General features: G+C 45.1%; 2 long non-coding RNA genes across 2 annotated transcripts; both read right to left on the bottom strand.

The window, feature by feature from the left end:
• Window positions 1-38032: 38032 nt before the first annotated feature.
• On the bottom strand, window positions 38033-40249 carry LOC129202582 (uncharacterized). The gene is made up of 2 exons (XR_008575749.1): window positions 40211-40249; window positions 38033-39754 (listed from the first exon to the last, which is right to left on the bottom strand). It is a non-coding gene; the product is annotated as an uncharacterized LOC129202582 (long non-coding RNA).
• A 27702-nt stretch (window positions 40250-67951) lies between these two features.
• LOC129202578 (uncharacterized) lies at window positions 67952-70377 on the bottom strand. The gene is made up of 2 exons (XR_008575745.1): window positions 70029-70377; window positions 67952-69951 (listed from the first exon to the last, which is right to left on the bottom strand). It is a non-coding gene; the product is annotated as an uncharacterized LOC129202578 (long non-coding RNA).
• Window positions 70378-72089: the final 1712 nt, after the last annotated feature.

Genomic DNA, 72089 nt, shown 5'->3' with positions numbered 1-72089 from the left:
AGCATGGAAAAAGGGTACAGCATAGATGCATCACTACAGAATAAACATCAGATCAAAAATTGTATTTATTTCTTCTTTGCATTCCACCCTGTGTTTTATCTGGGATAAGTTATTATTCATATTGCATACCATGTTTTGTTATTCTCTGGTAAGGAATGAAAATGTCTTCAGACATAGGTTGCTGAGGAAAAAAACCATGGTTAGTGTGTTGTCAAGATTTGCCTTGCTAAGTAAAAATGACATTGTTATTGTACACAGATTTTTAGTTGCATATTTACATAGATAATAGGATGAGCTGGATGCACCTGTTTTCTAAACAGTTCAGTATGAATTAGATTAGTGGGATATGATTTATTTGGGTCAATAGAAATAGAACTTCCCAGTTGTCGAGGAGATCTGAAAAATAAATATGGCAACTGCTGTATTTTGTACTACAAGTTCTGAAGAAAGCTCTGCACTCTCCTGAAACAATGCTTTAAAAAGGAAAAGTCTGCAAGGATCTTTCTTGCTCTTCCCTCTTCTGTCTCTCTGGGTAAAAGCCCCGCTGGATGCCTCCAATAGCATTTACAGCCATAAGAAGACATGGTCAATTTATTTTTTTTTTTGGTGGAAAATTTTCGCAAACAGGAAGAAAAAACAGCATAGGTCAGGTTTTTTCCTTTCACAAAAAAAAAAAAAAAAGAAAAAATCCAACAGCTGCTCCCTTTCAAAAAAAAAAAAAATTAGTTTCTCACATAAACATTTTGTCTTGCCCAATTTTTTCATTTCTTTCTTGAAAAGAAGTTGAAACTTTCCCAGAAAAAGAAAGCTTTCAGAGAAACTTCTACTGAGGTCAAAACCAAGTTTCCTGGTGAAAACCAGTTTTAATGAGGAAGCACTGGCCAGCTGTAATTGTCAGTGAGGTTGTAGGCAGAGAACTGGAGAAGAAGCCGGCAATAGTGAGCACTTGTTTTTTTCTGGAAGAACAGTATGGGATACAGCAGGAACAGGCTGTGCTGCTCCAGGCTGTTGCCTGTATCGACTATGTATCAGGTGCTCCAGCTGTGCTCTCCCCATGCCTCCCACTGCCCCTGCTAACGGTGGGGTTTCAGCCCAAGGTGAATCCTGCTCATACTTTCAAGAAGGAGTAGCTGTGAGCTCTCGCCTTGTCTAGCAGCCTTGGCAAGTGGTTTGCAAGAGCTTAAGGTGGCTTTTGAAACAACCCTTCATGTAGTATTAGCAGAAGAGCACTATTTGTCACCACAGAAAACTGTATTATGTGGGTGCTAAAGAAAAATCAGATAGCATGGCAGGTATGGTGAACATAGTATGAAGGTACAGACCAGGAAGCCACAGAGCAGGGAGATATAGTGGGGGGGAAAGGGGAGTAGCATAGCTGCTTCCACATTGCTTGACCGTAGTATATATACTGCATTAGATGACATTTGGTGGGGGGAGCATAATAGTCCTTTCATTTCAGTTTCTTCATATGCCAGAGCTCAGACAAATAAATATGGCTAACATTACGCCTCTGCAGGACCAAATAAATAAATAAAGAGACAGTTTCTTGCATGGTTTGGCCAGCCAGAGATTGGACTGCCCCCCCACCAAAAGAGACTTCCCTCCCCTAAGAAAAATCTAGAAAATGGAGGTGCTTTTAAAACCCCATATACTGATTATACCTTTTTTATGCTATAGGCTGCTGCCTTTTTCCACCCAACACATGGTAAGGATTATATTTAAATAAAGATTTAACACTCATAAATGGTTTCTTTTAATATTGCTGTAAAGTAATGGTTCTTTTATGGGCGAATTTAAATGTAATTCCACTATGTACAGCTGTGCCAAACAGTATGGTATCATTTTATACAGCCATAAGCAAGGAGGCACGTTGACCAACAGTGTCTGTGGGTAGAGTGTGGATTTTATTAGCCAATATGAGCTGATGACCCATGAGCAGAGTCAGCTTTTGCATCTTGTAAAGTCAACCGTTGTAAAGGTACCACTGCATGCAGATAGCGAGCGGCTTCCAGCCTGGAGCAGCTGAGCACAGCCTCCTGGCTCAGGCAGCAGCAGCTCCTCTTCCACTTGCAAAGGTTTTTCCCACTGCCACTACCTGTCCAGGCTTCACCTCTCCTGGCAGGGATGTGGCTAGGCTGGCTTTGCACACACTATCGAAGAGCTTGTGTCAAACCCTCTATTTACTGGTTACCATCTCTCTGAGCACCTGCCCAGCTGAACCAGCATCAGAAAGTGGCCCTAGGCAGAAAGTCAGGCTTTTCCCTCCCATCCCTGCACCGGAGGGCTTGCATCGCTGCCTAATGTAGCCTAGCAGCAGCTGGCACACACAACCAAACGCAAGGCTGTTTCAGATTAAAACTAAGAGTCGAGTTCCCAGCCCGGGGTATTACATGGCACAAGATATTCACAGCTCTTTCCAGCCTCCCAAGAAGAAGCATTTGGTGACTTTTCAGAACTCAACATGAACTTTTTTCCAGAACTTGTTGCTGGGATGTGTGATTACTGCCTGGCTTAAAAACTTAATTCTTGACTTTAAAAAAAGGCAGGATTATTTTGCTGCCTCATTTTTGCAGCACTCTATTCCTTGCACCAGTGAGGTTACTGTCACTCTTGTTATAATCATCCATGGGAAACTATGGACAAGGCTGGGATGGGCCTAATTGTCCTAAAACAATGATCTCTCCCCTTGCAAAGTGTCATGTTTCCACTGCCACAAGACCTCATACCAGATGACATCTAAGTAATTATTTATGCATTTTCCTGACATTATTTCCTTGGTCTTTTTTTTAAAGAATCTTAGTTTCTGATGCTCAGAATACTGCAAATACTTTAAAAAATATCTCATAATAAACATCATCCCCACCCCTAGCCACTGGAGGCTCTCCCATGCTCTTCTACGTTCCACGATAGGCAAGCTCCTGCCAAAACAAACCTTGGCGAATCAATCGCCCCAGCGGAATGAGGGATGAGAAAATGTTATTCAAACCCCACTGTAGAGCAGCCACTTGGCAGGGCTCATTGCCATCCATGCAAAGTATGAAAAGAAACCCTTTATTTATTTCAGTCAACTTCTCACTAGCCAACTAAAAGGCATCCCAAACTGCTTTTGGGTCTTGATTCAGCAAATCATCTCAGCGCATTTCAGAAAAGATGTGACTGTGAAATATTTTGGCTTCATTCAAAATGCACACCCACATTGTTTGCTCGGTGCCTTACATTGGCCAGGCAGAAATTTCCAGAGATAGCTGACTTGGGAATAACCAGCCAGGACCACATTTTCAAGGGCAATTTTGGACCAAGCAAAGAGACCGAATGAGCAGCAACACTGTTCAGCAGGACTACTCAACTCAGTTTCATTGGTTCACTCAATAAATCTCAGACATTTATATACTTTTTACTCCCAAAATGAGAAGGCAGGAAAAGTAGAACACCCCATTGCAGAGCACTAAAATCCAAGTAGGACTCTTTTTCCTGCCTTTTGTCTCACAGAGGAAAGGAGCTGCCCAAAGTTCTCAACATAGGGATTTACTCCAGAAAATGTGACCATTTTCTTCCTTTTTTTTTCCCCCTCTTGAACACATCAGTTAGCACCCTCTGGTTTTGGTTGATTAGTTTTGTTTTGAGGCTTGCTTTTGGTTTGGTGTAGATTTGAATATTTTCTTCGTACTTTGCAAGACTTTGAACACAAGAACAGCATCTCATTCGATTTAAAACTGTAGTTTTCTTCCCCTTTTAAACTGTGAACATGCTATGATTTACAGTGGCATATATTTGGAAAACTGGGCTAAGGCTTTTATAACTGGATGCTCCTAAAACCCTGTTTAAATTTCTACAGGGGAATGCTGGGCAGTGAGGACTTCTTAAAATTAGGATTTATTTAAGAGACTGAGGAGAAACCCAGGAGCTTAACTTTATGCCCTGGTGTTGGAAATCCTAGCCCAGATTTACATTTTAATTCATCTGTCAGCACAAGCTCTGGGTAATGCAGAATTTCACTCTTTCTTTCCCCACCCTGCCTGCTCATGAAACCTCAACTAGCAATTCCAGCTCCTTTTCATTAGGAGCCTGGCACTTCTCAAAGGACTTGAGCTGCATGGAACTGTCCCTGTGAAAGCTGAAACCAAGAGAAAATGCCTGGGCTTTTGGGTTTCATTGCAAAGCCAAAAAGTCAAGTTCATTTTGCTGCAATTCAGCATGTCTCAGGAGCCAAGGTGAAGCTCTCTGTGAAACTGTGCTCCATTTAAAGTGAATGTGGATGGAGGTGGTATCAGGGAGTAGGCACAGGCAATTCTAGTTCCCTGGGTAGTTTCAAACCTTAGCATAAAAATGCAGAAAGCTCTAATACAACTAAACTATAAACTGCAAAAGGTTTTATGCATCAGCATTTTGAACTGCGCAGAGAAAAGAAATGGAAACAAAATAAAAATGTAGACCATAATTGAAATACGCTAAATATTTTCAAGGAAGAAGGCAGTTGTCTTTGCCCTGGTTGGATACACATATACTCTCATGCACACTGCACATCTCTGCTTTACCTTTGTTGGGGAGAAAAAAAAGCCATTATACATGTGAGAATGCAGTGGAATTCATCTGTGTGAAATGCCACAGATCAACTCATAAAACCTACTTTAAAAAAAAACCTGAACTCCGTGTCTCCTTCAGCTCTGGCACCAGAATTGCCTCCTAAGCCTCAGGAAATTCTGGCTCCCTTCATCAAGGGGTTAAAAGCCACCATGCTGGGAATAATACATATTCTGCTCTTTCCTTTTCATACTCCCTGATGGTTAATGACATCCAGTCCCATCTGGATACCAAGCACCATGAACAAACATATCCCCCAAAGAACGTTACCCAGATAATTGTCTTTGATGAAAATCAATTGCATGATGTTCACATTACAGGTCTTTTTAAGCCAGTCACTCATTTCCGGAGATTTAGGCTTCAGTGGTTTGAAGACAAGTGTATATAAATGTACTTAATAATGCAACACTTATTCTACAGTGTCACTGGTGTTTTCTTTCTTCCATACTTTTGATGGGTGCAATGCTTTACCAGCACTGGGAGACTGGCTGCATTCTGAGGCCTTTCACAATAATGTAATTTTAAGCAGAGTTTTGGACGACAATCCACCCATCACCGATGGCACAGTATGACAGGGAACGGTGGAGAGGAGGCCATGGGGCCAGCTGGGCCAGAGCTGAGCTCTACAAGCCTTTTTGTTTCTGCCCCAGCTCATTCTGTGGCAGCTGACAAACTCATAGGCTGGGCTTTATGAAGTAGCCTAAAGAAACTGGGTGTCTAAATAAGGAAGAAATTAACTCCCAGTTGGCCCATGGGCTATCTGATTTCTTGCATTTTCTGTGCAAGAAAAATATTTCTACATCTTTTCAGAGTGCTTCCCCTTGAACAAAACACAAATGCACACAAAAACTTGTCTTCAAACTGACCCACTCCCTTGTCCCTGTTTTTCCTCTTCTGTTTCCCTTCTCCTTTTTCCCTTAGCTTTTGTATCTCAGGCTGCCCTAATCATAGCTAATCAAGATGGGTTGAAGTACTCAAAGGCCAAAAATTTATTTTTCTAAGGCAGGCTTCAAATATCACCCTAGACCTCCTCCCCATGGGCCTTTTCTTTAGGTCTTGCTTGTCTGCAAGGACAGCTAATGTGTATTTTATGAGTGGGCTTTCCTTACTAAGGTTTGCATGCTTTTTGTGGTATTCTGGTGATGAAAAAGCCCTGTGCTGGATCATTTTTTGGTTATGAAAAGTACTCACCCTGTGTCTCCAGGCTGTGTCCTATTTGCTTGCTAAGGAAATGCTTGTCTGCTTGTAGCATCCAAGTCCCCAATAAGGTTCATGCTAAGACCAAGAAAACCAGTCCTCCAGAAGAACCAGCTAGCTTGCTTTTAAAATAGCCATCAGATGGTGTCCCATTTTAGAAGTGATAATTTATTTTAATATTTGGGAAAAAATCTCCATGAACGAAGTAATGCAAAATATTAGGAAAATATTATAGCTCACCATATATTTATAGCTCTCATTACAATAAGGAAATTTTGATCCAGGATATGAGCATAGTCTGTGATTTCATCAATGAGAAGCAAATCTTCTGTCATGCAGCATGACTCACTTGGTTATCTCTGCATCAGGTTATCTCTGCACTGTACGGCAGTCTCGGCTCCCAACAAACAGGTCCCCAACCTGTCCCCTCCTGCCCTGGGACAGCACAGTACCAAGAGATTCTTGGTTCCTATAATGCTCCTGTGGACATGGTGACAGCAATTCTGTCTGCACCGAAGACCCAAAAATAAATAGCACTCAACAGGTCAAGCTGAGTAGTAAATTTGCATTAGCCAGTGATTAAAAACAATAACCAAAAGTAAAAGCTATTAAAACCTGAAAGTGATTAACCAGATCAGTTTTTGTTTTTCAGGCCACTGGCTACAGAAGGGCTTTTTGCCTTCCCATCATCTTGCAGAGCCACGTGTAGGAGGGAATTTCCTGGAGGGACTGAGATGGCTGAATCCCATTGCAAGGCTGTTAAAGGAAGAGAATAAAAAAAAAAAAAAAAAGGGTTTCAGCACACTGCTAAAGGGGAAACAGTAAGAGAAAGGCCAATAACTGTGCATACCACTCTGAAGACTTTTTGAAGGTTGCTACACTGAGGCCAGTATCAGCATTACACTGCTGAAGGCCCTGGGCAGCAGCTGGTTGATTAGCGTTGCTACTTAAAGCAGCCAAGTGCTATCCCTCCTCTCCCTTTCTCCCCAACACCCATTCCTGCTCAAGAGACTCATTTAAGGACTTGACTGCTTTCCTCTAGATTAAGGGAGCACCATCCCCAGGGTGCAGACAAGTATTCTATTCAAAAAGGCAAATTTTCTGTACCTCTCGGGGCCATGGCCTCAGAGCTGATGCAGGACTAGAACAGAACCGCAGGATATATGGACAGACAGGGCAAAGAGTTGGCAAACTCCAGGCAGTATCAGAGCTCTATCTTTGGCTTCAGCTCCCTTTGAATCACCTGGACATCTGCAAAAATTTCCATTGCACAGTAAATCAACCCCTGCAATAACCCACAGGGCTGGGGAGGAGGTGAGAATTCCTGAAAGAGTTTGAGGAGGGATTTTTTTTTTGAAAGGTATGTTGCATGAGGTAGGTGAGTCACCTCGTAATACCTTTCACTGACTCAAAGTTGAAGGCATTAAGGAAACTAGAAGCCAGAAGAATGACTGTAGTGCTTGTTTGTTTCTGTATCTGCTCCTCCAGTTAAAATGTCTTTCCACCAAACTGTCTTCTTAGTAACCCTTGTGTGCCACTACTGAGGCAGGCAGCGAGGTGGGGAGAAATATAGGACTCAAGCAAGGCAGAGAAAATTCTCATGGGAGAAATTGCAAGGCTTCTACAGAAAGTAGAAGTGTCATTTTTCTCTTGAGGGGGAAAAGAATCCATTTATGGTTTACAAACTCTCAGGTACACCATTTCGAGCAGTATGACAGAGGCATGAGGAGCTAGACTGACATGGCAGGATCTTTCCTGGACCTGGGAATCAGCTATTTGAAAGCCTGACCAAGATGGTCTGTACATGACTCATGTTTGCTTTTGACTGTCATTTGGGGAGAAAAGTATCTGGATCTTCAGTAAAAAACTTGCCTCAAGATTCCTGTATGCTGACCAGTTTTCAGAGGGCTGACTCAGAAGGCTGTGGCTGAGTGTTGGTGTGCCACAGCCCTGACAGTGTGCACCTTACTGCAGAGGACCACTGTAGCATGCTCACAGAGCAGTCAGACCTTTGAGGGTCCGGCTGAGGTCCAGCTGTTTGCTCTGTCCACCCTGGTCTCTACCAGAAGGTCTCCGGGATCACAGTGAAGTACCAGTCTTCACTGCAAGTCAGGCAGGTGAATGGTAGTTTAACAGAGAGGCCAAGTCTGGGTAGGCAGGACAGAAAAATGGAATAACCAGGATGGGGCTGGGCCAAATTACAGCCATCTTGGGGGGGCTGGGAAACACCCCACCTCAGATATTACAGAGCAGGACACCCCACACCTCACAAGCCCTCCTCTCAATACAACTTGAAGGGGCTACATCTGGCAGATAGATGGTAACGGTTCACTGAGCAATAGTGTGAGAGGGAGGGAGTGGCAGATGAGTGCTGGGGCATCTCTTCCAAAAATTGCTACAGACTTTCTGACAGCTGAAAAAAGCCCTTGATTTCTCAATGTCCTTCAAAAGATCTCCATGCAGCACATAGTGTGTTACTCTATTTATCTATTTTGGCAAGATGAGACACTGATCTTACCCTACTAGAAACTGTAGAAAACCAATATCCTGTGGTAAAGCTTCAGCTTTATGCTTCTTTTTTAATATAAGCTGTCATTGCTGAATCACAGTATTACCCAGATCTGTTTTACATGAGTCCTTGGCAAGAAAATGTCAGCTGTACTTAATAAACAAGGTCTGCATTTATCGATTCAACAATATTGTAAAGGGTAAAGTGTCATCTGGTCTTCCTAGAACATCAAACCTGCACCTACATCAGATGCGAGACAACCATCAATCGTAAAAGGATTGCATTACCTGCTAACCCAGAAGAAAAAGCAGCATGTGAAATTTCCATGAAGAATCCAGCTCCCAACCTTTGAGAAAGAAATGGATTTCCTCTGTGACTAATCTTCCATCTCCCATGCTGGAATGATGTCATGGCCCTATGCTTACTTCATGACCTAGTGTCCAATTCCTTCTTGGCCACGTTTCCCTGGGGCACCCCTCTCCAACCCAAAGCCATTGAATGAAGCAGCTGTTGTAGTAAATTGGCCATCCCCATTCTGCTTCTCTGCAGGAGTCACCAGGGTGCTTCTCATTGGATTTGTTTTCTATCTTCTTTTTTTTTCAGCAATTCATGATGAATTTCACTTCAAATAATACTCTGTTCTTCAGTTTTCCTGAAGAATGTATCAGCTGGGCAAATCATAGATTTTGCCTCAATTAGCTGAACAATAATAGTGGGACGGAGGAACTATGCCAGTTGTGAAAGGTCTGCGGCTTGAAAACATGATAAATGTTGCGGTTGCAGACATCTACAAAGGCTACAATGGCTCCAGCTTGGGCCCTGAATGGAACAAAGATTAAGACACTGTGAAAATGATAGCGAGAGATAACTAAGAACCTCTGATGTATATCAGAGGGCAGAGGGTGATCAGCACCAAACAGCTCCAGTGCCAATACCTACTGATTGGACAGCTTTTCATTACAAGTGTAAAGACCTTTTGATATTGTTACATACCCAACCACCAACAGGTTTTATCTTCTAAGGACACCGTATTTTGGGTAGAAGCCTCTATGGCATCAAGGAAGCAAGATAATAGAGCTGGTGGGTAATTTCTTGGTACCTAGGATGTTTCATCCAAAACGTCTGGGTTTGTACTAATGTTCTTTCGAGCCAAAGTTTTGGTGGCCTCCATCTCAATTCCTCAGGATGTTCCTGGAATATAAGGCCTTTATCTCCAGACTTGCCCAGAAAGTCTGTCTGCAGGCAGGTTACAGACAAGCCCAGGACAACCCATGAAGATTAACGCCAAGGCAAGAATATGTACCCTAAGCTCTCCAACACATGACAACCAATTCACAGTGGAATTCCCAAGAACGCCTTTGAACAAAGACACTTCTGAATATGGGAAACTCCCAGCTTGAAGGAGGGTACAATTTACAATTTCCCCCAAAATGTTGGTTTGTGTCTGATTCAAGCTAAAGGTGGTATTCTGCAAACACTCATACAAATCCCCATGAAACAGAAATGTCACTTTTTTGGCCAGGTCTCCCAGTGAGGTAAATCAGAAGTAAAATAGCACTGAAGCTAGATGTGGAGACCTCCTATAACATCATAAATGTGACTTGGCTTGGAACTCCATGTGTACCCTACCCCAGTGTCTTTGGGGAAGAATCTCATTTGTCCTTACATTCCTGACCTACGCTATTAAAGACCTCAGGCTGCTTCTTTTGCAGAGACCTTTTAAAGGGGCTGAGTTAAATTGTCCAGAGATGTCAACAAGTTGTGAGAGGTAGGCTCACACTGGCAGCAATTACCAGAGGGCAATGATCAATGGGGGTCTTTTGTTAGCGTTTCAGGATCACTATTGACTCAGGAAGGAAGTGCCCCCATGGTTTAGGCTGAGCTGAAATGGACAGGCAGCCTTGCCCTTGGCTGCTCACAAGCCACTAACCTACACTTATCTCATTAATTATTCCTGTCCAAATGGCAGCGATCGTTATGATCCACAATCAGCTGAGGAAGAAGAGGTCACAGCAAACACAGAGGGTCCATTTACCAATCCAGGACACGCATCCTGTCTCTTATTTGCATCCAGACTATTGTTCGACACCAGTGCTGTTCCTTTGACGAACATGTAACAACACATGACAGCCACACCAGCTCTGTGCAAAAAAAAATAGATAGAGCTGACATGTTTTTCCACTTACAGAAGTAAACCTACAAGGCACAGTGACCTTGCTAATTATGTAGATGGGGAGAGGGGATTAGTCTTCATATTCCAGTGCGTCCAGATTGCCTTGATCCTCACATACTCCTATTCCAAACCATGGCCCGAGCTATGAATGGTTTACAAGACACTTGGTGCACAATCCCATTGCTTCAAAAGTATAGTTTGTGTAAGGGAATTTATAGGAAGAAAAGATATTTGACAGGAATAAAAGACATTTGAGGGATGAGGGCTTCTGGATGGAAGGATGGAGTCTCCTATTAAAGTCACCTTACACTGCTGAGGGATAAATCACTCCTTCGAACATATTGCAGTCTGTTGTAAAGGCAGCTGATTAGTATGACTGAGAATCAAACCACACTCTGTTCTTACCCCCCACTGTGTTATTTTTCTCCTTTGCACTGAATTGTTCAAGCCACAGCATTTTAAATCGAGCTCTGATTTAAGAAAGGGAAGAATATACAAAAGGAGCAGTATATTCCAAACACACCCTGCCCTTCAAGCTTAGTGCTCCCCAGCCACTTCAGAAAGAGGAAAATGATGAGCCCCAGAGGAAACCTTACAAATGTGCACTTGCAAAGTGAAGTTTGCCACATGTACCCAGATGGGAAGGAAAACTCCCCAGCACCTCTGCTCAACACCCTGAGCCCTGGAGGGTAATGCATTTGTGGAACGGTTGCTGTGCCCCAGTCTATCCTGCTAACTAACCAGGGAACAGCAGAGAGCCTTAGGAGTTTCAAAATATAAAGGAAGGCCTCCACCAGGAAGCCATTTCCTTCTCTAAGCTGCATTTGTGCAGAAGGTTTTTTCCCTCCCCTTCTCCCCTCAGGGGGGATAAAATATGAAAAGAAGGGACTTTCAACATCTGCTCTAGATTTTTATTTTCTTAACTCTGTTGATTTTTTTTTTCAAGATTCTTATCCAGTGCCTATAGCTTAAACAGTCCATATTTTCCTGACAAGCAACTGTTGGACCTGGTACTGTCTGTCAAACAGGAATGCCAGCAGCCTTTGACAGAAGCATTTGCAGTGGGGAAGACACAACATTTACTGACTGGGTTTATGCCATACTCTGCTGCACCAAAAGCACCCTACAATTTTCTTCAACAGCCCCGAGAGGTGACCGAGCAGAAATTTAAATGGCTCTTTGCTACAGCAGTCTCCGACAGCAATCAGGTGGGAGATGGCAGAAGAAGAGGTGATGACCATGTGCTCTGAGGTCCTGTGTTGGTTTTCAAACATTCCCCACTCTATGCTCTCCTAGCAAACAGGCAAGCGAGTTTAGCAACTATTATTGTACTGCTACAGAATCAGTCTAGAAATACCAGCTAGGGTCTGTATTAGCCTGCTAAAAAAGGTCCCATTTACAAGAGGCACACAGGGGAACTTACCATCCTCCTGGGTCAGGGCTAGTGCTGACCAAACCCTGTTACTTCTGTTTAAGAGAAACCCATCCTCCCTCCATCGCTCCCCAGGGAGCTGGCTGTGCAAGAGCTGAAGGAAAACCACCACAGCCAAGACTAGCAGCTTTTGTTCAGGGCACAAGGGATCAGGGATTCACATTGTCACTAATACTAATAATACTAATAATACTTGTGTTCAGCAAGATGATCCCCCTCCCAGACAGCTTCCAGACACAGAGCACTTTATCAGATAACACCCAAAGGGAGTGGGGATGGGGGGAAGGCAGGGAGGACACTTCCCTGGGACTAAGGATGGCTCCTGCCATCCCAACTGCCACACTGCCTCATCAAGATCTTTATATGTCCATTTCATTAGGCTGTCAGTGACATCATTGATCTCAACAGACAGGGTAAACAGCTACTGCTGTTTACGCTGTGGAAAACAGCCACTCTGGAGAGCGTTTCAAACTGATGGTGGCTAAAGGGCCACATTATATGGAAGCAGATCCATAGAAATCATATTAATACCTATAGGCTGGCTGGGGCAGCGATGGTGGATGGTGGGGTGGCCATGTTGACAGTCAGGGCAGCCATAGCAACCAGCAGGGTGGCCATGTTGTCTGTCAGGGCAGCCATGGTGGCCGGGCCAGCTCCTCTACCAGGGCAGCCAGGGAAGCAGGGCCACCACCACAGCTAAGCAAGCCATGGCCCCCCCACCGAAGCCCTGTCAGCGAGTGGCCGCTTCCCGGTCAGCGAGAGCCCAGCGGTGCAAGGAGGCAAAAACTCAGCCGTGCCTCCAAAGCTGTGCTGTGCTACACCCCACACACCACTGCGCCTGTTTATATAAAGCCATTTTTTGTTTTCCTTTCCAGAAAGAACACTGCCAATCGCTGGAGGCAGACGTGTTTATCAAGAAGTGTATCTTGAAGCCTGACATGAGATCTGTGGCCTCTGGTGCAGCTGAAAAACACTCTGTCAACACCTTGGAGAGAGCGAGCCAGCGGGGCCGGCAGGGGACCAGCCCAGCCCGAGTGCCTGCCAAAAGCTACAAGAGGAGGGAAAGTCAAACTCAAGCCGAACAAACCTTTTCCATCCACTCTGTTCAGTATCTGGTGGGGGCATCCAAACCACAACTCAGCTAGTTCTTATGTGAAAGGAGAAGCCTTTTTTATTCTTTTTTTTTTTTTTAACTCCCCACCCACACCCACCCCCCGCCCTCTGCATTCAGAGAACCACTCTGCCCATAAGCCTGTGAATATGTCACTACATTAGGCCTAAAGTTTATGTCAGAGGGGTGTTGAAGTCCCACCATGCTGAAGATTCGCCTCTGAGGAAATAAAACACCCTCCAAGGGATCACTGCTGCACTTGATGATCAGCCTGAATAAAAAAAATACTGAGGGACAGAGTAAATCCTTCAAGCAGAGATCTGCTGGGGAGGGGAAGGGGTGAGTCACAGGTTAAAGAGATTTTTTTGTTCATGCTTTCAGACTCTGTCTGCTGCTCCTGAACTGCCACAACAGGGAGGACGGTTTCGGGGGGAGCGGAGGATCACGGAAACCCCTGTCACAAGATGAAGTCACCCACCGTCCCTGGGGCACCGGTGCAGTCTGCACACCATGACAGGCTCTTCCACCTCCATTTCCAGAAGCACCAGCTCTGGAAGCAGGGAGGAGAAAGACAGGTAATTTGCAGGGAACTAATTTCACAGACCCAGGAAAGGAAGGAGAAAAAGAAGAAAGAAAAGAAAAAGAAATAAAGAAATGCTGCTTTCCAGCAAAAGGCAGTTCCTCTGAGTTACATGGAAAATATTGCCCATATCTGTGCAAAATTCCACTAGACATATTGCTTATCTGGTAATCATCAGTCAATTACATTCGCACTCAGCTAAACTTCCTGAGGCAGAGCAATCTCCAAATCCCCTCTTTCGTAAAGCACTCTTTCTTCTCCACAGTTCTTCACTCCAGCACCTTCTTCATCCCTCCTCCTTCCTGAGACTCTGCAGCTTGCACTGGGCAAGGTGCCCAAAGGGGGCGATTGCAGCCCTCCGGTGAGAGACACGTAGCCGGCATTCCAGGAGACTTATGTCCATGAAGCCTGCAAAAATGACAAATAGCTGGAGGAAAAAAAGGGCACGCACACAGAAATGCCACAACTTTCTTGATTACTTACCTAGGAGAAGATCAAGCTTGTATGTAGGCGGACACTGTCCCAGACCGCGTGCATTTTTAGACATCCATAAAGATGGATTCCAGGATGGAAACGCTACCTTCTCAACCCGCTGGAAAGCCCCTTTTCATTCAGAGCACCTCAGCCTTCCTCCTTGTGGTTATACGATGGGAACACATTCCACACCACTCCTGATCCACAGTTCACCAGCTCATCCACGGAGATGATATGTCCTAGCCCTGGGCACATTAACGGTCCCTGGACTATGCTTCTTACACTTAATGTAAGGCAATTTTTTATGTGCTCTTGATTATTGTTCCTCTTCTCTGAAGTTTCCTGTTGCTCCTTAGATTGTGACAAGGGTACAACAATAAGCAAATCCTAATTCTTCTTTGCCATGGGTACACAGAAGAAGCTGGGTATGAGGAAATCTCATGACATGTGATATCACTGATGGGATCTAAACAGACATAAAGATGTGAAAGAGAGACACATTTTTATGGACCACCTGCACAACATCACAGAAAAGCATAGTGTTTCTCTGTGCATCCACTGGGCTTGCAGGATTCTCACCTTTCAGCCACCACATTTTCCTTGCCAAGATAAAGGTACAGAGCATGGCACTAAACTCGCTTTGCGGTGTCCTATTCTCAATAGCAAATGCAAGATGATTTCCACACTTAGTGTCTCCCCAAGATACCTAAATCTTACTTAAGTCTGTACAGATGGTTCTGACATGCCCAGGCAGAACCATTTCTAAAGTTCAGGCTCATAAGAAAGAAAACTTTCTGGCTTCTCCCATAATGCATGGGTTTGGTTATTTTCCAAAACAAAAACCCCAAACACTTTTTTCCCTTCTGCTCCCCCTTCCTGCAGCTCAAAGCTTTGGCATCAACCACAGCATTCATGCCCATGTACTGTCCAAGAGCTGCGACTTATGATCTTCACACCAAATGAATTTCTCTTTATAACCCCACAGTTGGTCATGATGAGAGGGGCTTCCCACCTTCAAGAATAAGCATCTGCCTCTTGTTCTGATTTTCCACTTAATATCTAGGAAAAATATAGCAACAGGACCATATTATCAAAAAATACATGAAAACTTTTTCCTAGAGTTTATCCAGAAACTACCCTGTACATCAGCTTCCATGAGAGGCTTTATGTTGGCAAACAGATAAAGAACACAATGGGACAGATTTCCCGAATGGGCTAAGTCAGCACTGTTCCCTTGACTTCATTCACCTAGTGCAAGTCTGGCCTGAGATATCTAAGGCACAGGCACCATGATCAGGAGTTAAATTAGAGCCTGCAATTCCCATTAGTATTTCTTGTAACAGGAATCTTTGCTGGAACTGCTATATCTTGGTGCTTCCTGAAGTACGAGTAATTATTGGGGATGTCAGGAAAAAATCCTTTGGGATAGAATCATGCACGTACCTACTTTGGCACACTGGGCACACCTTTGCAGTGAGCCTGGTTCTTTTTTCAGGGTAACAAAACACTGAATGTCTGCTTTTCAGGATGATATTTTGTGCATGTGGATGACAGCACAGGCAAAATGTCAGAATAGTCATTTTATCTGGCTGGGGGAGAATGAGGCTCGCAATGTCCAAACTAAAATATGTTACCCTTTGGAAAGATCACTTCACCACCGATAGGCAAAATGATCAAAGCTGCTTATCGGCTGCATTTGGAATAAGGCCAGAGCATCTCTGGAGCAGAGGCCTTTCTTTGCCCATACATCACATCATCTGTGTTGTCAGCCACTTTGCTGCAAGCTCACCGTGAGGCTTGTCATGATCCCTCTGCATCCACAGAGCAATGCACCACGGCCTGGAGGAGGAGGATGAGAATGAGAAAGCATCTGAGCTTCTTTGCTGAGTGTTTCCTGTTTCATTTGTTTCTTTGTTTTGAAAAAGAGAAGAAAGAATCTGTCTTGAATGTCATGTATAGAGACTCTAGCTCTGAAACTGCTGCAGCGCTCCTATTCAGCTCCAAGCATCCCCATGCTCAATGGCCTTTTATCTCCCGATCACTGACATGACAGGAACTGCGGTTACCATGTCACCGGCAGCTATTGCAGACTCGGAGGGATCAGGACCTTCAGCCACAGGTTATGGACTCAATACATATTCACAGAGTCCGCTGAGCTCCGTGATCACTCGGACCCCGCAATGTAACATTGGGAATGCATCTGCCCTCTCAAGCACAGCATTTAATTTGTACAGCACGCACAAAATCTAAACATATGATCTTTTTTTTTTACAGTGTTAGAAGAAACAATTTACATTTCCACTAATTTATTTTGTGAGTGTTTAGTGAGCTACGGTTTTGCAAGAGCACTGTGAAATCACTGACAAATGAATTGGGTCTCTTTTACCTGCCATGGCATAAAATTCACTGTTAAAATGACTCAGATTTATTTTTTTTTTCTGTGAGCTTTGTTTATTCTAGGGTTGACTATTTGAGCTTGTCATTTCCTTGCAGTTGGTTGGTTAAGTCATCTGGTGGTGGTCCCCAGTCAGAGCTTATGAGTAGGCATATGAGCAGGTTGCTGATGAAAGTGCCAGCAGAAAGCAACTGGGCAAATTTGCCTTTTGCAGCCATTTGAGGTCCCAAAACTCCATCACATGAGTGATGTTGAAGAAAACCCAAACAAACATCGAGCTGAACAAAGAGGACATGTTAGAAAATTCAACTGAAAATCCACAGAAAATGTACTCCACTGTTATCCAGCTCCAGTTCGCCTATCCGTTGCCTGCTTTGTGTTAAAATCTCTCTTCTGAATTAAAAGCAGGTATTTTCCCAAGAATTCCTAAGACCCCCACAATTGCTTCAGCATCTAGATGACAGTAAGACAGCCCTCAGATTTTCCAGCATTGTTTTACTGTTTTCTGTGAAGGAAGTGATGTGAAAATCTTCCCAATCCAGCTATAATAATTTCAAAAATTTGTCTTGGTATTTTTGAAGCTGTAGAAATTTTTTTAAAAGGATTAGTTCCCTTGCTAACGCTAAAAGAATTGAGGCATGGGTGTGGAAATATTGCGAGTTTTTCTTTACAACAATTCAGCTTCGACTAACCCAAATTTTCACCGTCTTTCCCATTATATTCAATAAACCCATTGTTTCAGCGGTAAACCGGCCAGCAGACCTCGCCTGAAACGAAAACTGTTGAAACGGGGCGCTGGGGGCTGCGGCAGCGGCTATCGAAGGGGCCGCACCGCTCCTCCGGCCGCCCGCGGCGGGGAGCCCGGCCCGGCCCAGCCCGGCCTGGCCCGCGTTGGCCCCGCTCCGCCGCCCGCGCCTCTCCGCGGTGTCTGCTGCCCCCTGGCGGCCGGACCCCGCCAGCGCCTGGGCATCCGCATACATGTATGCACGCCTGTGTACCTATCGTGTGTGTGTATATGCAGTACGTGTGTCTGTGTGTGTGTATGCAGACATATGCACGCACATACATTTTTGTATTTTTATATATAAGTACACATAAGTATACACATATATATAAAGCATCATGTGTCTCTGAACAAGAAATTTCCCCTGACCCCAAGCCTTCCCTGCACTTTTCATAGTGAACATACTTCATAAGATTAAGGGATGGCATTTAGTGACATTGTGTAATGCTCTCCAATCAGGGACAAAAAGATAACACCTAATACCAGATAGACACCCACCAGATAACTGCAACCCAAGCAAACGCATCTTCTGTGTGGAAGGAAATAATCTGGGTCACAGCAATAACTGCAACCTAAGATGCGTGGGGTTTTTTTAAAACCCTTAATTTTCCTTTTGTGAGGTTTGTTGAGGTTTTTTGGTTGGTTGGTTGTTTTGTTGTTGTTAGTTGTACAGCCCCCCCCGCCCAGGGAATCGCTTTCCCTTGTCAAATTTGCAGATGTGACACTGTGGGAAAGACGCCAAGTTGTACTTTGTCCTGCTCTGTCGCCCCCGGCACGGATCTGGCTGTTTTCCGGCCAGCATTCTTGTGCGGTCCCTTAACTTCATGGAAAGGGGAAAGCTGAGGGTGGAGGGGGGGGATTTCAGGCTTTCACCATTGCAGGCAGACAGCCCGCACTATAGAAACAAACAAACTATGTGGTAAAAGCAGTTTAAAGTCACAATTCTCGGACACTATATGAAAACAAAACAGACAAGAAAACCACAGGCTCAGTATTCAAAACCCTGAGGGTGCAAAGTGGTCTGACTAAAACCAAAAGAAATTATTGTCCAAGATGGGATACTGGAGAAGGGCTGGGAGACGCTTAGGAGCAGAGGATTAGTAAAAGGAGGGGAGAAAATGAGTGGGAAGGCCAGGGGCCAGGGTTCAGCAGTGACCCTAAGGAGCTCATTGGGGACCACTTGCTTTTCACCACAGGGCCTGCTCGACTCCCGGCGCAGTCCCTGGGAATGACCAGTGCACCAGGAAAACAGAGGAGGGGGATCAATGTTGCACAGGGTCAATTATTTCCGATTATTTGGGGATGGGAGAGGGGATTCTTTCCCAGCCCTTTGGGTAATCAGGCTTGTGCGCTGAAGCGTGGCGTTTGTTTCTCCTTGTTACCATAGCAGATATCTCCCCTCGGCTGTGGAGCCATCTCTATTTCCCTGAGCCCCCCCCCCAACTCAAGGCCCCTTTCACTTCTCACCAAACTATGCAGTCATTTCTTGAGGGAGTGAATTCCAGCGAGTTATTCTCTAGGGAACCTTCCTTATTTAGAGAGAAACCACAAACCAGTGCGATCTGGGAGGGGGGAGAGAGAGAAAAAGAGATCAGGCTTGTTTAGAAGCAGCAGCAAAACAGCTGGGAGACCTTTCAGTTAGTTTATATTTCTAACTCTGTTTGGGTCTTGCTTTACAACCTTGAACAAAAACAAATCAGGATTGTTTCCTCCTTCTTGGAATGTCTGTTTAGGATTTTAAAGTGGGGGGGAACTCCACATGGGTTCTCAGGAATCGCTGCTTTCCCAATGCCCGCAGCCTCTCTATCACCCCGCTAACCTCTCCTGCACACACGCGTTTGCACACACACGCACACACGCACACAGCCCCACTCTCTTCCAGCCACACAACACAGAGACATTTGTAAAAATGGTTGCAAAGTTGGCATTTCATCCTTTTCTTACAAAGGGAAACGTTTTTCATGTGCTGGGTCACTGCAGGATAAACTGTGATGGACTGTCACACAAATAGCATAAATTTTAAATTTTTTTCCAAATCACAAAAGCAGAATACCCCCCAAAACCAGAAAAAAAAAATCCTTTCCTTGCTACATACAAATATCACATTTATTCTTTGATGGGATTATTTCTAAATGCTGAGCACTGAATTCAAGCGCTTTTCTGCATACATGAGCACTTTTAATCCGTCACAGTCCAACTCCAAGAGGCACACATGGACGTGGAGTGTCGTTGTACCCTTATGTGTTATTTCCACGCCGGGCAGAGGCGTAGTGTGATGTTTCTTAGCCCAGTTAAAGGTTGTTTAAATTGCAAACCATACGCAGTGGCTTCAGAGTGCCTCGTCTGCTAAAACAAACAACTGAAAGAAGGGACTGCAAGCTCCCCAGGAGGAAAAAAAATGCAAACTCCGCAAAAGCGGGATGGAAAGAGGGGCAGGACCCAAGGGGAGCGGCGGCGGGATGCGCCGGCGGGAGCTCGGCGACCAGCCGTGGCCCGGGGGACGGGGCTTGCTCTGGCAGTCCCGGGGCTCGCAGACAAGAAGAAAGGAAGCAGCTCAAGTGAGCCCATCGGCTCGGGGACGTTCCTTAGAGGATAACTTTCCTTTTTTACACGTAAAATTACACGCATAAAATACAAACCCGTACCCGTGTGTGTGTGTGTATATGCACTCCCAGCGTGGGCACGCAGACCTCGATCACGTCCGAAGCTCTTCGATCAAACCCGGCCACGCCGGGCTGCCACTTCGGGCTATCTACCGCAGAGGGCTGGGGGAAGAGCTCGGGGCCGGACCCCCCTCTCTGCCCCCGCACAGGAGCTAACGGGGGTGGCCCCGATCCGTGTTTGTCTGTCCGGCATCTGACGGTGCTCCCCGTCAGGTGCCCCCAATCTTGCAGCCCCCGGCTCGGGGTTCGCCGCCGGCCGAGGCGGCCCCAGGCAGCCCCAACGCCCGCTCCGGTACTGGCGGTTCCGACTGCGCCGTGCGGCTGCGGCTTCGCCGTGCTCAGCCCGGGCCGGGGAGAGCCGCTCCGATGTTGTCACTGAAATAACCCCCTGAAGCACTTCGCTCCTGTCCCTTTCCGGGAAGAAAGAAGCCCCGCGCCGGGGCTGGTTTTCTTTGTTTAATTAACAAAATGCCGCTTCCCCTGGCCAAGGAAAGGAAATTTGCTGTACGCAAAATTCGGGGCGGGGAGGACATGGAAGCTCCCTGGGTGCCCGTGGGCTTTGTTGCCGATTTTATTATAAGTTTTTATCCCCGGGCAGACGTGGAAAAAGTGTGAAAACTCGAAAAATAAAAACCCAAGTGGCACAACCGGCTGCCTGCCCGGTCTCCCCGCTGCCCGCCCGGCCGCTGCGGCCCGTGGGTATTTTCAACTTGCCCAGCACCGTGGGTCAACCCCGAGCGCAAAAACCCGGTGGAAAGCCCCGCTGCGGAGCCGCGGAGTCGCGTCGCGTCTCCGCACCGCGCCCGCCGCCCGCCGCCGCCTGGCCCGGCCGCCCCAAGCAGCTGCAGCGCCGCGCGCGGCCACGGAGCGGCGCCCGCCGCCACCGGCCCCCCTCCGCGCCCCCGCTATTTGCATACGCAGCACGGATTGGTCGGCGTTCTGAAGCGCGTCACTTCTGATGTCAAAGGCTCGCCGGCCAATGGCTCGACGGGCGCTCCACCATTGGCTGCCTGCGGGGATGTCAATCAGGCGGAATTTGCATGCCGGGCGCGCTGAGGTGGGGAGGGCGGCAGCGCGGGTTCGCCGTGGGAGCGGGACACGGGGGGGCTCGGAGTAGACGTGCCAGCGTCTGTCGGTCATACGGAGTCACTGCACGTAATAACGACGCCACCCGTTAACGCCTCCCCAGCCTTGTGTGTCGCTTTGCAGAGCGTCAGCTCTCTATTCGCACTCGTAACTGTGATGCGCGTGCGGGTTTTATGTGCAAAAATCGTTCAGAAACAGAATAACCCAGCGCTGAAATACACACGCCTGTGCGTGTACGTGTGGTGTTACGTGGTGCCCAGACCCGTGTGTCGGGCTCCTCCGGCAGCAGGAAGAAGAGGCGAAGCCGTGGGCCCCCCCACCGCCCCGGTCGCGGTTGGTCCGTTCGCACAGCACGTTCCCTCCCCGTCTCCCGCGGGATGTGAACCGGGGGCGAGGGAGCTCCCCCCGCCGCGGCTCGGCCTCTTCCTGCAGGATAAGCGTAAAACAGAGAGACCGCCGAACCGCTCTCCGCCGGAGAGAGCTCCGTGCGAGGCAGCGCCGAGCGTGGCTTCTGCAGCGGGAAAAATGACGCGGGGGAAAAAACAACCTGTAGCCGTTCATTTGTTACACACACGAGAAGCGGCGCGTTTGGGCCAGCGGGCTCCGACCTTACCCCTGCCCCCCATGCCCCGTACCCCTCCGCCCACCGCGCCGGCTCCGCTCTCTGGAGCCCCGGCGCTGGCGAGACGCTACGCGTCATCGCCGGGCGCTGTCCGTCATCCCCCGTCCTCCGACGTCACCGGTGGCGAGCACCAATCAGCGGACAGGTTGGGAGAGAGCGGGGCCGGTGATTTACGCGCCTCGGGACGCCACTGGGAGAAAGAGCCAAAAGCGCTACCGAGGGTCCTGGAGGGCTGGGGGGGAACGAGATGGGACGTGGGGCGTCCCGCCGGCCCCGCGCCCTGGTATTTTGACGAGCAGAAATAGCGGCGGCTGCTCCGCAGGATGCGCGCAGCGAAACGGCTTTGGCAGCCGCTGAGGCCCTGCCGGGCTGCATCGCTGCCCCTCCGGCGATGGGGTACAACGCGGCAGGCTTAACAGGGAGCTTTTTAGTGGTGTCAAAAAAAAAATTAAAAAAAAAAAAAACAACCCCAGGTGCGTCCTGACTCTTTCATTTATTTACTGCAGAAATCGAGGCCAGGTGCAGCCCCCAAGAGGGGCTGGGTGACGTCACAAGGGAGGAGCCATTGCATTACGGGTTGGGGGGTACAGTGGGCTGAAGACGTTGTGCCCCCGCGGCAGCCGCCGGGTGTTGGATTTCCACGGCGGCAGCGAGCTGATACTTTAATTGCCCGAAACAGCTCTAATTTTTCGTCTTTTTTTCTTTTTTCTTTTTTTTCTTGCAAATAAAGTAAACACAAGAGGGCGTTTCGAGCCTTTGATCCCCGCTCTGTACAGTAAGGAAAACAAACCGTGAACTTCAAACGGGATGGAGGCATTCTGGGGTTAATTTCGCTTCCTAAACGTCTGAACACGGCAATAAATCATAAATTCCCTCCCCTCCAGGAAAGCGCTAATCGGAGGAATATGTACCAAAAGCGCCCTTCACCCATTGGCAGCTTCAGAGACCTCGGAGGCTGTAATCTGACGGATCAAAATTCGTGCAGGAGATATTATAAATCAACAGGTTTAATAAATCTTTGCAGGCGACGGCTCCACGGGGCCGGGGCGGGGGGGGGGGAGGGGGGGAGGAGTGCCCGGCGGTAATGTGGGTACCGTGAAAATTCACTTCCTCGCAAGACCTGCATTAAGTAAACCTAACACCGAAATGTTGTCTGGCAATCTGTCTTGAAAAGGTTACAGCGTGTTAAAGATTTGGAAAGCTCCATAAAGCAGTAAAGATTATGAAGTACAGCTTAAAGGTTTATCAAATGACTTCCCGTGCCGGGACAACCTTTAAACCGAAGGCAAAACCTGAAGCCTGTGATCTTTGCAGCCTTAGCCCATAAATGTGTTTGAGGAGGGATTCTGTTTTCTGCCGCTTTATAGTATCACTTCTCTAACACGTAATTTAAATCTAGTTTTCAGGAGTCGGTATCTGGTAGTAAAACTAATGCCGGGCAATTAGACGCGGGGCTTTAAAACCACGTTAGAGTAGATGCAGTACGAAGGGGCTTACGCCCAAAACCAGGCGGTGAACCTGGCGATGGAGAATGGGGAAACGTCCCCTAAACCCGTCTGACCCGAGCCTAGGAGCTGGGGTAAGCTACCCCTTGCTGGGACCGGCACCGGGGCGAAGGGAGGCGGCAGCCCGGGGAGCCCCACTGCCACGGGACCGGGAGCCGCGGAGGCGCCTCCGGGCTCTCCCCTCGCTGGTTTCCGTCCAGGGCTGCCCCGCCGTTCCCTCCACATGCACACACACCCCGGCTCTGAATCACCCGGCGTTTTTAAGGGGGTTCTTTGATCTGGCCAAGTGTCAGAGTCCCGAAAGCCGGGACTCAAATAACACGTCGTTACGGCAAACAAATTTCTGCAGTCAGCTTTATGGCTTTATTGTCTATGGCACGAATAAACTCGGGGAATTAGCAGGTTAGGGAGGGGAGGGGGGAAAAAAAAAAAAAAGAAAGTTCGCCTGAAATAAAGTACACATCTGTTTCCAGGAGAAAATATGGTAAAAAACACACATAGGGACAAAACCTGGCGTAGTCGCCGCTGGCTGTACGGGCAGGGGAAAGCACCTTCTGTTATCTCTTAAGTGGCCCTTAAGTGGATATTTACATTCACAATAGTTTGGGGTTTTTTTAATCAGTCGTTTAATGATAATCCGTGCTATGTGTATTATGTAATACAGACATACAAAAAAGCTGATTGTGTCTATGCAATCTTATGTTCACAATTCCTTTTGCATGCACAAGCAGGCGCACTTAAAGCATAGACTACCATAAAATTTAAATAGGGGTAGATTTTTATGGGCTTGTGTATTAATAGTCTCTAATAAAATAAAGCTTACTGTGTATGTGTGTGGTTTGCGTGCGTATGGTTACGCTCACCGTCCAGTTTTCAATTTGTTAGATAACCAGTGCAGGTAGTATTAAAAGGGACATATACCTATGCCCATTAACCCGTATTGATAAATCCGCCTACGTCTGTGTTTGTGTGCGCACGTACTGAGATCTCGTTTCCGACCGGGGAGAACAATATATCATCTCTGATATTTCAACAAGTGGGGTTTTTTATGTCTTAAATATTTTGTGAGCCAGACTACGCAACTGGAAATAATGGATTTTCTATGACATATAAAAGAAAAATCCATCAACTTTTTCACCCCCTTGAAAACTCTTTAGAAGTTTGGAAAACAAAATCCCAGAGATTTGCGAGGGCATTAAATTGTTTCGTTCCCTGTTTGCGCACACGCGTACATGTGTCCGCACACACGCACCGCTCCACAGGCACACGTGTAGTCCCCTTTGTGTAAGGATTTCCACCAAACCCGTGAGAGGACACCAGTGGGTGCTAAACGAGGAGTTTTCCATCCACAGACTTAGTTTTCCCTAGGTTTTGCGTACACATCTAATTTATATGTATTTTATAGATAAATATTTTACACATGTGTATACACATTATATATGTATACGTGTGTACATTTATATATTTTCTATAGGAATAAATGTGGATTAATTGGTTCGAGCCCAGGGTCCGGGGGATCTCGGCGGACCCCCTGGGGCCGGTTTGCGGGGTCGGTCGCGGTGCCTCCCGGTTGGGTGGAGGTGCGGGAGGGGCTGGGGAGGGAGGGAGGGGAGGCAGCCCCGGGACGGGCGGGGGGTGCCCGTGCTTTATTCCCTACTGTAGCCCACAGCTTCCAGGTCCTTTAATAAATCCAAGTATTTACCCTCTAAAGAAACGCTTTATGCGGCTGCAAGAAGGCGGGTAACCTTTGGCAGGAGCCGTCACACAACACTCCTCCGTAATGGACCACAGTGCGCGTACATCTAATTTATTGTGCTAAAAGTTATTGCAGGGGCTACGGGAGGGGGTCTCCAGACTACAAATAAGCGTTTTGCCACTGAGCGGAAAACGCCGCCCCTGGGTCAGCCGGGCAAAGCCACGGGGTATCTGATTCGACCCCATCATCCGTCCCTTGTGATGCCGCTTTCATGCTTTTTTTTTTGGGGGGGGGGAAACCCAAACAAAAAAACCCACAACAAAAACCTCACCGGATACTGCAACGCGATCCCCCGGTAATACGCCGGGCATTATCTTGCCCGTGTATCTGATAAAGGGGAGCGTTTGCCCAAGGGTCCCTGGGCAGGAACTCGTTCCCCGTTACACGGGGAGAAGCGGGAAAACCCCCGCAGCCCCGGCTGGCGGCGGTGCCAACGCCGATCCGGGGGCACTGGGAGCCCCGCGCCGGGACCGGCCGCGGTGGCTGGGGCGTTGCCGGCTGAACCGAACCCCCACCCGGGGTGAGAGCAGCCCAGGAGCCTTTTAAAACCGGCGGCCGGTGCGGACTAATAAGGGGGGACATTTCAAGCAGCACCCGCGGCCGGCAGCAGCACCCGTGGGGGCAGAGCGGAGGAAGCTCGGTGGGATATTACCCTGTTTGCTTTCCCTTTGATCCGTAGGAAATAGGTCCTGCACTGCGTGACCCATTAAACTAATAAGATTATAAAGATCAGCAAGAGGGGATGGGGTCGCTAATGGTTCCCATCTGGCCCAGATTTCGGCGTTATTAAAAACGGCGAGGGAGCAGGCTTGGGTTACAGAGCAGGGGCGAAAGCGGAGAGAGCGGGCAGCCGGGACCACACATCACACCAATTAGCGCGGCGGGGCGGAAGGGCCCGGGGAGCCGGAGGGGCGCGGGCCGCCATAAACCACGGCGGGACATTGACGGCGTGTGTTCCCCGCCGCGGCGGCCAGCACCGCCCGCCTCCCCGCACCACCCCCGCCCCGCCCCTCATGCATATGCAAATCTGTGACGCCTCTATGTAAATCGCCGCCCTGACTCCGCCTTGGGCGGTTCGCACGGTGGGCGGGGAGGCGGTGCCGGATCTTGATTTGAATAGCCCCACCCGGAGAGTGACGCCACCGGGGCGATCGTCCAATGAGAGCGAGCGCGGTCTCAGGTTGCTCCTGAGCATGCCCCCGTCTTCCCCGCCTCTTCAAGGAACGCCCGCTGGCCGCGCCGTCCAGCCAATAGCAGCGCTGAATGCAAACGAACGGAGGGCGGTGCGCGCCCCGTCGCCGCGGATTGGACGTGCGGCGCCGACGCCACGCAGCCCCGCCAAACGGGGCGGGGGCGGCTCGCTATTGGCCGGGGGCGGGGGCGGGCCTGCCCCGCGGCGGGGCGGGGCGGATGACGCCACACGAGGCGTTCCGGCCCCGCGCCGGGCGGAGCGTGGGGTGGGGCGGCTTCTGCGTCCCGCCCGCTCCCCTCCCCGTCCGTCCCCGCGGCCTCCGGCCCGCCCGCCCGGGGGAGAACGCCCCTCTGAAGCCGTTTGTGCCCCTCTGAAGCCCCGGCGCGGGCCCGCAAACCTGGCCGGGTCCCACCCTCCAACGGTCCCCGGGTGGAGGGGGAGACGGTCAACGGTCGCTGTGAGGCCCCTCCCTCCCCTCGGCCCCCGGCGGCCGCCCGTTACCGCTCTGACGGGAGGCGGGCTGGGGTTTCACAGCAGCCAGCGGTGGGCTGCGTGTTAAAAAACAAGGGGGGGGGAAGTTAAAAAAAAAAAAAAGCCAAACCACAAACAACCGCAAACCAAACAACTAATGAGCTGCTAATGAGCGTCCGCGAGCGCGGGGCAATTAGCGGCGGGCGCTGGAGGGAGGCTCCGCCCGCCACCTGTAAATCACTGGGAAGCGGGTGACAGCGCGGGGGTGGGAGGTTTGAGGGGGGAAAGCCGGGAGGGGGGAAGGAATGGCCCAGTTAAGGCAAGAAGGGCTGGCTTTAAAATACGGGTGCCTCCATACAGCCCGGACCGTGCGCTAAAGGCGAGTTTGGGGGGCTGCCCTCGTTGGTATCCACCACATTTTATGTGCTAAGGAGAAAAAAACAGTGTAAATAGTGTCTGCGCGGTTAATGGCAAACATGCCGTTAACGAAACGACGTCCCCGAGCCGCCGAAGCGGTGTTTAAGCACCAATTTAAGCGTTCCCCCAGCCTGCCCGCTCCCATTTTGAAATTAAGCAAATGCTACTGGAACTCTTTGCTCTAGGCAGCTCTGTGCTTTTTAAGTGCCCAAACTTCACCTCGCCGTAATTTGCTTATCTGAAGTGATTTAAGCGATCGTCTCGCCGCAAGCCATTATCTCGGCATTTTCGTTAAAATACTTTCAAAACAAAAATCTCTTGGTGGTCAACGGAGTGCTGAGGAAATGTTTTTAAACTGTTTATTTTGGGGTAATAGTTTAAGAATAAAGAACATCTGAAAGTATATACATGTCTAATTTTTTATGAATAATCATTCTTCACTGTTCTTCAGGTAATTTTTATTTATTTATTTATTTATTTATAGTTTGTTCCTCACCATTAACACCACACTTCACAAGTTGTCTCCCTTGTTCTTCAGTAGATTTCTTGAGTACGCACGAACTGATCTCTGACTTCAAAACTACGGGGAAATAATATAGCTTAATTTAAGAGCGTAACGGTGCCCTCGGAATTTACCAAGCAAATGCATAAATGACGTCTAAATCTCTCAGAACGGCGGCAAATATTTCCCTCTACGGTATTCTACAGCACGCTGTAGTTTGTACGTGAGGTTGGTATGTAATGTACTGCCCTCTATTCATCAAGGCTTTTCGCAATATTTGTTCTAAACACAAAGTAAAAAACGTATTGCCATGTATTTCGTTAAGCGTACTGCCGGCCTGAGAGGCAAGTTTGGGCTCTGATCCCGTAACCACTAAAGGAATGAGTGCTTGATATTTATCAGGACCACCCCTAGGATAAATTGTCCGTAACTTTTGCAAAAATAGGGACGAAGTCCCTGCTTAAGGACCAAGCAAATCAAAAATCCATCTCATGAAAAAGAAATCCAGTGAAAAATCAAGGAAATTACATTAGATGCTAGGTGTGTCTCATTTTCAGGGGTCAGACTTGGGTGGAAAATTAGTAGAAGTACATCCAGTATGTGGTTGTAGGACGTGGTATCGAAAATCTGGTCATGCTGAAGTTTGCTGCATTAGTGTATTTGGTGTATGAGTTCCCTCAGTGCCTGAGAGAGGGAAGAGCAAGTCTGCAATGTGTATCTTTCTGTGCTTGACAGCATGCCTTCGGGGGAGTTATTTATAAATTTAAAACGTGTGTTTATTTTACTTCAAAATACGTAACATGTATTTTTCTTTTTTTTTTTTTTTGCTACGTTGTTAAAAATTTTGTACATTGTATTGCAGTGTTCCAGTTGCTCTTGTAATTTCACACGGCAGTTGTGCATGTTTGCCATATTGTTGCTGACATAAATGACATGGTGAACCACTGAAAACAGAGATAAAAGCTAGCTGAATGATTGTAGTAAACCCACATGACAGGACTAATTTCTAGCTTAATTGTGTATTTTTCTAGACATTGTCTGCTTCCTTTTATTTAGAGATACTTTAAAATATGCAAATAATTAATTGGCTGTTCATACAAGAGTGTTACAGATTCTTGCTGTGGAGGAACCTGACCTAAATTGGCATAGGTAGGAACATCTCCCACTAGCTGGGGATCTGTGATACTGGCAGGTTTATATGCTATTAGAGTCCTGGGATTTAATTTACACAAAATGCAAAGGGAGTTTTGATGGATAAAGATACAGGATCAGGCACACACACACAGGCTACTGCTGAACAACTGGTGTCAGCTTATTTTGTCTTAAATCCTGTTTTAGTTTAGCTTTCTAAATTACTTTTGAGATACAGATCATCAACATGTCTGGGACTCAGTGGCACGAAATGCTACAGATCCAAATAACTTTGTAGGACTTCTGAAAGGACTATGTAGCTGTATAGATAATTAAAAAAACCCCGACAAAGTACTGGTTATACAGGCATGTATAAGGGATATAAATACTTATCCATCAGGGTGTAAACGAACAACTAGATTTAGATTGCTGGAAATTGTGTTTCGTGGTGCAGTTTTTTTCATAACTGTCTGTTATGACGTTACTTGTTGTCCTTTACTTTGAGTTATCTGGGACTGATATCTGTCTGAAGCAGAACACTGAAATACATAAACCACTTTTATTTTTTTCAATGCTTATATATATCTTTTTGAATATCATAAATCATCATATTCCCTGCTTCATTCAAGGTCTGTTCCCCATTAAAATCAATGGGAGTCTTTCCAGTGAGTCTGACAGACATTGGGTTATGCCCTGAAGGAATTATGCACTATATTTCATGCAACGCCAAAGAATGGATAAGCATGGAATCTGATTAGATCTGTTTTTCTCGGTGTTACAGTTATTGTGATTTGCACAACTGCTACATAACACAACATTTTTCAGCTGATGTCTGTTCTATATATGTCAGAGAAACAGATTTGTTCTTCCACATTTATTTATTTCATGCCAATATGTTATATAGGTAGCTACTCACAAAAAGAAAAAATAGATCAGTTAACGATACATGGAGACCATAACTACTATTTATTGCAACAGAGATGCAAGAAAGGTTTACACCTGAGACTATACTGCCTAGCAATGAGGACAGGATAGAAAAGCGTAACTCTGAGTTTTTGCTGCCGACACTGGGGACCGACCAGGTGTGTGACCTTGTCTCAATTTACAGGTGTGTAGCTGGTAAGTCAGAGTTTGCTTCATGGAAGCAGGTTAAGGATCTTGTTTGTAACGCTCCAAGAGTCACCACTGAAAGATTTCTAGAAACACAAAACATTGTGTAGAGATGGTGGAACCTAGACTGAGGAACAGCAGCAAAACCACAGCAGAGCGCGCAGCTCCTGCATGCCAAAAACATGCAGCCCACGGATGGAAAGCAAAAACATCAGAGATGCATCAGGAGATTGATTTTCCCTCTACCAAACAAAACCTGAAGTCTTTAAATTAAGGTAAATGGGGTAATTGTGCTTACCAGACATGGAAGGGAAAAGAGCTGATGTAAAGCACACTGTAGTAACTGTTCAGTGAATTGTTTCTTCTCTTGAGTGTTTTCAGTGCAATAAAAACTTCTGCTGTTTGAATCACTGAACAGGTTGGACACTTGAAATTAATTTTTTAGTTTGTTTTTTCCAAGCCATGTCTGAGCTGCTGAGACCCAGTTACAGGACTCTTCCTCTCCATGATTTCTGCTGAACTAGAATTATATTATGTTTTGGTGGTGTAAGTGCAGATTGTCCCAAAGCTAAGGAATTTTTTTCACTTTATACCTTTATAATACTTTATATTATAAGTGTGGTTTCCCTTCCCTCCTCCTGCCAACTCTATTTGAACTACTCACTCATGGTAATGTCTATCATGCTTGTGAATCCTGACTGTTCATTGTGAACCCCACGTCACATCCCTGAAGTAATGAAAACCTGTTCCATAAACCTCACCTCGCCTTCTTGAGAAAAAGAGATATGTGCACATAGCTTTACAAACAACAAGTGCTTACGAATGTGAACGCCTTCCTGGACCACAGGAAAAAAACAGAACAACCCGAGTCTTATGTGATATAATGGTTAAGATGCTTAAAACTCTGTTAGTGCGTAAGGTCTCGGGCTCACTCACAGGACAGCAGGAGCTTCTCCTCTCGAGTCCCGCCTGATTTCCAGGGGCTGCCTTGGGAAATGAAGGCAGGTTCGTAGCTCTCACCTCTCCGAGCAAGAGAGCCGTCTGACAGCCAGGGCAGGAGAGCAGGGCACTGAAGTAATTCTTTAATCTGCCGCAGGGGGGTTGGGGGACTGCGACAGCACTGACGCGTAGGTCTGAAATGCCGCTTCAGTCCTTCCCTTGAATCACACGGCAGCGAACCAGAACGAATAAAGGGGAAACAGGGTGAGGGAGGTGACAGGAGTGAACGGGATCTTGGAGAGACATGAGCTGCCTTAGCTGAGGTTACCCCTCCCTCTCAACCCGAGGTGGCTTTACATTTCCTGGCCGGGTTTATAGCTTAAACACACAGTTATTTAAATACTTTGTTCTTTTCCAGTGCTAAACAGTTTTGTGCAACCTGTTTTGGTCACTCAGCACCTTTTCTCATCAGTAAGCCGAAATACCCATTCCATGCTTTTTAACCATCAGAAATCTTGTTCAATACCAACACAAAAAATAATAGTAAAGGGCAAAAATCTCGTTCCCCTTCATCAGCCCAAACAGACACAGCAACTGCAGAGGCACAGGGGGACCGGTGCATTTCTGATGCACAAAGTCAGGGACAGGTGTAACGCTCAGTCTCCTCCTATGGAGGCAGAAAAGGCTTGGGGCTTGCCACTGAAATGGGAGTCCCCAGGCACCATCTGTCATCCCCTGCTCCCAGGCATAAAGCTCCGGGACCGCTGTGCTCACCATGCAGGGAGCGGGAGAACCCATGGCCCTGGGGAGGCTGAGTGATTTGGTGGTGCCGACATTGCCTTGTCCCAGCCCTGGGCAGTCTGCGTGTGTCTGTTGCTTTTCTCCACCCAGACCCCTGCCTTCGCACCCACACCTTCTTCCCAGCTCGGAGCCATGGGTGCCAGGAAGGCGCAGGCTGGCTCTGGGGTGGTAGGACCCATAGTGTTACCAGTTCAAGACAGAAAAGACTGGATTTTCCTCCAGCAAGGATGGCATAAAGTGCACAATTCAGGCCAGCCAGGATCCCCCTTGCCACAACATAACTGTTCTTTGCCTGTTCCCCAGAGCTTTACTAGTACATAATTTCCAGATTATCATTTCCATCTTGTGAATATAGAGACGCTGCTAGAGTAGAGTTCATCCTCGGGAGAAAATATTACGCATTTTAAATTGCTCTCCTTGTCTTTTCCCTGCAGATATATTTTGTGCTAACAGGGAATCCAATCTTCAGCACAAGATCAGGAACAACATGGTGAACTATAATAATTATTGGACCTGTTAGGTCTATTGTGGAAATAAATCTGCTGTGAACCAACATTTTCCCTCATATGTTTCACAGAGAGACAGTAACCCTTCTGCTGTCAATGAATTAATTTGCTAAAAGAAGCTGGAGTTCATAGATAAATCTTGAGATTATTTCTCATTTACATATTAGCTTAGCATTTATGTGCACTTCTATTTGTGTGATACTCCTGGGGACAATCCAGGAAACAATATGACTCATCTAGTATGTAAAAATTAGGCTGCAACAGAAAAGGGAGAATGCCACCTTTTTTTTTTTTTAATTATTTTGAATTCTTTGGAATGGTCTTTGTGACTACTTTAATTATCTAGCACTGTATGCACAGTATGCCAGAGTCATTTTTGCAGCTGTCTGATGCTGGAGCATACTTGAAGCAAGCTTTTTGTGCTGTGACTTGTTCAGAGAACACATTATCTCAAGGACTGCTGGGGGGGGGGCTTGTGTGATACTGTGGCTCAGACAGGGATTGGTTTTTTCTTCTTATTTATGGGGAAGAAACCAGGTCAGAGGCACAACTGAAAGCAGGACCAGTGTACTTCCTATTTCCTGTGGAGTCCCCAGAGCTCTAGTTTGAAACCATTACTGTTGTTAATTAATGATTTGCCAGCTGTCTGCACTAATTTTATAGCATTTATGTATGCAGAGCCATTGTGCCTCAGATTCCTGCTTTAAAGTCCTTTAAAGCAAGACACTACAATTACAAAACCAGCATCACACTTACACATTCATTTGTTATTTTGAATGTGGTCTGCTTGCAGATAATTTCCCTTTAGCTCTTCAAATTGGAAGGCTGGCTGAAGAGGTTTAGCAGCAGCAGGGATCTAATTTGGGACATTTTAGACATTTTCATTTCAAATCTTTGCTTGATTTAGGGCAGTAGTACATGAGGACAAAGGCAAAGTGGCCTTCTGTTGAGTCTTTTTTTGGGGATCCACATCAGTTTAAACCTGGAGTGAAAATGCCGGGCACTATGAAGTGTTAGCCAGCCAAATTCTTCCTGAAAACAAAATTTCTCTGTGTGTTTGTTGCTGCCCCACTGCCCTGAATGCCTACACTCAGCTGCAATGCATGCATGGCTTTGCTTGTCTCCTTCCACTACCCTTTCACAAACCCCTGGTTTTTCCTGAAGGTTTGAGAAACCGGATGATTGCAGTAACACAATTCCCACCGACCAACTGCATTTTGCTGTAGCAGTCCTGCAGTTACAGTTGGCTAAAGATTTGGTCAGAGGGGTTTTTTTCCCATTCTCTCCTTTGAGGGCTTGTGTCAATGTGGGCTGTTAAGCAGCTGGTGGCATTTCTGCCAGAAATGGCAATATTTCAGCAGCGGCTGACTGTACACGCTTTATACAGTTTATAGAGTGGGACCCCGTTACTCCGGAACTGATTAATCTGAATGGCCGGGTTAGTGTTTGGGCTAATCCTGACCTCCTGCTGCTTCTCGTTCCTCTATGAGGTTTATATTTTTCATACCTACTCCTTGAAGTTATTGTTTAACTTGAGTATTATTTCCTGCAGCCAAAATATTCTTTCCTAGTAGAAAAAAATATGCATGAGTTTATCTAAAGCATCTACAGAATTCTTGTTTTTAAAAAGAGTAATAGCTTAAAATTGAAATGAAAATAAAGCAAATACCCTGCCTGCATTACAGTAATTCCAGTTTTCAGTAATCCAAGCAGTGATACAATTCCTATGCACTTGAATTAGCAAGGTTTCATTGTATTTCAATTTAAAGCATAGCAGCATATGTCTCACCTCAGTAAAAGCCAAAATTTCCATGGAAGCCAAGTAATGGTGCAATGGTTTGGAGTCTTTTGAAAGGGACAGTGTTATACAAATGTTGAATTGCCATAACAATAAAAAATTTACATCAGCTGGATGGTTTATAGGTATATGCATAGCACAGGCATGCTCTAAAGAAATCTGGGTCTCCTCTAAAGCCAGACTCTGCTTGTTTCTATACTGCTTTCTTGCTTCTCTGATTCAGCAGTCTGCAGCTTCTGCTGCCTTTGTCGGATTTAGTCATTCTGGGCACCGGGCTCCCTTGCAAATGAGCACCTTAAAATGCTTGACTATATGTTGGATAATTAAGATCAGAAAGCGAGGTGAAAAAAGATTTTTAGATACAAGTGGGCACAAAACATGCCAGAAGATTTCTTTTCTCCTCCTTTCCCCCTCCCACCCCAAACAATCCTTTTCAGTATTGAACAGGTCTGAGAACAATCCAATCCACAAGGTCAAGATAGGGTCAGATTTCCTGACCTGCTTGCCCCCACCTCTTGATAATCTAGAAATGAAAATCAATTCTTGTCTTCGAGCTTGTGAAGAGCTCATAATTGCTTTAGACCAGAGCACCGAGCGCCTGCTTTTTCTGCCACCTTTCAATTCTTGGAGATGGGGATGTCATTTTTCAAGTCGGGTGCACTGTCAGGATTAGATTGTGTGGTAACCAAGTAGAAAGATTTCTGCTCAGAATGAGATTTCTTCTCATCGCTATGCCTTTTACTCAGGTCCAAATTATTTTCTCCACTATTATCTATAGGGATATCACAATATGCTTTGAGCAGATTATCTATGGAAAAGCATTTCTTCTCAGGGCCGAAATTGGAGCTCTTTTATAGCAGCTGGAATTAATGGCTAAATAGAAACTGAGACTAAATTTGTTTACTTTACACTTTCTGCCAAAAATCACACTGACGAAATGTGGGTGAAATTACCTTTTTTTTTTTTTTTAAGTATAGCTTTTTAGCCGACTAAACTAAAGCTTGGTATCTTTTCCATTATGATAGAACATTTCTAGGCCATTTTGGATTGCTGCAAATTGCTGTCCTGCAAATGAGTTTGTACGAGGCTGTGCAGTGCCAGCTGTCTGATGGGGCTCACCCAGCCCAGTGTGCTCTGACAGGCAGGTCACTGCCCTGGCAGTCAGGAGAATGGGGCTGGAAATCTGGTCCCACCAAACTCCCAGTTAGGGGAGGGGGAGACTTGCTTAGGACTGTACTCCCTTCTGATGAGATATCCTGCGTGAGCCTGAAACCTCAAATCTTTAACACCTTATCTGCATCAATTTACAAAACAGAGGAAAAAAAGAAGGATCAAGCTTTTTAATGTGAAGGACACTGAGGACCATGTGGGGAAAGTTCAATGGACGAGTGACGTATCACTTGTTTTTGCAGCAGTCTTTTCCTTTTTACACTGAGTGTGCGTATATCTATTCTCATTAAAAACACATCCATGATACTGGTGAGGACTTGACTTTTACAGTTTGTGTCCCTTATGCCTAACATTATGGTTGTTATCTAAAGAAAGGTCACCCTCACCTTTGGGGAAGAAGACCATCTTTATGTGGCTTTTGTTCCTGGAGCTTTGAGAAGTTCTTCTGCTGAACAGCTCCAGCATTTCTGACAGTACAGGTATCCTACACACCGACAATAAAATTATAGACGAAGCAGCTCTTTCCCCACTACTCTTCTGCTGCTAAGATTTGTGGTTTGGCAATAAGAGCCATTTAGATGACAAAGGAAACCATAACTAAGACAGTAATTTATTGCTGGAATGGTATTTTTGTTTTAATATATACTGAATGAACATATTAATATCTGGTTTTACCTCATTTGGCAGCTGAGAGTTTCAGTAAGGAGAGCTGCCAACGATTACAGTAAAATAAAACCTAAATAATTAATTCTGTCAGCAAATGAGTGCACAAGATCAATAGTTAACAATAATCTCAAAGTTAAGAAAAAAAAAAAAAGAGAAGGAAGAAAAAAGACAATCTCTGCTTTAGATCCTGCCAGGCTGAGCAAAGTAAGGGCAAGATTAAAGTAAAAGAAGAGGTGGTTGTGGGTTTTGGTGGGTTTTGGTTTTGGTTGTTTGGGTGGGGTTGGTTTTTGGGTTTTTTTTGAGATCCATGCTGGCTCTTGGTTCTTGTTTTCAGAGACTGTCACAGCAGGTAAACTCACAGATTAAATACACAGCGAAGCCACAGAAAGTTTGATGTGCCGATGGCTCAGCAATATTAATCTTTTTTTTTTCCTGACAAGGGAAAGAAAAACAGGAGGGCATCTTTCACAAAGCAAAGCCCATTCCTCTGCTGATAGCCACTGGTCCAGGGAAGCTGCATCAGGTAATGGCAGCAGAGTTTCTCCTCCATCTTTGTCCTTTCTTCATGGATTCATCCTTCCTTTCCTCAGGCCACTCTCCAGACGGCACAGCCTTATTAGCGTTGATGAAAGGAGGCTTGAAACCAGAGGCCCGTCTTTACCCATCTTGATGTCAATGAGAATTGCACCCACTGGTTTTGAATTTTGCAATTTGAATCACACTGACTGATACTAAGAATTAGCATTGCTCTTGAAATAGTATGTATTTAAATCAAGTAGGACCCAAGTACTTAAGTTTTATTCAGGTACAAGCTTTGCTCACAACCACAACTATCTCTTCCCAGTACTAACGTATAAAAGAAAACAAAGGGAATTTTTCCGTTCAATGTGATCAGAAACACCAAAATCCTCAGTTTATAGTCCTATGCTTGTTACACTGTTCCCACAAGGCACCATTCTGGTTTCTTGGGCAGATTAGCAACATTCTGAAGTTTTAACATATTTATTGTATCTAAGCCCTTGTTAAAATGTAACTTCAATTCTGACAGTCCTGTGACTATTAATTGAGCTTGCATTCTTAGAGAAAAATAGTTTTCAGCTCAGTATCGTTTCTTTTTCCTCACTGCTTGCCTTCTCTGTGCAGAAAAGTCTGAGGCTCTCAGACGAGCTTGAAAACAGAAAGCGCAGAGGTGCTAACCAAAGACTGCCCTTCTGCTTCTCAAATAAAAATTAAAAAAAAACCCCAAACAAAACCACAAAGAAAAAAGAAAAACGTTTTCTGACCAAATGTAATTTGAGAGCTGGAGTGACTTCTTCTTTGTTTCTTTGTTTTGCTTTTGATAATTACAACATACCGCTGTAACATATTCTACACTGAATTATTGATATGCACTTTCAACCTCAGACCCCGAGTCTCACTGTTGTTTCTGACGGGGAATAATAAACACACTTCCCTTTTTAACATGCCCCTTGAGAAGTGACTAAATACAAATATTTATCACCGCCTTCCTTGCCTGTACACATCGTCCTAGCTGTGGATGCTGAACCCCATTTTTTCCCCCTGTTATTTCTTGCTCCCGTGGGCTGTGCAGAGCCAGGTGAGCTCAGGCTGGGACCTGGGGCTTGTCCTGCGGGTCGGACTGAGGCGGCTCCGGGTGCTTGGTCCCCGATGGCTGGGCACGGGGCGCCATGCAGAAGGACCTGTCGCTTTCAGAGTCTGCAGGCCGGGGAGAAAGGGGGTTTCCTCCTGTGACTTTTGGTAAATGAGAGACCCTTGGTCACCCCATTTTTACAGTCCTTTTTGGAACTTTCACAGATGCAGCAGGCTCTGGATTGGCAGTTTAAATCATGCTTTCTTGAGGCATGTTTCCAAAAGCTGGTGATTTTAGTGTCCCCAATGTAGGATGTCCAACATGAAGTCCAAGCAGCACCCTGGCAGCCAGAAAGGGCAACAAAAACTGCCCTTTTTTTCCCCCATGGCATTTCATTTTGACTTGCAAAGGCACTTCAAAGATGAGGAGTGCTTCAGACCTTTAGCACACTCAGGGCTCTATTAACTTGTACAGCTGCTGGATGTTGATCTAGATCCAAATCACCTCAAAAATGAAGCAATCTATCTGTAGATCTTCACTCAACAGGAGCAATATTTATTTTTTTATTCCTTACTCAATGCACACTGCATTATGTATTATATGGGTAGCACGAACGGTAGATAAATCTAGGTTCTGGTTTTGACATGCAGTGGTATTGCTAATAAAAGAAAAATGTTTCAGACAACTTTTGTATAAATCATGGTTATTTTTGTAGAAGATTAAACAATAGTTTGGTCCCTCAGGATATTCAGGAACAGATGAAACATTAACCACTGGGTCTTAAATGTTTTATAAATCTGCAGTACATTCCTGCAATGGAGGAATAAAAAACATGATTTATAAGTCAGCAGTCCACGGAGGGAGAGTTACTTTTGCAGAGACAGGGCTGCACACTAGGTAGGGCTGGTACATTTTGCTTATCAAAATCTGGGATAGTCTCAGATGAGTTGCATTTGTGCAGTGAGTTGCAGCTCATTGTGCGCAAGGGGTAATTTGTACAGTAAATACATGATTTACTTGCTTGTGTGCAATAGCTGCATCTCTGGACTTGCAGGATCCAGGTTGCCAGACAAGCAGGCGATGCAGTGAAAAGCCAAGGAAAGCCATTTCTCATAAACTTTGAATGCAGGACTTTTAATGCAAATATAATATGGGCTACCCTTTATAATACAGACTATCTGGCAATCCTAGAATGGGGTCGGGTCACAGCATGCCTTGAACATGTAGCAAAGAATTTCTGCATTGGCCAGGAGAAGGCCAAAAGATCACCTTGGGCTCAAAGGCAATGTTCCCCCCTCCCCCCAACAAGGTGGAGGGCAGGTTTGAGGGAGGTTGAATCCTATCACACATCATGGCACAAGCTTTTTATCCTCCCCACTGACTGCAGGTTTAATCATTTGTGTACTTAAGGGTAGGTGAGAATATATGGGCTTAAGCCCTTTCAGTTTAGCCACCTCTGCTTGCCACGTCTCCTGATTGCTGGTAACCAAACTGTTAGAGTGGGGATATCAGGTCTCGGCTCCCACAGTTACCTCTGCATAAGTATAACTTCAGCTGCAGGCCTTATTTCACCTCACCTTTTGAAAACAAGCACAATTACAAATCCCTTTCATTTGTTGTGGCCCTCTAGCAGAGCAATGACAAGAAAACCTGTGAACCTCCAAGGGAACTTCTTTCGTATTGTTATATATTAGGAGCAACGTTGCTATTTATTGCATGCTGTATTCCATGTTGCACACTTCTTTAATGCAATAGGAGGGAATATGCTCTCTTGGTGAGACTGGGGCATACGGGTCAGACTGGAGACGGCCAGAAAGCACAATTCTTGTTCAAAGGAATCACTGGGGTTTGGGTCATCTGGTTTTCAGTCCAAATTGCTTTTGCCAGGGGGGCAGAGGGGTTCCCTGGCTGCAAGATCCATGGCTCAGGTCTGTCTGTTCTGGGTGGGAGACATGCCAGGGTCCCTGCCTGCAGGAAGAACGTCCTGCCAGTCTTCCCCTGGCATTACCACAAGGTTCCTTGGGCTCATTTCAGGCAACGCAGGTTTTAGCAGCAATGTGTGGTGTTGGAAAATTTCCAGCTAGTTGGGTGGGTGTCTGAGACCTGCTTCCCATAAAGGCAGGTGTGACAGCTGTCCTAACACTCACCTGTGCACCCTTAGTTGCTGGGATAATACCTAGCAGGAGGACTGCACCGTCGATGATGAAGGCCCAGAGAAGAGCATCTGAAGATGCCCACAGGTATCCAGTGGGATTTCCCAAAAGACGTATCACCACCAAACCCCCATTGCTTCCGGTGACTGGGCTGCGCTCGAGTTCCTTGGAAACCTTCCAAATTATTCAGCATCTAAATCACGAAGCTGGCGACTGGTTCCTTCCTCCACGGGTGGTCAACAAATACTGAGCGTGCCTCACAGCTTCCCGAGGGATCTTTTGCCTTTTCGTGGTGGGTAAACTCTAAGCGAAGGATCCTCGTTCTCCCCTGGGTGAGACAGCGGGCTGTGGCAGCTATGCGGGGGTGCGCTGAAGGCAAAAGTCCGGGAAGTGGTACCGAGGTTGAGAAACTCTTTATATAAAAGCCGGGGAAATTAATCTGCCGTGGAAAAAACAAAACAAAACAAAAAAACACCACAAAAACAAGCCCGCAGGAAAGTCTAACGGGTTTGGAGCACCACGCACAAGCAAATTTGCCCCTTTTTTCCCCCAGAAATCAGCGGACTGGCGCTGGGGCGCGGAGTTTGTCACCGTCGGCGTCAGGGGGGGGCGGCGGCGGGGCACGCGCGCGCGTGGCGGGCGGCCGGCCAGCAGGGGGCGCTCGGCGGGCGCGCGGGGCTGGCGAGCGGGCGCACGGCCAGTAGGGGGCGCTCCGCGACCGCGCAGAGGCTGGCACCGCGCCGGTGCGCTGCTCCCCCCGCCGGGTCTGCGGCTGCGGCGCCGGGGCTGGCGTCCTTCCACGGGCCGTAACCAGCACCAGCTGCGGGGGGGTGCCTGCGCGCCTGTGTACTCACACCCTACCTGCAGACACGTGTAGCCACATGCATGCACCTACCTCTGCGTCCAGGCAGCTCCGCAGACGCGTTATTCCCACTCCTTTCCCGTGGCTGAAGTAAAAGCAAAAAGGCTGTTGGTGCTGCCCAGCCCCGCTGGGCACCCCCGAAGCAGAGGGGGGAGGACTGGAGGCCAAATAGTTTTTGTGCAAAAATAAAAAGAGAAGTACAAATGAAATACGCATGTCTAAAACCCAACCCTGGCTTGATACAGTAGGACTTTAAGGCACAATTTAATTAATTTAAAAGGCCGAGGTCCAAGCCATAGGAAGACAGACCATGTGCCATGATTGCACAGAGCATACTTATTTTAGCTAGCAACTTCAGCTGGAGATTAAGAACTGCTTTTAAAAATACCAAGCAGTTGCGATTGCTCAGCTGTGTGTGCTTTCCCCGACTTGCTGTGGTCTCTCTAAGAAGCCTATTTTAGGTCTTGGGAAATCAAGATGCTCACAATCACTATATGCTCTCACTTACGCATTGCTTAAGTCCAGTCATTTATAAACTGTTAGTAATTTATAATTAATTAAACATCTAGGCCTGGCTGTCCGTTTCTGTTCCATACCCACTGATATTGATCTGTGTGCCTGTGAGAGTTAAATAACTTTATTCCTGCGCTCCTGGCTGATTGATAACAGAAGGCTACAGCTAGAGTATTTTGTTTCCACAATGCGGCATTGTTCAGGAGCATAATCATGTAGCGATACTGTGAGGTTAGAGCACTTACAGCTTATTGTCTCATTGGACAATTATCTCAAGTTTGGTCTGGAATATTTGTAGGCTTTTGTTTTTTCAATAAAGGCGCAAATTAATTTGAAATCCAAATTTTTTCAGGGTATGGAGCAAAGCCTGCTCTCAGCTATGGGCAGGCAACCAGTGCCAGGCAGGCAACGATGCTATTTCAGATTTACTCCAGTACAAAACAAAGCTTTGGTCTGGCAAATAAACCTTTTAAAATGGCATATGTATTTTGTGTGTGTGTTGTGCAGCCACCACAGAGCTAGTCGTTGCACTGTTTGCGAGCTAAAGAAAATATCTGTTTTCATATTTCAGGGCTTTCCACTTCAGCAGATGCTGAAGGAAGGAACCCAGAAACTTGAAGTACAGCCCAGGCAGATAAAAACCTGTTACTTTTAATTAAAAAAAAAAAAGAAAGAAATTCTCATTCTGATACAGAAAGAGACTTTCATGTGATGGTGTACATCCATATAAATAGGTTTTGAGGCTAGTGGGCCAAGGAATTGTCATCTAACCTGTGCTGGGCTTCCTCCGAGCCCTGTGGGCATCGGGAAGGCGGTGCCCTCCATGTGGTCTGTGTTATGCCTGGTCATGTCCTTCTGGGACGGAAGGAAAAATGAGGGGTGAGAAGGAAAGAAGGAACAGGCCAGTTGCACCGAGCCTTTAGTTCTGCCGCAGAGCTGGTGGAGTTGAGAAATCTGTGCAGCGACCCTGAGAAATGCAAAATAAACAGAGAACATGACAGTTGTTTGTTTTTGTGTTGATAAATTCCTCAAGCAAAGGCTGGAAACTTGCCAACTGCTGGACGTGCCGCCCAGGCGCAGCGAGCCAAGTGTTAACCCCGCATTCCTGGGCATGGGGTTACAGCGAGCACTTTGCTCCTTCTCATCACTGAAAACACTGAATGGCTGTCCGGAGGCAGCGACGGCTGGGAGGCAGTGCTGCCTTCATGCTCGCTGCCGTGGCCAGCATCGCTCAGAGCTCCCTGCCCGCCTGCTCGACAGCCTAACGAGCTGCCCATCCAGAAACTTAATAAATAAACCTTTGGAGCTCCCACCCCTTGCTGCCTGCCGAGGCTGGGGTTTGGCACACTTCGGTTGCAGCACAGTGGGAATATTTTTATGTGGCCTCACCTTTGACTGTGCAGTCAAACACTCCCTGCTCGTGTTCATGAATTCAGAGCATCTCCCTCACCTCTGAAGCGTCACGGCTGCCATCAGGACTCTGTCCCCGGGAAGGAGGCCTGGGAACAACAGTCCACTATTTACATGTGGGAAATAATCTTCAAGAGATGTCATCTTTCCTGCATTTTCCTTTCCAGAGGAGCCAGAGATGTGGTATTAGCAGATGAGAGAGGGTTTGTGCCCAGAGAGGGGCACACCATGTTGGCTTCTGGAGGTGGCATTGTTGTTCATCCTAGTTTTGTCACATGTGATTCAAAAAAGTAAGAATGGAGCCTAGAAGCATCTGAATGCTCTTTGCTTGTGAAAAAAATACAACAAAGGCTCAGCTGGCTGTCTTTGAAGGGCATAGAAGTCCCCCTTTGTTGAACTCTTCCTTTCACTTTATTCCTTGCAAAAGAAGTTGTGGATGCCCCATCATTGGAAGTGTTGAAGGTCAGGTTGGACAGGTCTTTGAGCTGCCCACAGCAGGGGAGTTGGACTAGGTGATCTTTAAAAGTTCCTTCTGACCCAAACCATTCTCTGATTCTATGAAAACCATTTCACATGGACCCACTGCATTTTCACTGGCTTAATTTTCCCAGGCATTGTTGTCCCCTGGGGCACCATTTGAGACATTTTGTATAATACGGAGGAGGACAGCACCCTAACAGATGATTCCCACATCCACAGACAGAAAGGCTTCTCTGTCAGGAGCTGGAAGGTAACGTTAAACCTAACTTAGTGACTTCCCAGATTTCTTCCTGCTGTGAGAGCAGTGTCAAGAAAATCTGTTGGTGAACTTCACTGAATGTATTTTAGAGTCCTGATAGTACCAGCAATAATTGGGGAAGCGATTCTGTTCCTGCACCAATGTCATCCCTTTCCATGTCTGCTGGGACTGTCCAGGAGCTTGATTTGATTTTTTTGTGTGGAGGTAGTTGGTCTTCTAGGGACTATATCAACACAAGTTAATTCATTTCAGAGAAGTCATTAAAGAGTCTGGTGATCAAGCAGTGATGGATCATGTCCCACAGTGCTGCCATCTTCATCTGTTTCCATTACTGTTTTCTGAGACGTACACTGTGAATGGTATCTTTTCTCTTAAAAGTAACATTTTTGCTTTAGGAAGAGGGCCCACAAGGTGGCTCAGGTGGAAAAGAAATGCTGAGGTTTTGATCTCTGGCTAGCACGTATAGGACTGGGACAGGAAAGTGCTGCTGTGGAACAGCTATTTGAGACTGTCCCAAAAGATCTGTTGACTTGAATTCAGCTAATGCTGAAGCGGTGCAGAGTATCAAATCAGTGGCAATGAGTGCTGAGGGGACCTCACCTCATACCTGCTCAAGAGACCAAGGGCTGAGACACAATAGCCTGGACAGGCAAAGAAAATTGTATCCTTGTGATCCAGATCTAAGGGCCCTTACCCTTCTGACTTGCCCACAGGTATCTTCCTCAAAAATTAAATATACCCAGGTCAGACTGAAAAGCAGACATCTTTCAGCGTTTTCTTCTGAGTCAGTCAAGGAAGTTTCTGTTGAGCCAACAGTTGCCTCTCGTGTTTGGCAAATCCTTTCCAAAGCCTGTGAAGTAATTTGTATTATTACAAGATATTTACAAATGGAGAAGCACAGAATCTGTGTGGCTAACAAACTGCTCGTGGCAATAATTCATTATCCTGCAGTTCATAATGTATGATGAGCCATGGGGTATTGTTTTTGCTGAGTGGATGATGGGACATTTAACAGTTGAGTGACGAGTGGAGAACAATACGTAAGCCTGCTGATATAAGTTCTGAGTAATTCAGGATTTCTAGGCATTCATTTATTTCTCCTTGAATCATCTGAATAATCACCCAAAACACAAACAAAACAAACCTATCTATAGCCCACAATTAAATGTGAGTCCTAGCAGATACACAGCAGTTTCTTCTCATCACAGTCTGAACTATCATCTGAGCTAGTTTCTGTGCCAACAATATTCTATTTCCAAATGTCAAACTCAGAAAGTGATGGTACAATTAGAAGAAAAATTATTTCTAGATTATTTCCATAACAAGTAACCAAAATAATATACATGCTATTAGAGATAAATGGCAGGGTTTGAATTGCCTGACTAGGGCAGATTAGGAGTACAGCAGTTATCTGATGGTTTTACTTTGTGCTTGCATAAAACAGCTGCCCGGTAGATTGCTATCCTCTCTGCTAAAAAGTGTCGGTTGAAAAGTCACCAGATGGATGGTTTGGTAAAGCGAGACTTTAAAAACATGACGCTTTTGTTCTCTGACCCATATGGTTCCAACTACCATATGTAAACCCTTTCCAATGAAGCGTCATGGAGCCTCATCTAACTTCCTTGAGACAAATTTAAATGGTCCAGGCAATAGCCTTTCTGTCTTAAATGTCTCATTAAATGTTGTCTTGCAGTCCCATTCAAAAGCATGCAGAGGAAAGAGCTGCCTGTCTTTTTATAGTTACCAGTGACAAATTTCTTTTGAAGAAGTAGAATAGTCATTCTTGCTGACATGGAGTAACTATTTCTCAAATCTGCTGAAAAAAGAATAACAGCACATAAAGTCTCAAAGTTTGGAGAGTAATTTCCAGTGCTGCATTTTGGAAATAGAAGCCGTTAGGATATCAGTCTTGCTAAAAGGAAACAAGCATCTATGCCTGTTGTGCTCATGCTGTTCAACACTTACCACTGAAAAAGTCAGCACCAGAACCAGGCAATTTTTTCACATCCAAATACAGGTGGTGGGAAGGATGCCTCGCTGGGATGCATCGTTGCCACAGGTATGTTCTCACACACCCATTCCCACGGTGAGAATGGACTCATAGTCAACTGCCTTCATCAGTTTCTCTCAAAGTATTAAGAGGCTGGTCAACGCAAGCTAGCACCCAGGACTGGGACTCCCCCCACTAACAAACGTACTTGCTCAGTGCCTTTAGGGAGGACTCTTTCAAAATCTCCTGAAGTGCTGGCCTTTAGCTCTCACATGTGCGCCAAGATATTTCTTATCAGTACAACAAGGAAGAGAGGTAAAAGGTACAGGGCTTTAATGACAAAATATTCCCACAGAGACCCAAGAACACAGCGTGAGTCTTTAGTACCCCTCTTTGATGACTGTTCCCCTCCTCGTTAAACACTGAGGACATGATTGAGGGGGTTCAGCAGCCTTTAATCTGGCAGGAAGCCTGATGAAAGTCTTTTGACACCAAGCCTTCACCACCGAGCGTGGTGGTGGCTGAGGGCCATGAAACACTTCTGCTGGCCCCGGGGCTGCTGCTGTGATGCCCTCGGTCCTGCTCCTGCCCCTGCTCCCGCGGGGCTCCGCCGGTGCCCCAGCAGTGCCTCAGCCTGATGCTCTCCATAAAGTTATCCTCCTCCCCAATGGAACGGAAAGCAAAACTATTCTGCTTCATGCTACCACTCATTACTTTGCATTACTGATTTGCTTTAGGAGGTCATTACTAACTCTTAATTTTATAATCACACTGGTTAGCAAAACTAAATGCAAAAGCTGGTCACGTACATTATAAAACTGTAGTGTTTTAGGAATTGCTTCAAACCAAAGTCTTATGTCAAATACACTTAGATAAAATTAACTAATTTTGCCTAACATTTTCTAGGCAGTATTTCCACGAGAGCAACAATATGAGATACTAAGGATGCCAAGATCTGATGAGTGACCAAAATAAGCATGACTTAGAAATTACCTTTTTCATAGATGAGAGAAATTAATCAAATTGGACTTACCGCAAAAAACAAGCGCCTATTAAATACATACAAAAGCAAGACCCTCCATATGAAGACAGTAATGTCCTGAGAAACAGAAGGTATCACAGTAGCTTCCTACCTTCATAGCCGTGGAGTTTACCTGAATTGAATTTTTTGGGAAAAAAAGGTTTTGCAGAATATGGATATGTTTTAATTAAAATTACCCAGATAGGCTCCAGGCACAAGTGACTCCCAGTGGGAGCTTTCATCTTCATGAAGACCGACAGTCCAGCACCAAAATCATTTTCCTCTGCCATAGCACTACCTCTTTATGGTTATATATTTTACCTGAGCCTGGTCCCCAGCCCTGCTGCATCCCTGATGCTCCTGGCCCCATGGGCTAGGGAAGGCGACTCACCACACCAGGCCACGTCAATGTGTGATATCATTACGGCTGCCCGTCTCTCCTTCTGAAGAGATGGGGAGCAGTGACTCTACCAAAGCCACGTGAAAAACAAATTTTTGCAGCTAACCTCAAAAACGCAGCAGCAGATCGAAAGCCTGGTGGGGAAGGAGCACCAAGGAGCTTTCCTCCAAACGGAGACAGTGGCGTGGGTTCAAGACAGGGTCTCCACCACCAGTTTTTCATGTTGGAGTTGTGGAGAGAAACTGGCCTCATCCTCCACAGGAGGAAGGTCTCTGTCAGGGAAAGGAATCCAGTGACACCCCCAAGGAAACCGATAGCAGCTGCAGTGATAACTCTCTAGAGCTGAACTTAACCGTACACATAAACTTTACGTGTCCCATGTACGGGGCAGCGAAAGGGGGTTGCGTATCTGGAGACAGACGTACGCAGTGATAGCTCCACTGGATGCTGCTCCAGCCCCCGGTGACCTGTGGCCCAGGGCGTCCATGTCCCCAGCTTGTGGCTAAGCACCCAAACTGGTCTGCCAGCAGCTGGAGATCGCTGGTCCCTGGGGACACTTTTGGACCTGTTAATGTCTAAAAATACTAAATGTTTTACCAAAAAGCAGACATAAATCTCCACCCCCCATATTTGGTCTAAGACGCTTAATTCAGACATTCATCAGTTGCAAATGCTGTGGCAGCTGAGGATCTAACCCTCTGCATGCAGAAGGGGCAGGTTTGGTCTTAAAATATTTACAAAGCTTCCAGGCCATGATTAAAAGTTATAAGTGCCACACCTGAGGCACAAACGAATTGAATCATATTTCACATCTCCTGAAATCTAACCATCATTTCCAGTTAACTGATCACTGACTGAAGTCTCAGGATATTCTGGGTGTATTTGCTCCACTCTTTATAGAATTCAGCTTTTATTTTTTTTTTTTTCTGTTTTGTGTCATTTAAGATAGAGTTGCTTTTCACGTTTTCATGCAAGCTTTGTTCAGACAGTCTGCAGATTTAAGACGTGCTTTTTTGCTCAGAAAGATGTGCTCTGAGCTCTTCAGCCAGTGCCAGGGAGTTTGGCCTGATGGGCGTGCTCCCAGGACGCATGAGGAAAGAGTTAACACAGAGCCACTTGCCAACCTGGAACATAGGAAATGATGGATCAGTGTCCTAAATCAACATGCATGATAGCAATCACATAAACAATGTATGAGAGGGAAGATGGATTATACCATTTACAGTATGTGAAAGGTTGCTTAATTTTTTTTTCTTCCCAAAAACTGAGGGTGAGCAGTAAAATGGACATAAGTTAAAGCACTGCATTAGCTCTTCTTAAGAAGATTATTAAAATCTTAAACGCAAAGTGTCATAGGTAGTGCAGACACCAATAAGTGTTTTCAGCCAAGAAATTGTAAAGAAAAGAAATTAGTATAGTTAGTTAATGTTTCTTCTGGGAAATTCTTCCTTTTTGTTAAATATCACCATTTATTAATCATATCTAGGCACTTCCTAGCTTAATGGTACATTCAAAGTAGATTATTTGAAATTTAATTTGGAATTCATTCAAATACAATTCTCTTATACTATAGAAAAGCCTTCAGTCTTTGAAGGGCTGATCTTTAGATTAAATGCTTTCCTCTCTGGAGGAAAACCAATAGCTTACATATGCAAGAATGCAGTTAGAATACTGGCACTGCAAAAGGATTTCTCAGATTTTTTTTTTTTTTTTTCATATTTCTAGAATTTCCTTGGAAAATATGCTGTCTGGCCTCCTGAGGGAGCAAAGCATCTTCTCCACAAATTAGGTTGGAGAGCTTGGAAGGAAAACAGCCATTTGCTTCCGCATTGTGCTCGGTGGGTTGCTAATTTGAGTTTCTGTAAAATGGAACCAGCTTCAAGTGCCTCAAATGATTCCTATCAAGCACTGACATTTCCAGATAAGGAGAACATTAGCTCCTATGTTGTCTTTCTCTGCTGCTTCAGCAGGCTGGTTCTCAGCCCTCTGCTTTACAATTTTGCTGAATATTTACTCTAGCTTTTGTTTTTAATGCCAAGTGGCTAGAATTACTGGAAGGATTTCTACACTGTAGGGAAGAACATGGGTTTTTATAAGGCAGAAGCAGCTCAGCAGAAGAAATGAGAAGTGTAATTTTTATAGGTCTCGAGGTGAGGAATAGCAGGTGTTATGAGGGTAATTTAATGGGGCGAAGTCCCCTCAGGTATCTGAAACCCTCAAAAGGCTATTGAAAGAAGGAAATTAATTCAAGAGTGTCTTGCCAGTCAGGTTATTGGTATCAGGAGTGGTTTTGCTAAGGGCTGTGTAGGAGGCAGAAGTCTGGTGGTGTTCACAGCTATGTGAAGCAGGCACAGCTGAGTGGTTGGCACCCAGTACCCTCGTTTGCTGCTGGACCCTGACAAGTGTGGCCTTCAAAGCTACTTCTGTACTGAAGGTCAGGTCTGGTCCTTGTCCCACCGATGCTCCTGCCCAGCTGGATTGGGGCACTGCTCCTGCCTGGTCCGTATGTCCTGGCTCCTGGCCCGTGGGACAAGCGGGGATGCACAGAAATGGTGGCAAACCCAAAAGTTTAACATTTTTTTTGTTATGGCCTGATGAAGGATCTCAGTCGGCTTCTGCAAGCACTGGTGGAGGGCGTCAGCGTGGGGGCTGACAAAGGTCCCCCTGGCCTCACATCGTTCTTCCCCGAGAGGCGCTGCTGGGGCCATTCAGAGTCCTGCAGCACTTCACCGGCAGCCATAAAGTCACGCCTGCAATTAAATTCCCTCGCTGCAACAAAAAGAGCAGTCCCAAAACACCCCATCAAGTGCCTTCTCTCAATTAACATGAGGAGAAATGACATTTCATCACTTGCGTAATGAGCTTAATAATGTTTAATGTTCACTTAATACTGTTATTGGTGGCTGACCACGAAATAAAGCCAGGTTGGTAAAGATCAGTGGCTTTAAGGCCAAGGATAACTGGGCTGGAAGGTGGCCACTTGATTTTTCACTGAGTTCATCGTTATTACTGTTATCTGTACTGCCGGTGTTATTTCTATAGCCGCATTAGGAAGCTTTCAGTACTTACCGCTATACAAGTACATCCCAAAAAAGTGACCATTGCCGTGGGCAGTTTGTGACCTGCAGGGGAACACGCAGTACTCGCATGCTGGTACCGCTGCCACAGGACTACAGTACTACTTAACAGTCTTCTAGATTTTTTTTAAAGATTATTATTGTTGTTGTTATTATTATTATTATTACTTGCCAGCAGGGGCTGGATTTTTCTCTGTTCAACAGATACCCAGCAATGAAAGAATTGAAAAACGAATGACACAAGAAGTTACAAAGTGGATTAACTGAATTAACAGTAACAAGCATCCAGTCCTGAGAATTGTCTTCTGAGCTTTGAGCTCCATCCGATCTCTGTTTTTCAAACAGTTTACTCTGTTCATCAGCCTTTGTTATTTTTTTAAGGCTAAAAAATGAACCAACCCTCCCCAAAGTAGGATCATGTTGTCATATATATATATGGACCTCTTGAGGACGAGCACATTTATCTTATTTTCTGGTTCAGTTTTGAAAATACATTGGTCACTGTTTGCCATCATTCTTCCTCCGCTCCTGCTAGGATGACCGTCATCTCTGAATGGGATGCTGCTCATTTGCAGTGCTGGGGCAAAATAATTTTCAGAGGTGTGCAGTGTTTGGACACGTGAGCAAGGGCCTTGATAGGATAACGTCATTCACTCGCAACGTTTTTTTTTTCGTGGTTTGAGCTGCCTTGGAAGCAAAAGCGATTTGAAAGGCAGTTTGCTTCTGTGCTGGGATCAGTTTCGTGACAGTTTGACTGGCATTGCACACGAACGCTGGTTTTCCAGGGTCGGCCTTAACACCTCATACAAAAGCGACCATCAAGCTGCCATAGCGTCACTTATTGCAGGGTATTGCTGAGCAACCTTCACTAACGAACAGCCGGATTCCTCCCAGCGCCGAGGAAGGAAATTTTTCTCTATGTCCATTGTCTTTCATTTCTTCTGCTCTTGGTTATAAATATTCTAGTGCGTGAGCTCAGATGAATAATGCTCATACTACAAATAACTAAAGCTGAGGAGCTCTGTATTTAAAGGTGAAGAATCATTTATTTTGCAATAGAAAGTGGGTTTTTTTCTTCTTTTTTGTTTTGCACCTTTCAAATGTGAACAAAGCCTTCAATGAAAGAATTGAAATGATGGTGTTGTGTTTTTATTTTTAAACCTAGAAACTCAGGTATAGATTTTTATCCAGCTTGGGTTTTAAGACAACATTAAACACTTCACCAAAATATACAAGGAAAAAAAAAAAAGGCAAGAAGCCCCATAACTATGAACATGAATATATATCGTGTCAGCAAACCCTTTCTAATTGATCATTCTGTTTTCAAGTGACCTCATCTATGCTGGTTTTTGGGTTTTTTTGGTCTTCTGTGCAACTCCTCCATTAAGAAACTTTTATGATTGCACAGTTCAAATCCACACAGGGAGTCTGAGATTTTATTGTTCCTTTTTTGTAAGGCTGCGGTTAGTAATGACTTAAGTAATGCTTCATAATCCATTTGTAGTCTAGTATCTCCTTGAAGAAGACAGACAAGTTTGAGTCTTCTCTTTGCAAAATTTCTTATCAATAAGTCTCTTCTTGGCAGAGCTGCGCTGATACAAACCCAGGAAAAAGGAATTAAATAAACATAGGGAGGATTGAGTAACTGAAGACTTGCAATACACTGCAGACACCTTTTTGTTTTGAAAGTGCTGAAATGAAAAGAAAAGCTGGATTTTGGTATTGTTCTCTCATAAAATAATTTTGAGAAGCAATGCTAAGAAAATTATGAGACATATCAGTGATAAACATCTCTGGCATACCGAGGGATTTATTCATTAGGGACAGTATAACATAGAAACCCACAAACTGATAGGATTATCAGTGCAGATCTTGCCCATCGCCATGCTCAGGATTGTCTTGTTACTGCAATTGTTTAGCAGGGAGCCTTTCCGAACTGGCTTTTAAATTTGCCCCTGCCAAACTGCTGCAGGCTAAAACCAGTCATTTTGCATTTGGCTGCTACCTGTTACCATTCCTTTCTTTCCCAGCTAGTAAGCGCCTTAACCCCTGTGGAGCCTGCTCTATTTTTTTCTTTGGTGTTCACATTAAAATGGGTCACGTTTGAAACTTCTGCATTGTTGAACGGGGACCACGACTGTTGAAAAGCAAAAACCTTAACAACTTTAAACAGGCTACAACGTAATAGCTGCATCTTTGCTTGCAACGTTTAACAAGATGCGTATCACTAGTTTTGCAGTTCCTTGTGCAAATTCAAATGCCTTCAAAGTTGCCTTTTTCCTAGGCACAGACATTGCCCAGTCACCAGCTCCAAAAATCGATACCTAGCTCCTGCAGGCACGTTGCACATCGGTGCTTCAGCAAAGCGAGAGGAGCAGAGCCTTTAAAAGGGAGGCCCACTGCAGGAATAGCTCTGGCACTCCAGTAGAGAGCAGGAATAAAAACATCAAACAAGTTCTATCAGGAGAAGGCTAGATCATGTTAATTATGAGCCTGCATAGCATTTAAGATTATGCATGACTGTCAATACACAATGGACTGTCCACGTCGTCAGCAGAAGGCTTGGACACAGATCAGGCATAGAAACTCACTCGTGTTTTCAGCTTGTGCAATGTTATTTGTTCTTTTAAAGTCAATATAAACTGTCCCCAGCCCTCCTTAGGTTTGCAGTCCCTAAATTACTTTCCTCACTCTTCGAGTATTCCTCTGTAATACTATGGGGATCATTATTGTAATGGCTCTGAAAGAAATCCCAACAAGCATGAAGACACCTCCATTTGAAGTGCCATGGGCAAGCAACGCGCTTCCAATGCATCCTGTCACTTGCAGCCTTATTTGTCTCCCGAAAGAGCCACCCTGGAGCTGCAGCCCAGCTCACCATCTGCCCCATATCTGAAAAAAACAGGTAGGTTTTGTTGTTTGAGAGAGAACAGGAAGGTATGTAATTTAGGTCCAGATTTTGTTCCACAGCACTAGTGTTGAACGCTCTAGAGAGTACATTTGCAACACTACATCTCTCTCTCTCTAATGCGCATACTGTGTATTTGTCAATGTAAGTAGTAGTATTTTCCAGTTCATTTGGGTGAGCACGAAGAATGAGTTACACTGAGCTTCAGATAATGTTGATTCATGAACAGGCATGAAACTTTTCGCACCTATGGATTAAAGCCAAAGCCGCTTTTCTGTTTAAATATATCAGCACTTTGTTCCTGTTACCACCTAAACCACCAGGCTCCAGTTTTGACAGTTCTGTCACACTGAACTGCCCAACATCTCTGGCTGGGATGCGTTTTGTGCCTTCCACCATCACATGCCATAACCGTGTCTTTGTTAACAAATGCCTTCAGCTCCTCAAGCTCTTTATTAAGATCTGGATCCCATGAATATTTGGCATCTTCAGAGTCTAGCTTGGCAATTGATGATTCAAACAGCCACATCAGACACTAACTCCCTCGCATGCTTCTCTCTTCTCAGAGGCTTTGCACCACCTCTCTACCTGCCAGAGCACTGACCATCACGCCTCCTCCCTGCCTCCATGCCATCCCAGCTTCTCATCCATTTGCTTTGGTTGAACAAAACCCTAACACTCTATAAGTCTAGCAGGTATTTCCAAAGCAGCTCAGAGCCTGTATTCAGCTCCTGTTGTCCCCCAGTTCTATCATTTACAATATTCATGCAACAGTGGTATAGCTCTTACCCTAAGAAAAGCTACTAGGTTTGGCCAAACAGACATACAAACACTCTCTCCAAAACCAGTTATGTTGGATGCATCACGGCCTAACCACATCTCCCAAACTCTGGTACTCCAAACACTGGAAAATGTTTTAGCTGCGTACTTTTCTCCACAGCACATGCTCTATGTGTTTGTTTTGACATGTTTCACTTTTACTCCCTATTTGATGAGAACATTTGTGTAATTTAGAAAAAAACCTCCACTGACTAGATAGCAAATCCATTCTTTTGGGTTTCCTCGCCCCTGCACAGTACTCAGGTCCCAACTATTCTAGTTTTCCTAGGTACCATAAGTCATGAAAAGTTTCCTCATGCCTGCAAAAACATGCCTTAATTCTTATCATTTTTGTCCCTTTTCCACCAGGGAATACACTGCCCTGCACTAGATGGATCTTTTGCTGCAAGCACTCATTGCCCAGGAGGAATTCCCCAGCTGGCAGCACTGCCATCCTCTGCCAGACCTTACAGACAGGCATCCGTCCTACCCTGCATGCAACCACTCCGTTGAGACATGTGGTGCAATCAAATCTTACTTAAAAAGGCACATGTATTAGTGTCTGGAGTAAATTGGTTTTTGACTAGGCAAAAATCTATGTTCAAAAGATCCCTTCTGTATACTTTGCACTTGAAAAAACTTCATAAACATCAAAATCTAAAGCTATACTTTTTACATACATATATGTGTGTTTATGTACATATATTTAGATAATCATATACAATTTAACTTTTTTCCCCTCCAAAGAGTTTCTGAAGCAGAATAAATAGCATCAATTTGCCAAAGTCTGATCCAACAGTGGCTCCTCTCAAATATTTTTCATTCTTAGTGCAGGGAAATAATTTCAGTCTGGAGACTATAAAACCCATTTGTAGTCTAAAGTATTTGATTAGGTTTCTTTTCACATTCGGAAACTTTGAATTTGACTAGGTAACAACATGTTGAAAGCTTTACATTGCTAGCAATACCTCTACCGCTTACTGTCCTATACACTGAAACCATGCCTGTCATCAGCACGTTTGCTTTCATACATTGGCAGTGAGCTTAATTTGGTTATATAGAGCTTAGCGTTTTAACATTACCCTAAAAATAAGCTGCTGATTTAACATGATTTAAGCACAAAGATTTCAAAGCACCGAGAGTAAGGTCAATATTGGGCCTGCAATACAAGCTTTTTGTGTTTTCACTAGCCTTCACCCATCATGCTGCTGACCGCATGTGGCCAGCGGTCCACGTAAAGCTGAAGAGAGTATCTCAGCAGCAAACACTATGAGCCTATGCTCTGAGCTACACTGCCCATGCTCTTCCTTCCTTTACGTGCAACCACTAAGGTTTGCCCTTACATCTTCCCATTTGTTTGCTTGATCACAATTATAACTAAATTTAACAGCAAAATGTAAACAATATGATTCAGACAAGTGAACCATATTGAACAATGTAATCCATGTAATCCAATGTAATCGATGCTTAACTTTAAGCCAAGAACACACAATTTGAATAATGAAATCTTTCAAAGACAGAATTCAATTTTCATTGTATTTTTATTCTTGCTGCTTAATCAAACCCACATGGAAAGCATTGTGCTTAATGAAACTACAAAATTAGTATTTCAACAGACCAACCTGTACATAAACACACAGCTGAGCATAAGTTGAACATGGTATTTTAAATATTTCTGAAAAAGCCTTTTATGAGAGAAGTACCCTCCTGCAGGCTTGAGCCTGCTTTCTCCTCTCTTCCAGGAGTGATCCCAAGCGAGGGCAGCTCTCCTTGTGCACCGAGCTTTGTCTCCACACACTATTCCCTGCTTTTCAGCTCTGTCTCAGATTTGGCTGGCTGAGAACACATCAGGCTGGAAATCAAAATTGTCATCATTCATGTATTTCCTCAGTCAGTTATGCTGTTGCACAAAACTTTTACCTTGGAGGACTTTTGAGCCTTCCCTCCTTCCTTAGGACTTTATTGGCATTGATAGTTTACTGTGCAAGGATCAAGCACAGCTCCACATTCTTGGCAGTGCTCTGTAGCATCTCCTCTTTCTCTCTGAAGATGATAGTTAATTATAGTTTTTTCACCAATAACAACCACTTGAGTGCCGTGGGTCCTCATTGGTTTAGCTTAGTTAACTGTATTTGAAATAATGGCTTTATATGGTATGATAAAAGCCATTAGAATCCAGAATTTGAAGTCCACTTTTATTTTCAAATTAATGCACAGCATAAATTACAAGTACCATGTTATGTAACTATGGTATTTTATGAACATCATTATATTTCAGGTACTTACTCTGAAGTATCTCAAGAGGCACAGGCTCCTTTCACACAGTGTAATTAGACATAAGGCTCCTGAATTAGTTTGGTCAATGTACAGTCTGGCAGTTTTAAGTTTAACATCTCTGAAAGCGCTTACCAAATTGCAATCACATGGACATCAAAGTTCACAGCAGAACCTAAATCTTGCACCTCTTGCAACTTGCATGGCCTCTTCCACCCACCACCCTCTGCCTTTTCTTCTCCCCACCTTCTGCTTCTCTCCCCAGCTGCATTTACATCTCCTCCTTCCTCCTAGTCCCCCAAGCTGTACCTGCAGGAGAGCGAGTACGTTACGCAGCAGCAAAGCAAATATTCCCCAGCATATTTGCTCTTCAAGGCAAGGACTACAAGAGTTTACCTTTAATAGCTAGTGTGAAATGCACCTTTTCTCCAAGGCTTGCTCTACGCTATCAGCTCCCTGCCTTAATGGCTGTGTGGGGTAATAGAGCGATGTGACTCCCTGGAGACTAAACATGAGTGACCTTCAAAAGGCAGCAACACAGCCAAGTAGATATTCCTTATTATTTGAAGCCTTCATGCCCACCTGACACTACTTGGTGAAGGGAAAACACCAACAACTGCTTTAGCCTTCAACTGCAACAAATCCTCACCTCATTTACACTTCTGCCCTGGCAAGGTCCTTCCCTCCTGTAGGGAAGTGTGATTTGCCATGCCCTGCCATGACTTCCAGCACAACTAATTTCCCCTGGTGAAGGGGCAAGAGGGCAAGGAACAAGTCTCACTGGCACTGGTGCTGTTTGGTCAAGAACTGTATCTGCACCAAGAACGTTTTTGTCAGTCTATTACCATCACTGCACTGGGAAACCCTTACGCAACAGAAATCTCTGAGCTTCAGTTGCTTCCTCTCTCAGGCCCGGCCACGACTGAAGAGCAAATCCCACTATTTGTAAGAGATTAACAGTCACCCAGGAAAGTAAGAACTCCTCTCTATTAAACACATTTAATCCTGTACTTCACTACTTATTAAGGTTAAAGCAAGAATGTAGCTCTCCTGATGGGATTCAACTGTTGCTGAGCCTCAACTCAAGCCAATTAACACACTCAAGTCAAAGGTGATCACTATGTGCTTTACATCACATTTATTCAGATTTATATTGATCTTCTGTAACCCTTCTCCTCCTCTGCCTTTTGTTTTATAAATGAAAGGATTAATCATGTGACAATAAGCAGCAGTGGAAGAAACCGTGGGATGAGGAGAAGACAGCAGGAAAGGTAAAACAGTTTTCTGGGAATAAAGTTAAGAAAAGAAACACAGAATCAGAGAACAGTAGAGGTTGGAAGATACCTCCTGTAGGTCATCTGGTCCAACCCCATGGTCAAGAAAGGCCACCTACAGCAGGTTGCCCAGGACAACGTCCAGACGGCTTCCAAGTATCTTCAAGAACAGAGACTCCGCAACCTCTCTGGGCAACCTGTGCCCATGCTTGCGTCACCCTCACAGTGAAAACATGTTTCTTGATGTTCAGATCAAGCCTCCCGTGTTTCAGTTGGTGAAAGAAGAAACTAAAGGATGAGAGCTGGTAACAGTATCTATGTTCATTTCCCCAACTAAGACCATCTTTGCTCTGCATTTTCCAAAGAAGCAGCACCTGAAGAAACTGTTATAGTCAGTCATAATTTTGGAACATGCTAATGTGAACTAGGAGTCAGTACATCAAAGCAACAGCACTCACTGCAACGGAGCTTATTGCCTATATATGAATTTAGACACCTCCGAGTCACCCAGCTGCCAAAATGCAGAGTATTAAACAGCTTCCGCTTGCCTAAATAGGGCTACTCACACAAATTAAATACGCTGTTGCTCATTAGTTTGAGTCTCCTGTACTGTTAGTGATGCTCCCACAACTAGTGCTCCTGCAAGTGACTACAAAACACATTAAGGATTTTACTGCACATGCAGATCAACATTCAGCATTGAGACTTATTTTTATTAAAAGCAGAAACGCATCATTTTACTACAGTTGAAGAACATTCACAGGAGCTCTGCAAGAGACCATGTGTTGGTGCAAAAATGTAGTTTCCAAAACTGAAAGGGTAAGAACCATCAGATGGGGTAAAAACCACCGTTGCACAAAAAGGCGGAATTGCCCCACAGCCCAACTGGCCTCAAAATAAAGCAGCAATCATTCATCGATAGTCTACTGCTGTTTTTTCATAAAACTCAGGACTTTGTATGCTCATTTCAAAAAGTTAATATATACATATATATGTAATTCAGCAAGTACTTACTTTTATGTTGGCTACATGAAGCCCAGTTTCAGCTCCCTCCTTCTGCAGTTAATTAGAGGTGGTGTGCTGAACCTCATCCTAATATCTTAAATACAGGTTCAACTGCACTGAGCTATTTTCACTAGCATTAGCACCAGCATTCCAAAAAAGTAAAATCTCGTCATAGCAAAGATTATTTCTAGAGTAGAGTAAGCATGACTGACACGTGGTTGAGTTCCTAGCCTGCCTGTTACTCAAAACAAAACAGCCTTATTTGAATGGCATTTGCCAAGTTTTCATAACTTCTACTTTCCTCCCAAAATAAAATAGAAATTAAACTTGGAATTGTTTAGCAATTCCAGTTTCCACTCACTCTCAGCTCAATGCCCTATTTCTACCAGGAACAGGTTCGCCTTCTCCAGGTTCAACTACAAGGCAAATCCTTCACCTCATGGTGCCATTGACCTACCCCAAGTGCTGCAACCCTCCTTCCCATTTTGCACCTGACAGGCACATGCAGCCTTGTGCTGGTAACTCAGGTGAAATGCAAAATATTTCTATCCTGCTGTCCAAAAACTTAAGGAAAAGACCATCACTACCATCAAAAGCCCAAAGGAGCCGCTGCTCTGGGTGGGTTTTCAGGGCACTTCAGTCTATGCAGATCCAGAAAAGTTTCTTGACTATAGCTGCCCAGGCAGCAGATAAATATCCCAGTGTTTTTTGGAGTCAGCTCATGACTTCCAATACTTTATTTGTATTTCATCGGACTCTACAGTCTATTTATAAATTGTTTATCATACAGTTGCTAGAAGTCAGCAAGTCTACTTCTGTTTCTAGTAGAACGGTACAAGATAGTTCTATGAAAACACATATGAAAAACTTGTCTTTTTCATCTTTTGACTGCATTTTCAGATTACAGGTAGAAGAGTTAGACTTTGCTAAGAGTTTGCTTAAAACTTCACCAGCTCCAAATCAGATCTCTGGAAGCTAAAGCAAACACATTCTTCAATTCCATCAGGTCCAGTGGCACCCTGAGACTAACCAGCTACAGGCTGCGCAGCTTCCTTTTGCTCTACATGCCCCTGTGCTCTTCATTATTCTTCCATCACAAAGCAAACTAAAGTGGTTACCATTTACCATCCGCACTGCTTCACTGTCACTCCCAGCAGCGTAAGACATAACTAAATTTTATGATTGTAAGGAGATCCTGACCTGGAAAAGACAAAAATGCACGAGATAACAGCTTTTATGCTTCTAAAATGTCTCTTTTAAAATTCTGAACTCAAATTTCAGCACCTGCTAGAGTGCAAGCATGTACATACACCTGGATCAATACACACAGGGAGTCTGGACTATGCCCAGATGCATTCAGCCTCAACCTTTAGAGTACTTGACAGCAAACTCCTTTCCTGTTCTCCAGCTTGCAGAACAATAAATAGGTTGGTAACATTTCCTTTGCCTCTGCCCCTTCAAATAACAGGCCTGTACTATTTTGGAAATTCATGTAATTTACTCAGTATACTCATTTGCCACTCTTCCAATGAGGAAAAGATCGTAACTGGAATAGACACTCTAAAGTGTCAAAAAAGCACAAAAAATAAAGCAGCAGTTTAGAGTATGTCTCCAGTGATGTACTACCTAACAGAGAAGCAGAAGATGCCAAGAAGTCATTGGAAAATAAGTTGTATCACTGCAGTTATAAAGTTTGGCATTCCGACTTTATTTTAAACAGCATCACCAGTTCTGTTTCCAAATCCTGCATCATCTTAATCAAACACTATTCTTAAAAGTTTAGTCAAAACTCTTCATCTCCCATTCAATGCTCCAAGCACCACTACACACCTCAAGCTTCCTTTCAAGTGTCTTACACTGCAGTGAAGTGAGAAAGTTCAAATGCCAGGGGACTATCAGATCACATACATTTCAGTGCAAGAATAAAGCACAAAATGGGAATCATTGAGCAATTCTCTAGTCCCACCTGAAGGCCACATGATTTCCTGTACCAAAGAAGTGTCACCAAAAGGTCACTATTCAAGTATTACTTGTAGGACAGGCGGTACAACATGCTGCAGACATGTGGCAAGAACAAATGGGGGCTACCAGGAAGCCAGGTGTTACTCACCTTGCCTTCACAGCTGGTCAACTTGACCACCAGGGAACTAAAGCAGGCAGAAAATTGGCTCTGGCTGAAGCATGTTGTGAGAAAGCGGATGAACTCTTCATTCCCACCACAACTGGACTGAGGTTTGCTATCTGCCATCACATCCAGCCCAATGCAAGACACTTCAGGATCCTGCCCCCCTGTTCTGGACTGAATTTGTACTGAAATAAGCTAAGATCCAAACATGTTACGCTTACCCTGAAAGAGTAAGTGTATGTTCCAGCCTGTGGGTTTTCAGAACTGTAAGAATATATAGAAGGTTTTTACCACCAAATCTGAGTATCTAAGAAGCCTTTATAAGATCAGCTGCCCTCCTCCCCACCCCCCCGACTATTTAATACAAAAATTGGAAACTGCAGTTTGCACTACAAATCCTGCTAGGCAGGAACCACCCCTAAATTAAATACAGCGGGACTTTAGCCCTGACAGTACAAGGTGTTTTCCTATAACTGCGCTGACTAAACAGTTGCAGACACCAGACTTCCAAGTCCTTTTTAGCAGACGTCACACTGCACAACATAAAGCAGCAGGCAATTGGCCAAAAATGGTTAGCAAAAAGGATTCCTTAAACCTCCAGCATCCAAATATAGCCCTAGCTGGTCACATGGGCTGCCATACAGTAAGTGCTCCTCACTTTACCTACCCTTTGATTAAACGGTTTGAGCTAAAAAGCATGTACTTAGAATAGCATTTCAGTTTCCAGCCCAATTCCATGAACTGTATAATCTTCCTGTACCTTCCACGTTCAGATTGGCAGAAAGGAAAAGTTGATTTAGGTTTCTACTGAGCCCAAAGGGGATCATTAGCTACAAAGAGCTAACAGAATATGAGACCTTTCACATATATGTGTATACACACATATATTTATGTGTGTATATATATAAATATAAAAGCAGCATACCTGCCATACAATGCAGCTGGCTGTGAAAGACATGGTAACAAACTCTACAGAAGATACTGACTTCCAATTTTGAATTAATCACCACGCCTTACTCCACCTGACCTCTAGCAATTCCTGGTTTTCATATTACTCTCATCATGATGAGACCTGATCAGCTGATTACACCCACCTCACAAGAACTCCACAGCTGAGTTTATACATCAAGAAACTCTGCAAAATTTCCAAAGAGAGACAGGCTGACTCTTGTACTGTTGCCAGATTCCAACTTAAACTGAAAAAAGGAGTTTGGCCCTTCGAGCCATTGCCCATGTTCAATATAGCACAGGTGTCAAAGGAGGTTATATTAGAAAATCTTGCAACTGCACTAATAAATACAGGTGACATCCTTCCAAAGCCTCTCCCCCCCCAGTGAGGATGAAGTATTGCAGTACTAACTTACAACACACCATGTGATTTTTGAAGATGTTGAAGCTTGAATTTAAGTCATACCTATCACTCAACAGAAGTTGAGGGGTTTGAGGTTCCTAAAGAAGGAGAAAAAAAAAGCTCAGTGCCACAAGGCAAGGCCTAAACATTAAATCAGCACACTTAGCACACTGCATTGGAATCGGGCTCTGTATCACAGGTTTTTGCTAAGAGCAAAGTATTTTATCCAATTCCAGTCCCTAGTTAAGCTACTATTCTGTTACACATTTAAAACAAAGCACAATCAGGAGCAGCATCAAGCACGTTCACATACCCACTACCGATTCAGTTGCACCCAGCACCACAGTTAGTTTCACATTCACACCGACAGCCAGGCCGGCCCGACTGCACCGAAATCACCCTCAGATACCCAGATGTTGGGCTATTTTTACCCTGGAGGGGAAAAGAAAAAAAAAAAAGTAAAAAACCAATAACCCAGCAAAACTTCAGAGCGGGAGGCCACGACAGCAAAGAGTTTATTCCCAGGCTGCAGCGCAGGTTTGGGTGCTCGGCAGCGCCCGGGCTCGCCGTGCCGGCGGGGCAGCCCGCAGTGACGTGTCCACCTGAGGCTCCCGGGGCCGCCGCCGCCGCCGGAGACAAAGTTCTGTAGTGCACTGACTGCTATCGTACCCAGAGTCGGAGTGTCACAGAACTTTGCTTCCGGAGGCTCTGATCTTCCTCCGGTACCGGCACCGGGGCCGGCTGCCAGCACAAGTTTCCCTGTATGGGAAGGGAAGGCGCACACACGGTTAGAGGTGGGGAAGGGAGCCCCCTCCTCCTCCCTCGCGGCTCCGCGGAAGACCCGCTGGCCGGGAAGGGGTGGAAGGAAAAGAGGACTCCTTTTTTTTTTTTTTTTAAATAAAACCCCCCAACACACCCCCCCCCCCCCGCCCCCGGAGCGAATGGGCCGCCCTGCTCAAGTCGGGGCCGAGCGGCTGGCCGGAGCGCTGCCGATAGAAACCAACGGGAGCCGCCGGCTCCCGCTGACAGCCCCGCCACCGCGGCCCTGAAGCGGCCCCGGCCCCGGCTGGCAGCCCCCGGCAGCCCCCCGCGGCCCCGCAGTCCCTCGCGGAAGGGACCCGAGCGGCGCCCCCCCGCCCCGCCAGCCCTTCCCCTCGGGCCCCCGCCACCGAGCGCAACAGGTCCGGTCCGCCCCGTGCCGCCCGCAGCCCCGGCGCCCCCCATGGCGGCGGCGGCCTCGTCTCGTCTGGCCGCGTCCCGTCGGGCGGCGGCGGCCGGTAGCGCCCGCCCCACCGCGCCGCGCGCCGCGCTGCTCCATCTTGACTTTTGCCGACGTGGAAATTTTGGGTTCGGGGACGAGCCGCGCTCTTATTGGCCGGCGGCGGGCGGGGTCGGAGGTCACGGCTGCTGTCGCCGCTCCGCGCCAAGCCGCCTCGCAGGCGGCCCCGCCCCGCCGCCCGCCGGCCACGCCCACACGCCCACCCAAGGGGCGGGGCCGCGCCGCGGGGCCCCGGTGGCCGTTGCGGCCGTTGGCGGCGGGGGGGAGGGGGCTGCTGAGGGGGAGAGCGGGCGAGCGCTGGGGAAGGGGCGGCAGCGCCCCGGCGGCCCCTCGGCCCCCCCCCCCCGCTTCATCCGCCTCGGCCTCAGGCAGCCGCTGCCCGCCGCGCCGCCGAGGGGCGTGGGGCGGGCTGGCGGGGGGACCCGCTGGGGGTGTGGAAGCGGCAGCAGTTCACGGTGCGTCTGGCTGCCTGTGGCTCCGCGGCGTTACCGCCCCGGCCGGCTCGCAGCCTCGGCTGGGGTGGGCGAAGCTGCGCTCCCGCGCCGCCGCCGGCGGACGCGCGTAGGCCGGGTCCTGCCTTCGCCCCGGGGTGCTGAGCCCCGTCCTCGGCAGGCAGCCCCGGCGGCACCTGCGTGCCCGCGGCGGCAGAAGGGCTCCCGGCACGTCTCCCGCGGCCCCTGCGGGCGGTAACTCGGTGTACCGGTGGTGGAGGTGCTGCCCCTGAGCGCTCGGGGCGCGAGCTGTGCCTGCTGCCGTGCTGGGCTCCTAAAGTCAGTTCCGATGGCCTGGCTTGCCCCAGGGACAGCAACCTGGGTTGTGGTGAGTGTAAGCAGGAGAAAAACCTCGGCTCTTTGTAGTTCCCGCTTGGAATTTGAAGGATTTTGAAAAGAGTATAACAGCTTTTACAAAGAGTATAACAGCTTTTACTTGAAAGCGTGCTCCCTCTCCCTGAAAGCAAAGCTGAGAGGGATCTGCTGTCTGAAGAGGGTGTTTTCTGCTCTCGAGATGGTGTCAAGGCTTGGCTAGTTCTGTGCGCATCTCAAAGTACACCATAGTACAAAATCGGCTAAATAAAGATTTAAAAGTAACAATTCCTGCAATTGTTTTTATGTCTTACATTGAATTAAAGTAATTACAGTTAAACCTATCTTCTTGATCAGCTCGTTCACTCGGCTCATACGAAACTGCTAGCGCGGTTACCACTTTGAAGAACTGATCCAGGACTCGGTTTGTAGCCGTGTAGGCCTCAACTGTAAAAACGCTCTTATACTGAAGGCACTGGAGTAGTCCCGGAGGAACCGTTCATCTATAGGAGCTACGTGTAGGTGAAGGTGTTCACATGAGGAGGCATGCAGGCTGTGTCCTGCCGCGGCACCACCACCCAGGTGAACTCCAGCGCTCGTGTGGTCCTTCTCTTTGCAGGATCACAGTGATACCTGTCAGTCCAAACGTCCGGCTGTCATTTCAGTATCTGAAATGGAAAAAACCTGAAAAATGCTTTGAAATAATTTTTTTTTTAGTTGATATAATTTTTTTTTTAATTTAAACCATCCGACTTTAAAACATAGTGTTTGGGGAAGGAGAACCTCAGAAGAATCTCTTACCTTTACATACTTAAATTTTGTCTCCTCTTCTTTAGCTCCTTTGTCTTCAGAACCAGAAATGGCAAGTCTTTCCTGAGCTTTCCTGTTGTTTTGATGAAACACGTTACTCCCACCCTGTCCGCACCTTCACCGTGTTGTTCGGTCTTCAGCCCTGTTCGGTTTTGCTGTGGTTTTCCATGCACAGTTTTCCTTCCCACCTTCCCGTTCCCCCTCTATGCCTGCTCCCTCAGCATACATCCCCTGTGCTGGGCCACGGAGTTGGCCTCCGCTATGCTGTTGCCACTCGGCTGCGTGTATGGGAATATTGATTTTACAGTGTGTGTGCTCTGTAAAAAAAAATAATCAATATTTCAGTAGATTGAGCAGAGCGTGCGGCTGTGTAATGGAGCCCAGCCTGCTAATGTAACATGCAGGGTCCTCATTCAGAGATTGAGGTCAGTCAGAAAATGGAAATGTGTTTTCTTATTTTATTGTCTGTTTCAGATTTAATGGAGGTGTTTATGTTCTAGTGTTTAACTTAAAAGAGGGCATGCAGTTGCTTTATAGTCATATCCAAAAGAATGTCACTCGTTGCAGTGACATACGCAAAACCAGCATGCCTCAGGTGTACAACCCGTTTTTTAGAGCTTAATAAACCCCCTCTTCCCCTTACCCATCATATGTCTATCAAACAACAGTTGTGAGGAAAAATTAATAATATTTCTTTCTGCAAATAAAAAATAATTTTCTGGTGTTTGTGCAAACTTGGGTTCTGATTATGAAGTGAAACATGCAGTGCTTTAATGAACTCCGATATAGTGGCACGTATCATTGAGTGTCATCAAATGCATATAAGTGAAAAGAGTGAGGGAGGAGAAATAACGAATGTATGTCACAAAACCAGAGTAAAAGCTCCCATTGATTTTAACAGACCTGGGATTTCAGCCAGAGTGTTCTCCATGATACATTATCCGCTTCTTAAACCATTGCATCATGCCTGAAAATTTAGCAAAAGTGCTTCTTGAGATGACATGTGAAACCACTGCATTCTCAGGCTCAGAGTCAAGATTAGCGTAAGCTAACTATTGTTTCACGGCTCTGGAGAGGCTTGATACGGCTTATCTTTACTGAATAGTTTTATCTTCTGCTTTTGTCGGAGGCTATTTCTCATCTACCAAAAACTCTCACTGCAGCAGTGAGTACAGATCTATACAATGGGCAGAGAAGTGAGTATTATGTTTGTGAATGTTATGATGCTTTGCACCGAAAAATGTGCATTTAGAGGTCCTATGGGGGCCCTCATGTTCAGTAAAAAGGCAAAAGTATTTATTCTTCCGTCATTTGCATTGTTAGTTGGACACTTTGATTTGGCAGTCGTGGCTGGGGAGGCATGCAGGACTGGAACGGTAATGTCTTCTTTCGGTTACAACTCCAGTTTAGGACATGACTCATGTAGAAGGCTTCCAAATGTGAAATACTGCTACCTACAGATGCATACCATATTTCTCAATTTTTTTTCAATTTGATTTCTCAAAACTCAGTTGATTTTCTTCAGTTTTCCAGTTTGCTTATATGTTTCACTGTTCTGAAGAAGTATTTGTCGCTCTCAAGCATGGAAGGGTTTTTTCCATGTAGAAAGGAAATATTTTATATATATTATAAAATTGTTCATTTTAACATTTTTTAAAAGTTCATTAGGAAAGCAAATGCAAAAGGAATGGTAGTAATACTTAATATTACCAGTTGCTGGGAACCCCTGCGCTTACCACTCTTAAAAGCATACCTCAAGATATGCGATATGTCCTAATGTATTTTAGGTATAGTTTAAAAAATAGTAGTGTAATAACATAGAATGTAACATATATTAAAAATACTATGATAGAGTTTATTTAATTCTAGAATGTTTTTCCCAGTATAAGTGTGATAAATGGCAATAAAAGTGTTATTCCAATATAAATTATAACGTAAAAACCGTAGCTGAAGATTAAGGAATAATAATGAGGATTGCATGTTGCCTTAAGAATCCGTCTGCTTTGGCAGCATGCTGCCAACTGAGAAGATTCAAGAAGGTGGTTACTACGCAAGACAGGCAAAAACACAGGATACAGAGGACCAAGCTGTGACTTTTTGTGAAGTAAGGATGAACAGTATTTCACAGAATGTTAGCCTTAACTTAAAAAGTGGGAGAGCTCTATGATAGAATTTACTTTTATGAACAGAAGACTCTGTTTTCCAAGGGTCCTTCTCTGCCAGCTTTATGAAATAGTAAATTTTTGGGTTTTGGTTTTTGGTTGGTTTGGTTTTTTCTTTCCCATTTTGAAACAATTAGTACATTATAAGAATTAGTATTTAAATCTAATTTGAAACTGGAGTTATGCAGGATGGAAAATTATCTCATTAGTGGGAGAACTTTTATGGTATTCATACAATAAGTAAAGGCTCAGTTATAAACATCAATCAATGTTATAGAAAGTTTAAAACAAATGTAAACAATTTATGACAATTTGTAACACTACTTACTGATTAAAGAAAAATGATACATATAAATTCAGTGGCATATCGTTCTAATTTTTAGTTGGTTATTATCTGAGATTGCTCTTGATTAAATATGATTTGTGTTGTATCTGTGTAATTCTGTACTTCACTACTATAATAAATGTGCATTAAAACTGCATTCTAATATCCTAATTGTGAAATTGCCATTGAGTAAATTAAGGTTATGAGCACTGTAATGCAGTATTTTACCAAAATGTTATATTTCCTAGTGTTTAAATTTCCTTGCGTCTTAGCATCATGAAATTAATTGCAAAAGTTAATAAATAATGATAAATAGTCTAAGCAAGTCAGTCATAAGTCAAAGTAAAGAATCCAGGTTTCCTGACATTTCACTGTCTCTCTAAAAAGTAGACAAAGTCGATACTTCTTTCTGTAATTTTAAAGATAAGTGATTGATATAAATATAATTTTGGTAGACTCTGAGCATCACAAAATAAGATCAAGTGTCAAAACTTTAAGATACAAGGACATAATGTAACGAACTTTCATTCAAATCCAGTGGAAATCTTTCTATGGACTTTAATAAAACTTTATCAATTTGTAATGTGCTGGCATCAAGTGTATGAATAGCTCCATTAGTTAAGGAACTAATGCAAGTTTGCTGGTAACATCTCGTAGTTTAGAAATTTGCAGAATCAACCCCTAGATGTCTCCTAAAAGCCCACAAAGATTGAGAAGCTTATATAGGAGTTTACAGACCCCAAGTGGAGTGACGCTGTCATCCGCATTTTTAAGAAGATAGGAATGGATCTGCAAGGCAATCACTGTGGGGTTAGTGTGAGAGTATCTGCAAAGCATTAGTATTTTGGAAAACAATAGAAAATTTCAAAATTTCCTTCTGTTGTGCAAATGAAATTAAGACCTTCCAGAAAACAATGCTGAAACAGGCATAAAAAGACAGAACCCAGTGAGAATACTCCCTTTTACTTTGTCTGTAGCTGTTTGGCTTTGCATAGCTGGCCCAGAAACAGGCTAACGTGCTGAATCAATGGGATTTGAACCTCTCTTGCCCACATCCCCCAGGGAATGCCTGAACACTGAGCAGCCATCTATTTTGAGGAAAAGAAGGCAAAGTTTGTCTTTCACTTTTTTTTTTCCCCCCTCCAGAAATTCACTTCTGAATCTGAGAAGCCTTCTTACTGGAACAAATACTTTCCCACAAAAAGGTTCAATTTCAGCAAGTCAGCGTTTTGGGATACAAACAAATATATTGTGGGAAAATTCCCAACGAGCTTTACATCGGAGCCCTTCGGAAAAAAATCATGCAAGGGAGAATTATTGGAATGGCATTTACAAAGGGATACACATATGATCCTCTACAGAGTCCAAGTGACATGGCGGTATCTAGGACAAAGACTGGGAGGAATTTAACCTTTCATTTTTAGGGCAGTAGAAATCCCTGATACAAGAAAATCAGCCAGAGATAAATAAACGACCAAATTCTGTACCATCCACCACAAGCCATGATTTAATCAGTTTATAATAACAACTTTAATGGGGATTGTGCTGAAGCTCGTCGGCAGACTCTGCGGGACCAGGGCTGAGATGTAGCAGCCACGAGGTTATTGACATAACAGGCCCAACTTTCTTGAACGACGTGTCCTAGAAATGGAAACCAAGGGTCATATTGCTCAAATTGGTGAACGGCTACTTATGTAAGTAGTCTCACTGAATTCAAACCTGTCCTAAAAAGGCACTTAACAATCTTCTGGCTGCAACAATGTGAAACAAAGGCAAATAACTAGAATAAGAACTACGCAGGCTGTAGTCAAACGCTTCTTGCAGAAATGGCTGGGGCAGTCATGAAGTTACATACTTCTTCCATCTGCCCTGCACTGGCACTTCAAACTAAACCAGTTGCTTTGACAGCGATGGAGAGAAGAAGCGCTTGCATAGACTATTCCTGCGGTGAAAGCTGTAAAGCCTTACACCATCACTGCCATTTCTCCGGTGGGCATCCGTCTGTGGCCTCAGTATTTGATTGCGACTTTTTCTCAAACCTAGCAAATCACAGTTGGTGACCTTCAAGGCTGAGGGAAAGAATTCATGTGGCAAAACTTAATGAATAAATGTCAGTAATGCAACTGGCAACTGCAGACTAGCTGAGAGTGCAAAGAATATTAAAGAAAGTCTCACCCTCCTCCCCGCACACACATTTTCTCTGGGTCTTTTTAATAAAGAGGCAAAAGTGGTGTCCTTTGCAGGTACTAGTCTTGTAGGGAAGTTTAGTAAGCATTTGGGAAAGGAAAACTCTTCTTACATACTGAATAACCAAAGAAGATAGAGGGTGGTGGGAAAAAAACGTGTGACAGTTGTGTTGTGTGACAGTTTTTCTTTTCCTCCTCCAAATCATTTGCCTGGCAAATCCCTTGTGTTTTGGGGTTTTTTTCTTAATTTTTAGGGTCTTATATGCAGCTCACCCCTCAAGGCACAAGCACAAATATTAATTGAAACTTACTTACTAAGTATCCAAAGCAATAAAATCCTAGGTAGTGACTGCTATTTACAAATATTTTTTAAAACAATATTTGACTTTTAGAAATATCCAGTGAACATTGACTTGATAAAAAAGAGAATATCTCTACCACATTTATTTCATTTCTACTATCCACATCAAAGCATGAATTTGGGGAAGATATGGTTGTTCAAAGAAAAGAAACTGAATTATTAGCAGAAAAGCCCTTTCCTCAGTCTCCTCAAACACGTACATCACGGATTACTGAACAATCGTATGACACAGAGGCAGTTGATTAGGAAAGACCTGCTTTCGTGGTTTAGCTGGAGCTTTAGTTAGCTGGGGGATGGAAGAGATGTGACACTTCCCGATGAATCCCAGAGCTGTGGGTTTTTCTGGATCATTCCAGTTCTAGATCCCTCGGAGACTGTGCGCAGCTTCGGTATTCACCCAGGGTGCAGCCAGCCTGGCTACTCCAGAAGGTACCCAGCTCCACGATCGTATTTAAAACATCAGTTTCTGTCTGAGAGGTAACAGGCTGGGTGTGACGACGCAGCATCCCACTGAAATAAGCATCATAGAGCCAGCCTTCAGAGGCAATCTGTACCCCCTCCAGAACACTTCGGCTTTTCATAACAGTCTTGAAAGAGGAAGTGCACTCATTGCACCTCCTGGGAGTTTCTGAAGAATACAGTTCAAAAGTTTCTGCTTCCACTATTTCTTTATTCTAAAGAAGATAAAGTATCTTCGTCCTGTCCAAATCTTGAAGAGATGAAACGAAGTTTGGCACCTTCGGTTCAGAACATTAACGATCACTTAGATTTTCACCTCTGATCAGGTCTGATTTATGGGTTTCACCTTGCAGGACACATAATTCAAATCACCATCTGCTGGATCCACAGGAAGAATCTTCAGGCCAAACTATTACGGCAACCAATTACTCCTCTGCCTTTCTACACCACCAGGAAACGTCAGTGAATGCCAAACTTTTGCAACTGCAAACAAAGGGAAATGGATATTCATCTCTACCATTACTTTCATAATTGGTTGAACAGGGAAAAAACAATCTTACCAGGAAATCCTCACAAGTCTGAACTACATCTATCAGCCTTGTTTGCTTGCCAGTTCTTCTGATGAACCACAGGAAATATATTCCAACTCCGGCACAGATTGTTCAGAGGAGACAAGATAGGCTCATTAGCACCGTAACCTACAGGCAGTCGGCATACACACAAAACGTTCAGCCTTCGGATGGGGCAGCGCAGGTGCAACCAAATGGGCTTGCCTGACGCGACTGGATTATGTATTCATGTTTATGTTGATCATATAACCCTGGCTGTGGTTCCTTATCAATGCGCGCGTGACCTCGACAGAGCAGGCTGTTAGATCCCAAGCTCACGCGCATGAGAAACCCGGATAGCGCAGGTTTCCAAAGGACTGTATTTCTTCTGTGCTGGAGGGCAGCTAACTCTTCAGTAAAAACACTGATTGATGCAGTGATCACTTTATTAATAGAGCCACTTGAAAGAGTGGTGGAATTGTTGCACAGGACTTTCTAGGCATAGTAAGCCACGATTAGAGTATGTCTTTTTTTTTGAAAGATATATGATTTTGTCAAAGCTATCTGTACAACATACCATGAAATGTATTTAAAGAAAGTCTGAATAACTGAGCAGTATAGTTAAAATGAAATACGTCAGAAAGTAAATGAGGTATCTGGCGTGGGTCTGAAAGTTTCTGTTCCCTCCAGCTAAATTCGTTAAATAGAGAATTTCACTGGATTTATTAGTTTGTTGTCTATAAAACTTTTAGCAAACGTATGTACACCCCATTCAGCTGCTTTCAAATAAAGGAGTTAGAAGCTGTCTGACTAAAGGATTTTATAATTTTTTTTCTCATTAAAATCCACAGGAAGATTTCTGTTAACTTCATCAAGTGAAGGGGGAAAACTTTGTAAAAGCTTCCTTTTGAAACAGATTGCTTGGAGTCCTGTACTGTAAGAAGAATGTTGCTCTCTAGATCCCACCATGGCACTCTGCTAATTTTATGAGTTTAGGAATAGCCTGTTGAAATTCTGAAACACGCAGGGTTCCTAATCATGAGCAGCTTGTTCCAGCTAGAATCGTATTTCCTACGTTGCAGGACGGCAGTGGGAAAAGCGCTTCATTTGCACCTCACAGAAATGTGCTTTTCCTCCCCGATTTCTCAGCCGAATGCAATAGGACACTTCCTCTGGCCCTTAGCAACAGCCCTTAGCAAGGGCCGACGGAGAAGAGCAAGGAGCAAAGCCAGGACTAGCAAAGAGCTATTGATTCGTGAATGAAAGAGAACATTTTCTGAAATAAAAAAATCAGCTAGTCACAATAACTCTAGGACAAGTCTAACTTCAGTGGCTAGAAGTACAAAGGACAGGCAACTTAAATTGGCATTGATCGTGCTGGCATTCCAAGGGTAATATTTTCATTATGATAAAATGTTCTTTAACAATCTCTCCGGTGAATTGGGCACAAACATGCTTTTCTTCTACATCGGTACTGCCTATCTTCCTGTTCCACCTATTTTTATACCATTAAAAAATATTTGTTTAGGCAATGCAAACAAACTCCCCCCCTTCCATGTGCTAAAGTTCCCGTGCCATTTATGCTATAATGTAGTACAAGACCAGCGAGACAGCTGAGAGTTTTGTTTCAAACCAATTTTTTTTGTCTCCTTTTCAGTCTCCACTCAGAAAAGCAATCATAAAACTCACCCACACTATTAGTAAGCACGTAGGACCTGGATACAAGTTCTACAGCACCCCTTCCCACCCAACACACAGGCAGAGGAGCATACATATATACATAAATACAAACACACTTATGTAGGTGGACACAAGTGTGTTTTGTCCACAGAAATATTTTTGTGTATGATAATACAGAATAATGAGCAAAAAGTTGCATGTGTATATATATATGTATGTAACTTCTTCAGACATTTTAAAACTTTGGTCCCCAAAAATCAACAGGTGAAAAGATGCAATTACAAATCTTGCATAAATTTCCATGGTTTTCTTTGCCCATCTTCATCAGGTAATAATTTTTCTCATTAATATTTTTCATAGCAGGGAAATAGTTTGTGTGCCTTTCAACACTGC

Source organism: Grus americana, chromosome 2, assembly GCF_028858705.1.
Source record: "Grus americana isolate bGruAme1 chromosome 2, bGruAme1.mat, whole genome shotgun sequence".
NCBI classification, from domain to species: Eukaryota; Metazoa; Chordata; class Aves; order Gruiformes; family Gruidae; genus Grus; species Grus americana.
The sequence above is the reverse complement of the archived record's forward strand: the minus strand, read 5'-3'. Positions and strand labels throughout refer to the sequence as shown.